Genomic DNA, 72,089 nt, shown 5'->3' with positions numbered 1-72,089 from the left:
TTCAAATCAGGGCCTGTACGGTTTCCCAGCCAATCATATATGTGTCCTGAGGCATTCAAATTTGCATATTGGGGCCTTCATGGCTTCTAAGCCAGCCAATCATATCTGAGGGCTGAGGAATTCAAATCCACAAATCAGGGCCTGCACAGCTTCCCAGCCAGCCAATCATGTATGTGGGCTCCAGGTATTCAAATTTGCATATTGGGGAATTCGTGGCTTCTAAGTCAACAAGTCATCCATGTCATATATCTCTAAAAATTCATATTTTAATGATAAATTGTCAACACTTGAAGATTCCCCCATCTCTTCTGAACAAAACGGTGTAAGAATGACCGCTCTAGCCCCTATGGTTAGGAAATTATGGTCATTTGTTTGAGGGGAGTCCTCACTATGAGAAATAGGCTGCAATAATCCTGTGCCTCTCTGTGCTGCGTGTGTAAAAAGAGGCACATGTTTTGGCGGGAAAAAGTACACAGGCTCTTTGATTGGTGGATTCAAATTCGGCAGCTCCCAGGCTGACCTAGAAACTCACTTCTCTCTCCCTGTGCATTTTTTTGCTGATTTTTTCATTTAACAAGTATATTTGAGGGACCCTCAGCATGTTCAGCATTTTTTCAGCTGTCCATTTTGCTTTTCCAATTTTTCTGTTTAACTTATTACTATTGTGCTAAATCATACTGTTTCTTCTATTTTATAAGATTTGTGCTTAATATAGTATTTCTGCTTTTAATAGGATTTGTGCTTAATATAGTATTTCTGCTTTTTATAGAATTTGTGCTTAATATAGTATTTCTGCTTTTTATAGAATTTGTGCTTAATATAGTATTTCTGCTTTTTATATGATTTGTGCTTAATATAGTATTTCTGCTTTTTATATGATTTGTGCTTAATATAGTATTTCTGCTAAATTATAGTATTTCTGCTTTTTATAGGATTTGTGCTAAAACATAGTATTTCTACTAAATGTAGTATTTATGCTTAATCATAGTATTTCTATATATTTCTGCCTGGTCCCCAGGCAGCCAATCCTGTGTGAGGACTTAGACATTCAAATTTTCAAATCAGGTCCTGCACGGTTTCCCAGCCAATCATATATGTGTCCTGAGGCATTCAAATTTGCATATTGGGGCCTTCATGGCTTCTAAGCCAGCCAATCATATCTGAGGGCTGAGGAATTCAAATCCACAAATCAGGGCCTGCACGGCTTCCCAGCCAGCCAATCACATATGTGGTCTCAGGCATTCAAATTTGCATATTGGGGAATTCGTGGCTTCTAAGTCAACAAGTCATCCATGTCATATATCTCTAAAAATTCATATTTTAATATTAAATTGTCAACACTTGAAGATTCCCCCACCTCTTCTGAACAAAACGGTGTAAGAATGACCGTTCTAGCCCCTACGGTTAGGAAATTACGGTCATTTGTTTGAGGGAGTCGTCACTATGAGAAATAGACTGCAAAAATCCTGTGCCTCTCTCTGTGCTGCTGCGTGTGTAAACAGATGCACCTGTTTTGGTGGGGAAAAGTGCACAGGCTCTCTGATTGGTGGATTCAAATTCAGCAGTTCCCAGGCTGACCTAGAAACTTAGTCCTCTCTCCCTGTGTGTGTGTGTGTGTGTGTGTGTGTGTGTGTGTGTGTGTGTGTGTGTCTGTGACAGAGAGAGAGAGAGAGAGAGAGAGGCTTTTAATGGGATGATCTCATTCTAAGATTTAAATTCAATATATTTAGACTGGTTGACTGAATTGGATCTTGTGTGTGTGTCTCTCTGTGCATGTGTGTTTCCTCATGTGTACATATTTGTGATTGTGTGGCTGTAATAAATTTTTTTGCAGATTTTTGTCATTTAACAAGTATATTTGAGGGACCCTCAGCATGTTCAGCATTTTTTCAGCTGTCCATTTTGCTTTTCCAATTTTTCTGTTTAACTTATTACTATTGTGCTAAATCATAGCATTTCTGCTATTTTATAAGATTTGTGCTTAATATACTATTTCTGCTTTTCATAGTATTTGTGCTTAATATAGTATTTCTGCTAAATTTAGTATTTCTGATTAATTATAGTTTTTCTACTAAATCATAGTACAGTATTTCTGCTTTTTATGGGATTTGTGCTAAAACAAAGTATTTCTACTAAATGTAGTATTTGTGCTTAATCATGCCATTTCTGCTTTTTATAGGATTTGTGCTTAATATAGTATTTCTGCTAAATTATAGTATTTCTGCCAAATTATAATATTTGTGCTAAAACATAGTCTCAATTTAAAATTACAATATTCATAGTTCATCACAGTGTCTCTGGTAAATCACAATATTTCTGCTCTGTTGTACTATTTTTCTAAATCATAGTGTTTCTGTAATGTTTAAGTATTTTTGGCTAAATATATTCTTTCTGTTATCTTATACTATTTCTCCTAAATTCTTGTATTTTTGAGAAGTTATCATGTTTCTGGTAAGTTACAATATTTCTGCTAAATTCTGCTATGCTATTGTATTTCTGCCAAGTATTATGTTTCCTCTAAGATATTGCAGTTCTGCTAAGTTATTCCATTTTAGCAAACTTCTTTTGCTTCTGCAAAGTTTTTACAATTTCTGCAACTTTTCAGCTTTTTCAGCTACTTTTTGCATACAGCTTCAGCTTTAAGCATCCACACTGCATTTTCGCAGGAAATGCAAATTTTTCTAGTTGTGTGGATGCTTTAAGCATCCACACTATTGAGTTCCTGTTTCTCTTTATTCTTTATTATTATTATTATTATTATTCTTCAAGTTGCTCATTTTTTGTCCTTTAACTACTTCCACAATTTTTGTGCTATTTTCACCGTTCAAATTTTAAACTATTCTGCTATTTCTGCTAATTTGCGCTATGATTTTTGCTATTTTTTGCTATTATACTTTTTAAAATATTAAGCTTTTTTCCTTTAATTTGTCCCATTGAAATGAATGGAAAACTTCTGCAATTCTGCTAAATTTTGCTTGTTTTTGAAACTTAACTACTTCCTCATACTTTCGCCTAGAAAAACCATTCAAACTTTAAAATGTTCACAAATTATTGGGCTATTCATGTATGATTCAGCTTTTTCAAATCTTTTACCGTTTTACTTTTATGCCTCTTAAAGTTTTGAGTTGCAAAATTGTGATTTTTCACAAAATACATGCGTTGTTATGGTTGCTATGCTCTTGGCTTCCAGTGTGTCACTGAAGGTTTTGCAATTTTCACTTCATGTCCGAACAACTTCTTGCTACTTGCTCAATTTTCACTCAACTTCCACAAATTATACATCAAAACGTAGGTATTTTTGCTGGCTTTCAGAAAATGTCACTATCATTGTTGTGGGATTTATAGAATTTTTGCAAATCTCCTCAGACTAACACAATGTCAGAAAACTCTCCATATAAAGTGAATGGAGAGCTTGTTCAAAATCATCGCTGCATTTCTGTAATGAGAGGCATATTCGAATCGTCATATCTCCTTAACGAAGCAAAGTTAAGACATGAGGCTTGTCCCGGTATATCTTCAGACACTCCTGACGCTCACAATTCAAGAATTTCTTTCTCACCTATTACCGTTCTGAAATGAGTTGGACTTGTTTGAGGGTAGGAAATTTGTCCTTCGCTCAGATTTCTTCAGATTTCAAACTGTGGAAATGAACCACTTTTTTCTCTCGTCATAACTTTTTGTTGGATTTCCACAGAGACCTGAAAATTTCTCTGACTGTTCACCAAAGCCTGCTGTCTCTTACGGTGAAAGAATGATATCGATACTCCAAATAGATTTAGAGTTAGAAAGCGTTGTTTGAGGGCAAGTCAAGGCAGTTTTTGCTTCGCTCTGCTCAGTTATGGTGCATTAGAAGTCTAATATCTTTAATAATTCATATTTTAATGATAATTTGTTAACACTGGAAGATTCCCCCATCTCTTCTGAATAAAACGGTGTAAGAATGACCGCTCTAGCCCCTACGGTTAGGAAATTATGGTCATTTGTTTGAGGGAAGTCCTCACTATGAGAAATAGGCTGCAATAATCCTGTGCCTCTCTGTCCTGCGTGTGTAAAAAGATGCACCTGTTTTGGCGGGAAAACGTAAACAGCCACTCTGATTGGTGGATTTAAATTCGGCAGCTCTCTCCCTCTGTGTCTGTGTGTGTGTGTGTGTGTGTGTGTGTGTGTGTGTGTGTGTGTGTGTGTGTGTGTGTGTGTGTGTGTGTGTTTAGTGGGAGAGAGAGGACCCTGCCCTTATTTGGCAGCATGTCATTGTAGGATTTAAATTGAGTATAGTTAGACTGGTTGACTGGATTAGAGCCTGTGTTTGTGTGTCCCTCTGTGCATTTGTGTTTCAATATGCCTTCATATTTGTAATTTTGTAAGTTATTACTATTCTGCTAAATGATACTATTTCTGCTTTTCATAAGATTTGTGCCTAATATAGTATTTCTGCTAAATTATAGTATTTATTATTTTTATAGGATTTGTGCCAAACATAGTATTTCTGTTAAATTATAGTATTTCTGCTTTTTATACTATTTGTGCCTAATATAGTATTTCTGCTTTTTATAGGATTTGTACCTAATATAGTATTTCTGCTTTTTATAGGATTTGTGCTTAATATAGTATTTCTGCTAAATTATAGTATTTCTGCTTTTTATAGTATTTGTGCTAAAACATAGTATTTCTACTAAATGTAGTATTTATGCTTAATCATAGTATTTCTATATATTTCTGCCAGGTCCCCAGGCAGCCAATCCTCTGTGAGGACTTAGACATTCAAATTTTCAAATCAGGGCCTGCACGGTTTCCCAGCCAATCATATATGTGTCCTGAGGCATTCAAATTTGCATATTGGGGACTTCATGGCTTCTAAGCCAGCCAATCATATCTGAGGGCTGAGGAATTCAAATCCACAAATCAGGGCCTGCACAGCTTCCCAGCCAGCCAATCATGTATGTGGGCTCCAGGTATTCAAATTTGCATATTGGGGAATTCGTGGCTTCTAAGTCAACAAGTCATCCATGTCATATATCTCTAAAAATTCATATTTTAATGATAAATTGTCAACACTTGAAGATTCCCCCATCTCTTCTGAACAAAACGGTGTAAGAATGACCGCTCTAGCCCCTATGGTTAGGAAATTATGGTCATTTGTTTGAGGGGAGTCCTCACTATGAGAAATAGGCTGCAATAATCCTGTGCCTCTCTGTGCTGCGTGTGTAAAAAGAGGCACATGTTTTGGCGGGAAAAAGTACACAGGCTCTCTGATTGGTGGATTCAAATTCAGCAGCTCCCAGGCTGACCTAGAAACTCACTTCTCTCTCCCTGTGCATTTTTTTGCTGATTTTTTCATTTAACAAGTATATTTGAGGGACCCTCAGCATGTTCAGCATTTTTTCAGCTGTCCATTTTGCTTTTCCAATTTTTCTGTTTAACTTATTACTATTGTGCTAAATCATACTGTTTCTGCTATTTTATAAGATTTGTGCTTAATATAGTATTTCTGCTTTTAATAGGATTTGTGCTTAATATAGTATTTCTGCTTTTTATAGAATTTGTGCTTAATATAGTATTTCTGCTTTTTATAGAATTTGTGCTTAATATAGTATTTCTGCTTTTTATAGGATTTGTGCTTAATATAGTATTTCTGCTTTTTATATGATTTGTGCTTAATATAGTATTTCTGCTAAATTATAGTATTTCTGCTTTTTATAGGATTTGTGCTAAAACATAGTATTTCTACTAAATGTAGTATTTATGCTTAATCATAGTATTTCTATATATTTCTGCCTGGTCCCCAGGCAGCCAATCCTCTGTGAGGACTTAGACATTCAAATTTTCAAATCAGGTCCTGCACGGTTTCCCAGCCAATCATATATGTGTCCTGAGGCATTCAAATTTGCATATTGGGGACTTCATGGCTTCTAAGCCAGCCAATCATATCTGAGGGCTGAGGAATTCAAATCCACAAATCAGGGCCTGCACGGCTTCCCAGCCAGCCAATCACATATGTGGTCTCAGGCATTCAAATTTGCATATTGGGGAATTCGTGGCTTCTAAGTCAACAAGTCATCCATGTCATATATCTCTAAAAATTCATATTTTAATATTAAATTGTCAACACTTGAAGATTCCCCCACCTCTTCTGAACAAAACGGTGTAAGAATGACCGTTCTAGCCCCTACGGTTAGGAAATTACGGTCATTTGTTTGAGGGAGTCGTCACTATGAGAAATAGACTGCAAAAATCCTGTGTCTCTCTGTGCTGCTGCGTGTGTAAACAGATGCACCTGTTTTGGTGGGGAAAAGTGCACAGGCTCTCTGATTGGTGGATTCAAATTCAGCAGTTCCCAGGCTGACCTAGAAACTTAGTCCTCTCTCCCTGTGTGTGTGTGTGTGTGTGTGTGTGTGTGTGTGTGTGTGTGTGTGTGTGTGTGTGTGTGTGTGTGTGTGTCTGTGACAGAGAGAGAGAGAGAGAGAGAGAGAGAGAGAGAGAGAGGCTTTTAATGGGATGATCTCATTCTAAGATTTAAATTCAATATATTTAGACTGGTTGACTGAATTGGATCTTGTGTGTGGGTCTCTATGTGCATGTGTGTTTCCTCATGTGTACATATTTGTGATTGTGTGGCTGTAATAAATTTTTTTGCAGATTTTTGTCATTTAACAAGTATATTTGAGGGACCCTCAGCATGTTCAGCATTTTTTCAGCTGTCCATTTTGCTTTTCCAATTTTTCTGTTTAACTTATTACTATTGTGCTAAATCATAGCATTTCTGCTATTTTATAAGATTTGTGCTTAATATACTATTTCTGCTTTTCATAGTATTTGTGCTTAATATAGTATTTCTGCTAAATTTAGTATTTCTGATTAATTATAGTTTTTCTACTAAATCATAGTACAGTATTTCTGCTTTTTATGGGATTTGTGCTAAAACAAAGTATTTCTACTAAATGTAGTATTTGTGCTTAATCATGCCATTTCTGCTTTTTATAGGATTTGTGCTTAATATAGTATTTCTGCTAAATTATAGTATTTCTGCCAAATTATAATATTTGTGCTAAAACATAGTCTCAATTTAAAATTACAATATTCATAGTTCATCACAGTGTCTCTGGTAAATCACAATATTTCTGCTCTGTTGTACTATTTTTCTAAATCATAGTGTTTCTGTAATGTTTAAGTATTTTTGGCTAAATATATTCTTTCTGTTATCTTATACTATTTCTCCTAAATTCTTGTATTTTTGAGAAGTTATCATGTTTCTGGTAAGTTACAATATTTCTGCTAAATTCTGCTATGCTATTGTATTTCTGCCAAGTATTATGTTTCCTCTAAGATATTGCAGTTCTGCTAAGTTATTCCATTTTAGCAAACTTCTTTTGCTTCTGCAAAGTTTTTACAATTTCTGCAACTTTTCAGCTTTTTCAGCTACTTTTTGCATACAGCTTCAGCTTTAAGCATCCACACTGCATTTTCGCAGGAAATGCAAATTTTTCTAGTTATTATTATTCTTCAAGTTGCTCGTTTTTCGTCCTTTAACTACTTCCACAATTTTTGTGCTATTTTCACCGTTCAAATTTTAAACTATTCTGCTATTTCTGCTAATTTGCGCTATGATTTTTGCTATTTTTTGCTATTATACTTTTTAAAATATTAAGCTTTTTTCCTTTAATTTGTCCCATTGAAATGAATGGAAAACTTCCAAAATTCTGCTAAATTTTGCTTGTTTTTGAAACTTAACTACTTCCTCATACTTTCGCCTAGAAAAACCATTCAAACTTTAAAATGTTCACAAATTATTGGGCTATTCATGTATGATTCAGCTTTTTCAAATCTTTTACCGTTTTACTTTTATGCCTCTTAAAGTTTTCAGTTGCAAAATTGTGATTTTTCACAAAATACATGCGTTGTTATGGTTGCTATGCTCTTGGCTTCCAGTGTGTCACTGAAGGTTTTGCAATTTTCACTTCATGTCCGAACAACTTCTTGCTACTTGCTCAATTTTCACTCAACTTCCACAAATTATACATCAAAACGTAGGTATTTTTGCTGGCTTTCAGAAAATGTCACTATCATTGTTGTGGGATTTATAGAATTTTGGCAAATCTCCTCAGACCAACACAAGGTCACAAAACTCTCCATATAAAGTCAATGGAGAGCTTGTTCAAAATCATCGCTGCATTTCTGTAATGAGAGGCATATTCGAATCGTCATATCTCCTTAACGAAGCAAAGTTAAGACATGAGGCTTGTCCCGGTATATCTTCAGACACTCCTGACGCTCACAATTCAAGAATTTCTTTCTCACCTATTACCGTTCTGAAATGAGTTGGACTTGTTTGAGGGTAGGAAATTTGTCCTTCGCTCAGATTTCTTCAGATTTCAAACTGTGGAAATGAACCACTTTTTTCTCTCGTCATAACTTTTTGTTGGATTTCCACAGAGACCTGAAAATTTCTCTGACTGTTCACCAAAGCCTGCTGTCTCTTACGGTGAAAGAATGATATCGATACTCCAAATAGATTTAGAGTTAGAAAGCGTTGTTTGAGGGCAAGTCAAGGCAGTTTTTGCTTTGCTCTGCTCAGTTATGGTGCATTAGAAGTCTAATATCTTTAATAATTCATATTTTAATGATAAATTGTTAACACTGGAAGATTCCCCCATCTCTTCTGAACAAAACGGTGTAAGAATGACCGCTCTAGCCCCTACGGTTAGGAAATTATGGTCATTTGTTTGAGGGAAGTCCTCACTATGAGAAATAGGCTGCAATAATCCTGTGCCTCTCTGTCCTGCGTGTGTAAAAAGATGCACCTGTTTTGGCGGGAAAACGTAAACAGCCACTCTGATTGGTGGATTTAAATTCGGCAGCTCTCTCCCTCTGTGTCTGTCTGTGTGTGTGTGTGTGTGTGTGTGTGTGTGTGTGTGTGTGTGTGTGTGTGTTTAGTGGGAGAGAGAGGACCCTGCCCTTATTTGGCAGCATGTCATTGTAGGATTTAAATTGAATATAGTTAGACTGGTTGACTGGATTAGAGCCTGTGTTTGTGTGTCCCTCTGTGCATTTGTGTTTCAATATGCCTTCATATTTGTAATTTTGTAAGTTATTACTATTCTGCTAAATGATACTATTTCTGCTTTTCATAAGATTTGTGCCTAATATAGTATTTCTGCTAAATTATAGTATTTATTATTTTTATAGGATTTGTGCCAAACATAGTATTTCTGTTAAATTATAGTATTTCTGCTTTTAATAGGATTTGTGCTTAATATAGTATTTCTGCTTTTTATAGAATTTGTGCTTAATATAGTATTTCTGCTTTTTATAGAATTTGTGCTTAATATAGTATTTCTGCTTTTTATAGGATTTGTGCTTAATATAGTATTTCTGCTTTTTATATGATTTGTGCTTAATATAGTATTTCTGCTAAATTATAGTATTTCTGCTTTTTATAGGATTTGTGCTAAAACATAGTATTTCTACTAAATGTAGTATTTATGCTTAATCATAGTATTTCTATATATTTCTGCCTGGTCCCCAGGCAGCCAATCCTCTGTGAGGACTTAGACATTCAAATTTTCAAATCAGGTCCTGCACGGTTTCCCAGCCAATCATATATGTGTCCTGAGGCATTCAAATTTGCATATTGGGGACTTCATGGCTTCTAAGCCAGCCAATCATATCTGAGGGCTGAGGAATTCAAATCCACAAATCAGGGCCTGCACGGCTTCCCAGCCAGCCAATCACATATGTGGTCTCAGGCATTCAAATTTGCATATTGGGGAATTCGTGGCTTCTAAGTCAACAAGTCATCCATGTCATATATCTCTAAAAATTCATATTTTAATATTAAATTGTCAACACTTGAAGATTCCCCCACCTCTTTTGAACAAAACGGTGTAAGAATGACCGTTCTAGCCCCTACGGTTAGGAAATTACGGTCATTTGTTTGAGGGAGTCGTCACTATGAGAAATAGACTGCAAAAATCCTGTGTCTCTCTGTGCTGCTGCGTGTGTAAACAGATGCACCTGTTTTGGTGGGGAAAAGTGCACAGGCTCTCTGATTGGTGGATTCAAATTCAGCAGTTCCCAGGCTGACCTAGAAACTTAGTCCTCTCTCCCTGTGTGTGTGTGTGTGTGTGTGTGTGTGTGTGTGTGTGTGTGTGTGTGTGTGTGTGTGTGTGTCTGTGACAGAGAGAGAGAGAGAGAGAGAGAGAGAGAGAGAGAGAGAGAGAGGCTTTTAATGGGATGATCTCATTCTAAGATTTAAATTCAATATATTTAGACTGGTTGACTGAATTGGATCTTGTGTGTGGGTCTCTATGTGCATGTGTGTTTCCTCATGTGTACATATTTGTGATTGTGTGGCTGTAATAAATTTTTTTGCAGATTTTTGTCATTTAACAAGTATATTTGAGGGACCCTCAGCATGTTCAGCATTTTTTCAGCTGTCCATTTTGCTTTTCCAATTTTTCTGTTTAACTTATTACTATTGTGCTAAATCATAGCATTTCTGCTATTTTATAAGATTTGTGCTTAATATACTATTTCTGCTTTTCATAGTATTTGTGCTTAATATAGTATTTCTGCTAAATTTAGTATTTCTGATTAATTATAGTTTTTCTACTAAATCATAGTACAGTATTTCTGCTTTTTATGGGATTTGTGCTAAAACAAAGTATTTCTACTAAATGTAGTATTTGTGCTTAATCATACCATTTCTGCTTTTTATAGGATTTGTGCTTAATATAGTATTTCTGCTAAATTATAGTATTTCTGCCAAATTATAATATTTGTGCTAAAACATAGTCTCAATTTAAAATTACAATATTCATAGTTCATCACAGTGTCTCTGGTAAATCACAATATTTCTGCTCTGTTGTACTATTTTTCTAAATCATAGTGTTTCTGTAATGTTTAAGTATTTTTGGCTAAATATATTCTTTCTGTTATCTTATACTATTTCTCCTAAATTCTTGTATTTTTGAGAAGTTATCATGTTTCTGGTAAGTTACAATATTTCTGCTAAATTCTGCTATGCTATTGTATTTCTGCCAAGTATTATGTTTCCTCTAAGATATTGCAGTTCTGCTAAGTTATTCCATTTTAGCAAACTTCTTTTGCTTCTGCAAAGTTTTTACAATTTCTGCAACTTTTCAGCTTTTTCAGCTACTTTTTGCATACAGCTTCAGCTTTAAGCATCCACACTGCATTTTCGCAGGAAATGCAAATTTTTCTAGTTGTGTGGATGCTTTAAGCATCCACACTATTGAGTTCCTGTTTCTCTTTATTCTTTATACTTTATTCTAGTTGCTTCCGTACACTTTTTGGCACTTAACTACTTCCACAATTTTCAGCCGATTTTCACCATTCAAATTTTAAACTATTCTGCTATTTTTGCTAATGCTGGCTATATCTTTTGGTATTTTTAACTATTATACTTTTTAAAATATTCCACTTTTTTCCTTTAATTTGTCCCATTGAAATTAATGGGAAACTTCAGCAATTCTGCTAAATTTTGCTTGTTTTTGAAACTTAACTACTTCCTCAAATTTTCACCTAGAAAAACCATTCAAACTTTAAAATGTTCACAAATTATTGGGCTATTCATGTATGTTTCAGCTTTTTCAAATATTTTACCGTTTTACTTTTATGCCTCTTAAAGTTTTGAGTTGCAAAATTGTGATTTTTCACAAAATACATGCGTTGTTATGGTTGCTATGCTCTTGGCTTCCAGTGTGACACTGAAGCTTTTGCAGCCTTCTCTTCATGTCCGAACAACTGTTTGCTACTTGCTCAATTTTCACTCAACTTCCACAAATTATACATCAAAACGTAGGTATTTTTGCTGGCTTTCAGAAAATGTCACCATCATTGTTGTGGGATTTATAGAATTTTGGCAAATCTCCTCAGACCAACACAAGGTCTCAAAACTCTGCATAGAAAGTCAATGGAGAGCTTGTTCAAAATCATCGCTGGATTTCTGTAATGAGAGGCATATTCGAATCGTCATATCTCCTTAACGAAGCAAAGTTAAGACATGAGGCTTGTCCCGGTATATCTTCAGACACTCGTGACGCTCACAATTCAAGAATTTCTTTCTCACCTATTACCGTTCTGAAATGAGTTGGACTTGTTTGAGGGTAGGAAATTCGTCCTTCGCTCAGATTTCTTCAGATTTCAAACTGTGGAAATGAACCACTTTTTTCTCTCGTCATAACTTTTTGTTGGATTTCCACAGAGACCTGAAAATTTCCATGATTGTTCACCAAAGCCTGCTGTCTCTTACGGTGAAAGAATGATATTGATACTCCAAATAGATTTAGAGTTAGAAAGCGTTGTTTGAGGGCAAGTCAAGGCAGTTTTTGCTTCGCTCTACTCAGTTATGGTGCATTACAAGTCAAATATCTTTAATAATTCATATTTTAATGATAAATTGTAAACACTGGAAGATTCCCCCATCTCTTCTGAACAAAACGGTGTAAGAATGACCGCTCTAGCCCCTACGGTTTGGAAATTATGGTCATTTGTTTGAGGGGAGTCCTCACTATGAGAAATAGGCTGCAATAATCCTGTGCCTCTCTGTGCTGCGTGTGTAAAAAGAGGCACATGTTTTGGCGGGAAAAAGTACACAGGCTCTCTGATTGGTGGATTCAAATTCAGCAGCTCCCAGGCTGACCTAGAAACTTACTTCTCTCTCCCTGTGCATTTTTTTGCTGATTTTTTCATTTAACAAGTATATTTGAGGGACCCTCAGCATGTTCAGCATTTTTTCAGCTGTCCATTTTGCTTTTCCAATTTTTCTGTTTAACTTATTACTATTGTGCTAAATAATACTATTTCTGCTATTTTATAAGATTTGTGCCTAATATAGTATTTCTGCTAAATTACAATATTTCTGCTTTTTATACTATTTGTGCTAAAACATAGTATTTCTACTAAATGTAGTATTTATGCTTAATCATACTATTTCTGCTTTTTATGGGATTTGTGCCTAATATAGTATTTCTGCTTTTTATAGGATTTTTGCTCAAACATAGTATTTCTACTAAATGTAGTGTTTATGCTTAATCATCCTATTTCTGCTTTTTATAGGATTTGTGCTTAATATAGTATTTCTGCTAAATTATAGTATTTCTGCTTTTTATAGTATTTGTGCTAAAACATAGTATTTCTACTAAATGTAGTATTTATGCTTAATCATAATATTTCTATATATTTCTGCCAGGTCCCCAGGCAGCCAATCCTCTGTGAGGACTGAGAAATTCAAATTTTCAAATCAGGGCCTGCACGGCTTCCCAGCCAATCATATATGTGTCCTGAGGCATTCAAATTTGCATATTGGGGCCTTCATGGCTTCTAAGCCAGCCAATCATATCTGAGGGCTGAGGAATTCAAATCCACAAATCAGGGCCTGCACGGCTTCCCAGCCAGCCAATCACATATATGTGGTCTCAGGCATTCATATTTGCATATTGGGGAATTCGTGGCTTCTAAGTCAACAAGTCATCCATGTCATATATCTCTAAAAATTCACATTTTAATGATAAATTGTTAACACTGGAAGATTCCCCCATCTCTTCTGAACAAAACAGTGTAAGAATGACCGCTCTAGCCCCTACGGTTAGGAAATTATGGTCATTTGTTTGAGGGGAGTCCTCACTATGAGAAATAGGCTGCAATAATCCTGTGCCTCTCTGTGCTGCTGCGTGTGTAAAAAGATGCACCTGTTTTGGCGGGAAAACGTAAACAGCCACTCTGATTGGTGGATTTAAATTCGGCAGCTCTCTCCCTCTGTGTGTGTGTGTGTGTGTGTGTGTGTGTGTGTGTGTGTGTGTGTGTGTGTGTGTGTGTGTGTGTTTAGTGGGAGAGAGAGGACCCTGCCCTTATTTGACAGCATGTCATTGTAGGATTTAAATTGAACATAGTTAGACTGGTTGACTGGATTAGAGCCTGTGTTTGTGTGTCCCTCTGTGCATTTGTGTTTCAATAAGTTATTACTATTCTGCTAAATCATAGTATTTCTGGTACTTTTCGGTACTTGTGCTAAATACAGTATTTCTGCTAAATCATACTATTTCTGCTTTTCATAGGATTTATGCCTAATATAGTATTTCTGCTAAATTATAGTATTTCTGCTTTTTATAGGATTTGTGCCTAACATAGTATTTCTGCTAAATTATAGTATTTCTGCTTTTTATAGGATTTGTGCCTAACATAGTATTTCTGTTAAATTATAGTATTTCTGCTTTTTATACTATTTGTTCTAAATTATAGTATTTCTGCTTTTTATAGGATTTGTGCTTAACATAGTATTTCTGCTAAATTATAGTTTTTCTTCTTTTTATAATATTTGTGCTAAAACATAGTATTTCTACTAAATGTAGTATTTATGCTTAATAATAGTATTTCTATATATTTCTGCCAGGTCCCCAGGCAGCCAATCCTCTGTGAGGACTGAGACATTCAAATTTTCAAATCAGGGCCTGCACAGTTTCCCAGCCAATCAAATAAGTGTCCTGAGGCATTCAAATTTGCATATTGGGGCCTTCGTGGCTTCTAAGCCAGCCAATCATATCTGAGGGCTGAGGAATTCAAATCCACAAATCAGGGCCTGCACAGTTTCCCAGCCAATCACATATGTGGTCTCAGGCATTCAAATTTGCATATTGGGGAATTCGTGGCTCCTAAGTCAACAAGTCATCCATGTCATATATCTCTAAAAATTCATATTTTAATATTAAATTGTCAACACTTGAAGATCCCCCCATCTCTTCTGAACAAAACGGTGTAAGAATGACCGTTCTAGCCCCTACGGTTAGGAAATTACGGTCATTTGTTTGAGGGGAGTCGTCACTATGAGAAATAGACTGCAAAAATCCTGTGTCTCTCTGTGCTGCTGCGTGTGTAAACAGATGCACCTGTTTTGGTGGGGAAAAGTGCACAGCCTCTCTGATTGGTGGATTCAAATTCACCAGCTCCCAGGCTGACCTAGAAACTTACTTCTCTCTCCCTGTGTGTGTGTGTGTGTGTGTGTGTGTGTGTGTGTGTGTGTGTGTGTGTGTGTGTGTGTGTGTGTGTGTGTGTGTGTGTGTGTGTGTGTGTGTGTGTGACAGAGAGAGAGAGAGAGAGAAAGGCTTTTAATGGGATGATCTCATTCTAAGATTTAAATTCAATATATTTAGACTGGTTGACTGAATTGGATCTTGTGTGTGGGTCTCTCTGTGCATGTGTGTTTCCTCATGTGTACATATTTGTGATTGTGTGGCTGTAATAAATTTTTTTGCAGATTTTTGTCATTTAACAAGTATATTTGAGGGACCCTCAGCATGTTCAGCATTTTTTCAGCTGTCCATTTTGCTTTTCCAATTTTTCTGTTTAACTTATTACTATTGTGCTAAATCATACTATTTCTGCTATTTTATAAGATTTGTGCTTCATATACTATTTCTGCTTTTATAGGATTTGTGCTTAATATAGTATTTCTGCTAAATGTAGTATTTATGCTTAATCATACTATTTCTGCTTTTCATAGTATTTGTGCTTAATATAGTATTTCTGCTAAATTTAGTATTTCTGATTAATTATAGTTTTTCTACTAAATCATAGTACAGTATTTCTGCTTTTTATGGGATTTGTGCTAAAACAAAGTATTTCTACTAAATGTAGTATTTGTGCTTAATCATACCATTTCTGCTTTTTATAGGATTTGTGCTTAATATAGTATTTCTGCTAAATTATAGTATTTCTGCCAAATTATAATATTTGTGCTAAACCAGAGTATTTGTGCTGTATCATAGTATTTCTGTCAAATTATAGTATTTGTGCTAAAACATAGTATTGATTTAAAATTACAATATTCATAGTTCATCACAGTGTCTCTGGTAAATCACAGTATTTCTGCTCTGTTGTACTATTTTTCTAAATCATAGTGTTTCTGTAATGCTTAAGTATTTTTGTCTAAATATATTCTTTCTGTTATCTTATACTATTTCTCCTAAATTCTTGTATTTTTGAGAAGTTATGTTTCTGGTAAGTTACAATATTTCTGCTAAGTTCTGCTATGCTATTGTATTTCTGCCAAGTATTATGTTTCCTCTAAGATATTGCAGTTCTGCTAAGTTATTCCATTTTAGCAAAGTTCCTTTGCTTCTGCAAAGTTTTTACAATTTCTGCAACTTTTCAGCTTTTTCAGCTACTTTTTGCATACAGCTTCAGCTTTAAAGCATCCACACTGCATTTTCGCAGGAAATGCAAATTTTTCTAGTTGTGTGGATGCTTTAAGCATCCACACTATTGAGTTCCTGTTTCTCTTTATTCTTTATTATTCTAGTTGCTTCCGTACACTTTTTGGCACTTAACTACTTCCACAATTTTCAGCCGATTTTCACCGTTCAAATTTTAAACTATTCTGCTATTTCTGCTAATGTGCGCTATGACTTTTGGTATTTTTTGCTATTATACTTTTTAAAATATTAAGCTTTTTTCCTTTAATTTGTCCCATTGAAATGAATGGGAAACTTCTGCAATTTTGCTAAAATTTGCTTGTTTTTGAAACTTAACTACTTCCTCATATTTGTGTTATGAGGAACAAATGTTCACAAATTATTGGGCTATTCAGGTATGATTCAGCTTTTTCAAATCTTCTACTGTTTTACTTTTATGCCTCTTAAAGTTTTGAGTTGCAAAATTGTGATTTTTCACAAAATACATGCGTTGTTATGGTTGCTATGCTCTTGGCTTCCAGTGTGTCACTGAAGGTTTTGCAGTCTTCTCTTCATGTCCGAACAACTGTTTGCTACTTGCTCAATTTTCACTCAACTTCCACAAATTATATATCAAAACGTAGGTATTTTTGCTGGCTTTCAGAAAATGTCACTATCATTGTTGTGGGATTTATAGAATTTTTGCAAATCTCCTCAGACTAACACAATGTCAGAAAACTCTCCATATAAAGTGAATGGAGAGCTTGTTCAAAATCATCGCTGCATTTCTGTAATGAGAGGCATATTCGAATCGTCATATCTCCTTAACGAAGCAAAGTTAAGACATGAGGCTTGTCCCCGTATATCTTCAGACACTCCTGACGCTCACAATTCAAGAATTTCTTTCTCACCTATTACCGTTCTGAAATGAGTTGGACTTGTTTGAGGGTAGGAAATTTGTCCTTCGCTCAGATTTCTTCAGATTTCAAACTGTGGAAATGAACCACTTTTTTCTCTCGTCATAACTTTTTGTTGGATTTCCACAGAGACCTGAAAATTTCCATGATTGTTCACCAAAGCCTGCTGTCTCTTACGGTGAAAGAATGAAATCGATACTCCAAATAGATTTAGAGTTAGAAAGCGTTGTTTGAGGGCAAGTCAAGGCAGTTTTTGCTTCGCTCTGCTCAGTTATGGTGCATTAGAAGTCTAATATCTTTAATAATTCATATTTTAATGATAAATTGTTAACACTGGAAGATTCCCCCATCTCTTCTGAACAAAACGGTGTAAGAATGACCGCTCTAGCCCCTACGGTTAGGAAATTATGGTCATTTGTTTGAGGGAAGTCCTCACTATGAGAAATAGGCTGCAATAATCCTGTGCCTCTCTGTCCTGCGTGTGTAAAAAGATGCACCTGTTTTGGCGGGAAAACGTAAACAGCCACTCTGATTGGTGGATTTAAATTCGGCAGCTCTCTCCCTCTGTGTGTGTGTGTCTGTCTGTGTGTGTGTGTGTGTGTGTGTGTGTGTTTAGTGGGAGAGAGAGGACCCTGCCCTTATTTGGCAGCATGTCATTGTAGGATTTAAATTGAATATAGTTAGACTGGTTGACTGGATTAGAGCCTGTGTTTGTGTGTCCCTCTGTGCATTTGTGTTCCAATATGCCTCCATATTTGTAATTTTGTAAGTTATTACTATTCTGCTAGCATTTCTGCTTTTCATAGGATGTGTGCCTAATATAGTATTTCTGCTAAATATAGTATTTCTGCTTTTTATAGGATTTGTGCCTAACATAGTATTTCTGCTTTTTATAGGATTTGTGCCTAATATAGTATTTCTGCTTTTTATAGGATTTGTGCTTAATATAGTATTTCTACTAAATTATAGTATTTCTGCTTTTTATAGTATTTGTGCTAAAACATAGTATTTCTACTAAATGTAGTATTTCTGCTTTTTATACTATTTGTGCTAAATTATAATATTTCTGCTTTTTATACTATTTGTGCTAAATTATAATATTTCTGCTTTTTATACTATTTGTGCTAAAACATAGTATTTCTACTAAATGTAGTATTTATGCTTAATCATACTATTTCTGCTTTTTATAGGATTTGTGCCTAATATAGTATTTCTGCTTATTATAGGATTTGTGCTTAATATAGTATTTCTGCTAAATTACAGTATTTCTGCTTTTTATAGTATTTGTGCTAAAACATAGTATTTCTACTAAATGTAGTATTTATGCTTAATCATAGTATTTCTATATATTTCTGCCAGGTCCCCAGGCAGCCAATCCTCTGTGAGGACTTAGACATTCAAATTTTCAAATCAGGGCCTGCACGGTTTCCCAGCCAATCATATATGTGTCCTGAGGCATTCAAATTTGCATATTGGGGCCTTCATGGCTTCTAAGCCAGCCAATCATATCTGAGGGCTGAGGAATTCAAATCCACAAATCAGGGCCTGCACGGCTTCCCAGGCAGCCAATCATATATGTGGCCTCAGGCATTCAAATTTGCATATTGGGGGAATTCGTGGCTTCTAAGTCAACAAGTCATCCATGTCGTATATCTCTAAAAATTCACATTTTAATGATAAATTGTTAACACTGGAAGATTCCCCCATCTCTTCTGAACAAAACGGTGTAAGAATGACCGCTCTAGCCCCTACGGTTTGGAAATTATGGTCATTTGTTTGAGGGGAGTCCTCACTATGAGAAATAGGCTGCAATAATCCTGTGCCTCTCTCTGCTGCGTGTGTAAAAAGATGCACCTGTTTTGGCGGGAAAAAGTACACAGGCTCTCTGATTGGTGGATTCAAATTCAGCAGCTCCCAGGCTGACCTAGAAACTTACTTCTCTCTCCCTGTGCATTTTTTTGCTGATTTTTTCATTTAACAAGTATATTTGAGGGACCCTCAGCATGTTCAGCATTTTTTCAGCTGTCCATTTTGCTTTTCCAATTTTTCTGTTTAACTTATTACTATTGTGCTAAATCATACTGTTTCTGCTATTTCATAAGATTTGTGCTTAATATAGTATTTCTGCTTTTAATAGGATTTGTGCTTAATATAGTATTTCTGCTTTTTATGGAATTTGTGCTTAATATACTATTTCTGCTTTTTATAGAATTTGTGCTTAATATAGTATTTCTGCTAAATTATAGTATTTCTGCTTTTTATAGTATTTGTGCTAAAACATAGTATTTCTACTAAATGTAGTATTTATGCTTAATCATAGTATTTCTATATATTTCTGCCAGGTCCCCAGGCAGCCAATCCTCTGTGAGGACTTAGACATTCAAATTTTCAAATCAGGGCCTGCACGGTTTCCCAGCCAATCATATATGTGTCCTGAGGCATTCAAATTTGCATATTGGGGCCTTCATGGCTTCTAAGCCAGCCAATCATATCTGAGGGCTGAGGAATTCAAATCCACAAATCAGGGCCTGCACGGCTTCCCAGCCAGCCAATCATATATGTGGCCTCAGGCATTCAAATTTGCATATTGGGGGAATTCGTGGCTTCTAAGTCAACAAGTCATCCATGTCGTATATCTCTAAAAATTCACATTTTAATGATAAATTGTTAACACTGGAAGATTCCCCCATCTCTTCTGAACAAAACGGTGTAAGAATGACCGCTCTAGCCCCTACGGTTTAGAAATTATGGTCATTTGTTTGAGGGGAGTCCTCACTATGAGAAATAGGCTGCAATAATCCTGTGCCTCTCTGTGCTGCGTGTGTAAAAAGATGCACCTGTTTTGGCGGGAAAAAGTACACAGGCTCTCTGATTGGTGGATTCAAATTCAGCAGCTCCCAGGCTGACCTAGAAACTTACTTCTCTCTCCCTGTGCATTTTTTTGCTGATTTTTTCATTTAACAAGTATATTTGAGGGACCCTCAGCATGTTCAGCATTTTTTCAGCTGTCCATTTTGCTTTTCCAATTTTTCTGTTTAACTTATTACTATTGTGCTAAATCATACTGTTTCTGCTATTTTATAAGATTTGTGCTTAATATAGTATTTCTGCTTTTAATAGGATTTGTGCTTAATATAGTATTTCTGCTTTTTATAGAATTTGTGCTTAATATAGTATTTCTGCTTTTTATAGAATTTGTGCTTAATATAGTATTTCTGCTTTTTATAGGATTTGTGCTTAATATAGTATTTCTGCTAAATTATAGTATTTCTGCTTTTTATAGTATTTGTGCTAAAACATAGTATTTCTACTAAATGTAGTATTTATGCTTAATCATAGTATTTCTATATATTTCTGCCAGGTCCCCAGGCAGCCAATCCTCTGTGAGGACTTAGACATTCAAATTTTCAAATCAGGGCCTGCACGGTTTCCCAGCCAATCATATATGTGTCCTGAGGCATTCAAATTTGCATATTGGGGCCTTCATGGCTTCTAAGCCAGCCAATCATATCTGAGGGCTGAGGAATTCAAATCCACAAATCAGGGCCTGCACAGCTTCCCAGCCAGCCAATCATATATGTGGCCTCAGGCATTCAAATTTGCATATTGGGGAATTCGTGGCTTCTAAGTCAACAAGTCATCCATGTCATATATCTCTAAAAATTCATATTTTAATGATAAATTGTCAACACTTGAAGATTCCCCCATCTCTTCTGAACAAAACGGTGTAAGAATGACCGTTCTAGCCCCTACGGTTAGGAAATTATGGTCATTTGTTTGAGGGGAGTCGTCACTATGAGAAATAGACTGCAATAATCCAGTGTCTCTCTCTGTGCTGCGTGTGTAAACAGAAGCACCCGTTTTGGTGGGGAAAAGTGCACAGGCTCTCTGATTGGTGGATTCAAATTCAGCAGCTCCCAGGCTGACCTAGAAACTTACTTCTCTCTCCCTGTGTGTGTGTGTGTCTGTGTGTGACAGGGAGAGAGAGAGAGAGAGAGGGAGAGAGAGAGAGAGAGAGAGAGAGAGAGAGAAAGCCTTTTAATGGGATGATCTCATTGTAAGATTCAAATTCAATATATTTAGACTGGGTGACTGAATTTGATCTTGTGTGTGTGTCTCTCTGTGCATGTGTGTTTCCTTATGTGTACATATTTGTGATTGTGTGGCTGTTTTAGATTTTTTTGCTGATTTTTTTCATTTAACAAGTATAGTTGAGGGACCTTCAGCATGTTCAGCATTTTTTCAGCTGTCCATTTTGCTTTTCCAATTTTTCTGTTTAAGTTATTACTATTCTGCTAATTCATACTATGTCTGCTATTTTATAAGATTTGTGCTTAATATAGTATTTCTGCTTTTTATAGGATTTGTGCTTAATCATACTATTTCTGCTAAATGTAGTATTTATGCTTAATCATACTATTTCTATATATTTCTGCCAGGCAGCCAATCCTCTGTGAGGACTCAGACTCATATCACATATCAGGGCCTGCACGGCTTCCCAGCCAGCCAATCATGTCTGAGGTCTTTCGTTTCCTCTCTCGTCATATCTCAGCGACGGATGTACATAGAGCAATGAAAATCGCACTCAAAGTACACCAAATCCGCTGATTCACCCAGTACAAGGATTATGCTTCTAGTCCACCTAGTGTTTGAGTTACACAACGTTTTGTAACTCCAAAAAACTGTGTTTTTCGCCTCTCACCTCGATCTAATTCTGACTGCTCATCACCCTGTCTTTCCAAGCGGCTGCTCTTTTTCCCAGTGGCGCAGTTGGTAATGACACGGGTCTGCAAGCCAAAGGTCGCCGGTTCGATTCCACCTTGGTCAACATTTTTTTTCCCTACAAATTAATACACTGTCACAGACCAGTAATTCATATTCATCATTTATTACAATTCTGCAAACTTTTGTGATTTTACGAGCTTTTCTAATATGGACCTCACATTCTTGTTAACACTCCATGGCACAAATACTCTTCCCTTTAGGCTCTGTGTATGTGTGTGTGTGTATCAATATTTCTCCCACTTTAAAGTATTACTCCTCCATAATTGTATTTCTGTTAAATCAAAGTACTTTTACTACATCTCAGTATTTCTCCTGTATCATAGTATTTCTGCCAAATGATAGTATTTCTGTCAAATGATAGTATTTGTGCTAAAACATAGTACTAATTTAAAATTACAATATTCATAGTTCATCACAGTGTCTCTGGTAAATCACAGTATTTCTGCTATGTTGTACTATTTTTCTAAATCATAGTGTTTCTGTAATGTTTAAGTATTTTTGGCTAAATATATTCTTTCTGTTATCTTATACTATTTCTCCTAAGTTCTTGTATTTTTGAGAAGTTATCATGTTTCTGGTAAGTTACAGTATTTCTGCAAAGTTCTGCTATGCTATTGTATTTCTGCCAAGTATTATGTTTCCTCTAAGATATTGCAGTTCTGCTAAGTTATTCCATTTTAGCAAACTTCTTTTGCTTCTGCAAAGTTTTTACAATTTCTGCAACTTTTCAGCTTTTTCAGCTACTTTTTGCATGCAGCTTCAGCTTTAAGCATCCACACTGCATTTTCGCAGGAAATGCAAATTTTTCTAGTTGTGTGGATGCTTTAAGCATCCACACTATTGAGTTCCTGTTTCTCTTTATTCTTTATTGTGTGGATGCTTTAAGCATCCACACTATTGAGTTCCTGTTTCTCTTTATTGTGTGGATGCTTTAAGCATCCACACTATTGAGTTCCTGTTTCTCTTTATTGTGTGGATGCTTTAAGCATCCACACTATTGAGTTCCTGTTTCTCTTTATTCTTTATTATTATTCTTCAAGTTGCTCGTTTTTCGTCCGCTAACTACTTCCACAATTTTTGTGCTATTTTCACCGTTCAAATTTTAAACTATTCTGCTATTTCTGCTAATGTGTGCTATGACTTTTGGTATTTTCTGCTATTATACTTTTTAAAATATTAAGCTTTTTTCCTTTAATTTGTCCCATTGAAATGAATGGGAAACTTCTGCAAACTTCTGCAATTCTGCTAAATTTTGCTTGTTTTTGAAACTTAACTACTTCCTCATACTTTCGCCTAGAAAAACCATTCAAACTTTAAAATGTTCACAAATTATTGGGCTATTCATGTATGATTCAGCTTTTTCAAATCTTTTACCGTTTTACTTTTATGCCTCTTAAAGTTTTCAGTTGCAAAATTGTGATTTTTCACAAAATACATGCGTTGTTATGGTTGCTATGCTCTTGGCTTCCAGTGTGTCACTGAAGGTTTTGCAATTTTCACTTCATGTCCGAACAACTTCTTGCTACTTGCTCAATTTTCACTCAACTTCCACAAATTATACATCAAAACGTAGGTATTTTTGCTGGCTTTCAGAAAATGTCACCATCATTGTTGTGGGATTTATAGAATTTTTGCAAATCTCCTCAGACTAACACAAGGTCAGAAAACTCTCCATATAAAGTGAATGGAGAGCTTGTTCAAAATCACCGCTGGATTTCTGTAATGAGAGGCATATTCGAATCGTCATATCTCCTTAACGAAGCAAAGTTAAGACATGAGGCTTGTCCCCGAATATCTTCAGACACCCCTGACGCTCACAATTCAAGAATTTCTTTCTCACCTATTACCGTTCTGAAATGAGTTGGACTTGTTTGAGGGTAGGAAATTCGTCCTTCGCTCAGATTTCTTCAGATTTCAAACTGTGGAAATGAACCACTTTTTTCTCTCGTCATAACTTTTTGTTGGATTTCCACAGAGACCTGAAAATTTCCATGATTGTTCACCAAAGCCTGCTGTCTCTTACGGTGAAAGAATGATATCGATACTCCAAATAGATTTCGAGTTAGAAAGCGTTGTTTGAGGGCAAGTCAAGGCAGTTTTTGCTTCGCTCTACTCAGTTATGGTGCATTACAAGTCAAATATCTTTAATAATTCATATTTTAATGATAAATTGTAAACACTGGAAGATTCCCCCATCTCTTCTGAACAAAACGGTGTAAGAATGACCGCTCTAGCCCCTACGGTTTGGAAATTATGGTCATTTGTTTGAGGGGAGTCCTCACTATGAGAAATAGGCTGCAATAATCCTGTGCCTCTCTGTGCTGCGTGTGTAAAAAGAGGCACATGTTTTGGCGGGAAAAAGTACACAGGCTCTCTGATTGGTGGATTCAAATTCAGCAGCTCCCAGGCTGACCTAGAAACTTACTTCTCTCTCCCTGTGCATTTTTTTGCTGATTTTTTTCATTTAACAAGTATATTTGAGGGACCCTCAGCATGTTCAGCATTTTTTCAGCTGTCCATTTTGCTTTTCCAATTTTTCTGTTTAACTTATTACTATTGTGCTAAATAATACTATTTCTGCTATTTTATAAGATTTGTGCTTCATATAGTATTTCTGCTAAATTACAATATTTCTGCTTTTTATACTATTTGTGCTAAAACATAGTATTTCTACTAAATGTAGTATTTATGCTTAATCATACTATTTCTGCTTTTTATGGGATTTGTGCCTAATATAGTATTTCTGCTTTTTATAGGATTTTTGCTCAAACATAGTATTTCTACTAAATGTAGTGTTTATGCTTAATCATCCTATTTCTGCTTTTTATAGGATTTGTGCTTAATATAGTATTTCTGCTAAATTATAGTATTTCTGCTTTTTATAGTATTTGTGCTAAAACATAGTATTTCTACTAAATGTAGTATTTATGCTTAATCATAGTATTTCTATATATTTCTGCCTGGTCCCCAGGCAGCCAATCCTCTGTGAGGACTGAGAAATTCAAATTTTCAAATCAGGGCCTGCACGGCTTCCCAGCCAATCATATATGTGTCCTGAGGCATTCAAATTTGCATATTGGGGCCTTCATGGCTTCTAAGCCAGCCAATCATATCTGAGGGCTGAGGAATTCAAATCCACAAATCAGGGCCTGCACAGCTTCCCAGCCAGCCAATCATGTATGTGGGCTCCAGGTATTCAAATTTGCATATTGGGGAATTCGTGGCTTCTAAGTCAACAAGTCATCCATGTCATATATCTCTAAAAATTCATATTTTAATGATAAATTGTCAACACTTGAAGATTCCCCCATCTCTTCTGAACAAAACGGTGTAAGAATGACCGCTCTAGCCCCTATGGTTAGGAAATTATGGTCATTTGTTTGAGGGGAATCCTCACTATGTGAAATAAACTGAAAGAAGCAGGTCTATGTCTCTGTGCTGCGTGTGTAAAAAGATGCACCTGTTTTGGCGGGAAAACGTAAACAGCCTCTCTGATTGGTGGATTCAAATTCAGCAGCTCCCAGGCTGACCTAGAAACTTAGTCCTCTCTCCCTGTGTGTGTGTGTGTGTGTGTGTGTGTGTGTGTGTGTGTGTGTGTGTGTGTGTGTGTGTGTGTGTGTGTGTGTGTGTGTGTGTGTGTGTGTTTAGTGGGAGAGAGAGGACCCTGCCCTTATTTGACAGCATGTCATTGTAGGATTTAAATTGAACATAGTTAGACTGGTTGACTGGATTAGAGCCTGTGTTTGTGTGTCCCTCTGTGCATTTGTGTTTCAATAAGTTATTACCATTCTGCTAAATCATAGTATTTCTGGTACTTTTCGGTACTTGTGCTAAATACAGTATTTCTGCTAAATCATACTATTTCTGATTTTCATAGGATTTATGCCTAATATAGTATTTCTGCTAAATTATAGTATTTCTGCTTTTTATAGGATTTGTGCCTAACATAGTTTTTCTGCTAAATTATAGTATTTCTGCTTTTTATAGGATTTGTGCCTAACATAGTATTTCTGCTTTTTATACTATTTGTTCTAAATTATAGTATTTCTGCTTTTTATAGGATTTGTGCTTAATATAGTATTTCTGCTAAATTATAGTTTTTCTTCTTTTTATAGTATTTGTGCTAAAACATAGTATTTCTACTAAATGTAGTATTTATGCTTAATAATAGTATTTCTATATATTTCTGCCAGGTCCCCAGGCAGCCAATCCTCTGTGAGGACTGAGACATTCAAATTTTCAAATCAGGGCCTGCACAGTTTCCCAGCCAATCAAATAAGTGTCCTGAGGCATTCAAATTTGCATATTGGGGCCTTCGTGGCTTCTAAGCCAGCCAATCATATCTGAGGGCTGAGGAATTCAAATCCACAAATCAGGGCCTGCACGGCTTCCCAGGCAGCCAATCATATATGTGGCCTCAGGCATTCAAATTTGCATATTGGGGGAATTCGTGGCTTCTAAGTCAACAAGTCATCCATGTCGTATATCTCTAAAAATTCACATTTTAATGATAAATTGTTAACACTGGAAGATTCCCCCATCTCTTCTGAACAAAACGGTGTAAGAATGACCGCTCTAGCCCCTACGGTTTAGAAATTATGGTCATTTGTTTGAGGGGAGTCCTCACTATGAGAAATAGGCTGCAATAATCCTGTGCCTCTCTCTGTGCTGCGTGTGTAAAAAGATGCACATGTTTTGGCGGGAAAAAGTACACAGGCTCTCTGATTGGTGGATTCAAATTCAGCAGCTCCCAGGCTGACCTAGAAACTTACTTCTCTCTCCCTGTGCATTTTTTTGCTGATTTTTTCATTTAACAAGTATATTTGAGGGACCCTCAGCATGTTCAGCATTTTTTCAGCTGTCCATTTTGCTTTTCCAATTTTTCTGTTTAACTTATTACTATTGTGCTAAATCATACTGTTTCTGCTATTTTATAAGATTTGTGCTTAATATAGTATTTCTGCTTTTAATAGGATTTGTGCTTAATATAGTATTTCTGCTTTTTATAGAATTTGTGCTTAATATAGTATTTCTGCTTTTTATAGAATTTGTGCTTAATATAGTATTTCTGCTTTTTATAGGATTTGTGCTTAATATAGTATTTCTGCTAAATTATAGTATTTCTGCTTTTTATAGTATTTGTGCTAAAACATAGTATTTCTACTAAATGTAGTATTTATGCTTAATCATAGTATTTCTATATATTTCTGCCAGGTCCCCAGGCAGCCAATCCTCTGTGAGGACTTAGACATTCAAATTTTCAAATCAGGGCCTGCACGGTTTCCCAGCCAATCATATATGTGTCCTGAGGCATTCAAATTTGCATATTGGGGCCTTCATGGCTTCTAAGCCAGCCAATCATATCTGAGGGCTGAGGAATTCAAATCCACAAATCAGGGCCTGCACAGCTTCCCAGCCAGCCAATCATATATGTGGCCTCAGGCATTCAAATTTGCATATTGGGGAATTCGTGGCTTCTAAGTCAACAAGTCATCCATGTCATATATCTCTAAAAATTCATATTTTAATGATAAATTGTCAACACTTGAAGATTCCCCCATCTCTTCTGAACAAAACGGTGTAAGAATGACCGTTCTAGCCCCTACGGTTAGGAAATTATGGTCATTTGTTTGAGGGGAGTCGTCACTATGAGAAATAGACTGCAATAATCCAGTGTCTCTCTCTGTGCTGCGTGTGTAAACAGAAGCACCCGTTTTGGTGGGGAAAAGTGCACAGGCTCTCTGATTGGTGGATTCAAATTCAGCAGCTCCCAGGCTGACCTAGAAACTTACTTCTCTCTCCCTGTGTGTGTGTGTGTCTGTGTGTGACAGGGAGAGAGAGAGAGAGAGAGGGAGAGAGAGAGAGAGAGAGAGAGAGAGAGAGAAAGCCTTTTAATGGGATGATCTCATTGTAAGATTCAAATTCAATATATTTAGACTGGGTGACTGAATTTGATCTTGTGTGTGTGTCTCTCTGTGCATGTGTGTTTCCTTATGTGTACATATTTGTGATTGTGTGGCTGTTTTAGATTTTTTTGCTGATTTTTTTCATTTAACAAGTATAGTTGAGGGACCTTCAGCATGTTCAGCATTTTTTCAGCTGTCCATTTTGCTTTTCCAATTTTTCTGTTTAAGTTATTACTATTCTGCTAATTCATACTATGTCTGCTATTTTATAAGATTTGTGCTTAATATAGTATTTCTGCTTTTTATAGGATTTGTGCTTAATCATACTATTTCTGCTAAATGTAGTATTTATGCTTAATCATACTATTTCTATATATTTCTGCCAGGCAGCCAATCCTCTGTGAGGACTCAGACTCATATCACATATCAGGGCCTGCACGGCTTCCCAGCCAGCCAATCATGTCTGAGGTCTTTCGTTTCCTCTCTCGTCATATCTCAGCGACGGATGTACATAGAGCAATGAAAATCGCACTCAAAGTACACCAAATCCGCTGATTCACCCAGTACAAGGATTATGCTTCTAGTCCACCTAGTGTTTGAGTTACACAACGTTTTGTAACTCCAAAAAACTGTGTTTTTCGCCTCTCACCTCGATCTAATTCTGACTGCTCATCACCCTGTCTTTCCAAGCGGCTGCTCTTTTTCCCAGTGGCGCAGTTGGTAATGACACGGGTCTGCAAGCCAAAGGTCGCCGGTTCGATTCCACCTTGGTCAACATTTTTTTTCCCTACAAATTAATACACTGTCACAGACCAGTAATTCATATTCATCATTTATTACAATTCTGCAAACTTTTGTGATTTTACGAGCTTTTCTAATATGGACCTCACATTCTTGTTAACACTCCATGGCACAAATACTCTTCCCTTTAGGCTCTGTGTATGTGTGTGTGTGTATCAATATTTCTCCCACTTTAAAGTATTACTCCTCCATAATTGTATTTCTGTTAAATCAAAGTACTTTTACTACATCTCAGTATTTCTCCTGTATCATAGTATTTCTGCCAAATGATAGTATTTCTGTCAAATGATAGTATTTGTGCTAAAACATAGTACTAATTTAAAATTACAATATTCATAGTTCATCACAGTGTCTCTGGTAAATCACAGTATTTCTGCTATGTTGTACTATTTTTCTAAATCATAGTGTTTCTGTAATGTTTAAGTATTTTTGGCTAAATATATTCTTTCTGTTATCTTATACTATTTCTCCTAAGTTCTTGTATTTTTGAGAAGTTATCATGTTTCTGGTAAGTTACAGTATTTCTGCTTTTTATACTATTTGTGCTAAAACATAGTATTTCTACTAAATGTAGTATTTATGCTTAATCATACTATTTCTGCTTTTTATGGGATTTGTGCCTAATATAGTATTTCTGCTTTTTATAGGATTTTTGCTCAAACATAGTATTTCTACTAAATGTAGTGTTTATGCTTAATCATCCTATTTCTGCTTTTTATAGGATTTGTGCTTAATATAGTATTTCTGCTAAATTATAGTATTTCTGCTTTTTATAGTATTTGTGCTAAAACATAGTATTTCTACTAAATGTAGTATTTATGCTTAATCATAGTATTTCTATATATTTCTGCCTGGTCCCCAGGCAGCCAATCCTCTGTGAGGACTGAGAAATTCAAATTTTCAAATCAGGGCCTGCACGGCTTCCCAGCCAATCATATATGTGTCCTGAGGCATTCAAATTTGCATATTGGGGCCTTCATGGCTTCTAAGCCAGCCAATCATATCTGAGGGCTGAGGAATTCAAATCCACAAATCAGGGCCTGCACAGCTTCCCAGCCAGCCAATCATGTATGTGGGCTCCAGGTATTCAAATTTGCATATTGGGGAATTCGTGGCTTCTAAGTCAACAAGTCATCCATGTCATATATCTCTAAAAATTCATATTTTAATGATAAATTGTCAACACTTGAAGATTCCCCCATCTCTTCTGAACAAAACGGTGTAAGAATGACCGCTCTAGCCCCTATGGTTAGGAAATTATGGTCATTTGTTTGAGGGGAATCCTCACTATGTGAAATAAACTGAAAGAAGCAGGTCTATGTCTCTGTGCTGCGTGTGTAAAAAGATGCACCTGTTTTGGCGGGAAAACGTAAACAGCCTCTCTGATTGGTGGATTCAAATTCAGCAGCTCCCAGGCTGACCTAGAAACTTAGTCCTCTCTCCCTGTGTGTGTGTGTGTGTGTGTGTGTGTGTGTGTGTGTGTGTGTGTGTGTGTGTGTGTGTGTGTGTGTGTGTGTGTGTGTGTTTAGTGGGAGAGAGAGGACCCTGCCCTTATTTGACAGCATGTCATTGTAGGATTTAAATTGAACATAGTTAGACTGGTTGACTGGATTAGAGCCTGTGTTTGTGTGTCCCTCTGTGCATTTGTGTTTCAATAAGTTATTACCATTCTGCTAAATCATAGTATTTCTGGTACTTTTCGGTACTTGTGCTAAATACAGTATTTCTGCTAAATCATACTATTTCTGATTTTCATAGGATTTATGCCTAATATAGTATTTCTGCTAAATTATAGTATTTCTGCTTTTTATAGGATTTGTGCCTAACATAGTTTTTCTGCTAAATTATAGTATTTCTGCTTTTTATAGGATTTGTGCCTAACATAGTATTTCTGCTTTTTATACTATTTGTTCTAAATTATAGTATTTCTGCTTTTTATAGGATTTGTGCTTAATATAGTATTTCTGCTAAATTATAGTTTTTCTTCTTTTTATAGTATTTGTGCTAAAACATAGTATTTCTACTAAATGTAGTATTTATGCTTAATAATAGTATTTCTATATATTTCTGCCAGGTCCCCAGGCAGCCAATCCTCTGTGAGGACTGAGACATTCAAATTTTCAAATCAGGGCCTGCACAGTTTCCCAGCCAATCAAATAAGTGTCCTGAGGCATTCAAATTTGCATATTGGGGCCTTCGTGGCTTCTAAGCCAGCCAATCATATCTGAGGGCTGAGGAATTCAAATCCACAAATCAGGGCCTGCACGGCTTCCCAGCCAGCCAATCACATATGTGGTCTCAGGCATTCAAATTTGCATATTGGGGAATTCGTGGCTTCTAAGTCAACAAGTCATCCATGTCATATATCTCTAAAAATTCATATTTTAATATTAAATTGTCAACACTTGAAGATTCCCCCATCTCTTCTGAACAAAACGGTGTAAGAATGACCGTTCTAGCCCCTACGGTTAGGAAATTACGGTCATTTGTTTGAGGGGAGTCGTCACTATGAGAAATAGACTGCAAAAATCCTGTGTCTCTCTGTGCTGCTGCGTGTGTAAACAGATGCACCTGTTTTGGTGGGGAAAAGTGCACAGCCTCTCTGATTGGTGGATTCAAATTCACCAGCTCCCAGGCTGACCTAGAAACTTACTTCTCTCTCCCTGTGTGTGTGTGTGTGTGTGTGTGTGTGTGTGTGTGTGTGTGTGTGTGTGTGTGTGACAGAGAGAGAGAGAGAGAGAGAGAAAGAGAGAGAGAGAAAGGCTTTTAATGGGATGATCTCATTCTAAGATTCAAATTCAATATATTTTTATTATTATTATTAACCTTTATTTAACCAGGAAAAGTCCCATTGAGATTAAAAACCTCTTTTGCAAGGGAGTCCTGGCCAAGGTTGACTGGATTGGATCTTGTGTGTGTGTCTCTCTGTGCATGTGTGTTTTCTTATGTGTACATATTTGTGATTGTGTGGCTGTTATAGATTTTTTTGCTGATTTTTTTCATTTAACAAGTATAGTTGAGGGACGTTCAGCATGTTCATCATTTTTTCAGCTGTCCATTTTTGCTTTTCCAATTTTTCTGTTTAAGTTATTACTATTGTGCTAAATCATACTATTTCTGCTATTTTATAAGATTTGTGCCAAATACCGTATTTCTGCCAAATATAGTATTTCTGATTAATTATAGTTTTTTCTACCAAATCATAGTACAGTATTTCTGCTTTTTATAGGGTTTGTGCTTAATAAAGTATTTCTGCTAAATTATAGTATTTCTGCTTTTTATAGTATTTGTGCTAAATTATAGTATTTCTGCCAAATTATAATATTTGTGCTAAAACATAGTCTTAATTTAAAATTACAATATTCATAGTTCATCACAGTGTCTCTGGTAAATCACAATATTTCTGCTCTGTTGTACTATTTTTCTAAATCATAGTGTTTCTGTAATGTTTAAGTATTTTTGGCTAAATATATTCTTTCTGTTATCTTATACTATTTCTCCTAAATTCTTGTATTTTTGAGAAGTTATCATGTTTCTGGTAAGTTACAATATTTCTGCTAAATTCTGCTATGCTATTGTATTTCTGCCAAGTATTATGTTTCCTCTAAGATATTGCAGTTCTGCTAAGTTATTCCATTTTAGCAAACTTCTTTTGCTTCTGCAAAGTTTTTACAATTTCTGCAACTTTTCAGCTTTTTCAGCTAGTTTTTGCATACAGCTTCAGCTTTAAGCATCCACACTGCATTTTCGCAGGAAATGCAAATTTTTCTAGTTCTTTATTGTGTGGATGCTTTAAGCATCCACACTATTGAGTTCCTCTTGGGACTTCCGTACACTTTTTGGCACTTAACTACTTCCACAATTTTCAGCCGATTTTCACCGTTCAAATTTTAAAATATTCTGCTATTTCTGCTAATTCCTGCTATGTCTTTTGGTATTTTTCACTATTATACTTTTTAAAATATTAAGCTTAATTTGTCCCATTGAAATGAATGGGAAACTTCTGCAATTCTGCTAAAATTTGCTTGTTTCTGAAACTTAACTACTTCCTCATATTTTCACGTAGAACAACCATTCAAACTTTAAAATGTTCTCAAATTATTGGGCTATTCAGGTATGATTCAGCTTTTTCAAATCTTTTACCGTTTTACCTTTATGCCTCTTAAAGTTTTCAGTTGCAAAATTGTGATTTTTCACAAAATACATGCGTTGTTATGGTTGCTATGCACTTGGCTTCCAGTCTGCCACTGAAGGTTTTGCAGTCTTCTCTTCATGTCCGAACAACTTCTTGCTACTTGCTCAATCTTCACTCAACTTCCACAAATTATACATCAAAACGTAGGTATTTTTGCTGGGTTTCCGAAAATGTCACTATCATTGTTGTGGGATTTATAGAATTTTGGCAAATCTCCTCAGACCAACACAAAGTCGCAAAACTCTCCATAGAAAGTCAATGGAGAGCTTGTTCAAAATCACCGCTTGATTTCTGTAATGAGAGGCATATTCGAATCGTCATATCTCCTTAACGAAGCAAAGTTAAGACATAAGGCTTGTCCCAGTATATCTTCAGACACTCCTGACGCTCACAATTCAAGAATTATTTTCTCACCTATTACCGTTCTGAAATGAGTTAGACTTGTTTGAGGGTAGGAAATTCGTCCTTCGCTTAGATTTCTTCAGATTTCAAACTCTGGAAATGAACCACTTTTTTCTCTCGTCATATCTTTTTAATGGATTTCCACAGAGACCTCAAAATTTCCATGATTGTTCACCAAAGCCTGCTGTCTCTTACGGTGAAAGAATGATATTGATACTCCAAATAGATTTAGAGTTAGAAAGCGTTGTTTGAGGGCAAGTCAAGGCAGTTTTTGCTTTGCTCTACTCAGTTATGGTGCATTAGAAGTAAATTATCTTTAATAATTCATATTTTAATGATAAATTGTCAACACTTTAAGATTCCCCCATCTCTTCTGAACAAAACGGTGTAAGAATGACCGTTCTAGCCCCTACGGTTAGGAAATTATGGTCATTTGTTTGAGGGGAGTCGTCATTATGAGAAATAGACTGCAAAAATCCTGTGTCTCTCTGTGCTGCGTGCACCTGTTTTGGCGGGAAAAAGTGCACAGGCTCTCTGATTGGTGGATTCAAATTCAGCAGCTCCAAGGCTGCTTGACTGAGCTAGAAACTGTGTGTGTGTGTGTGTGTGTGTGTGTGTGTGTGTGTGTGTGTGTGTGTGTGTGTGTGTGTGTGTGTGTGTGAGAGAGAGAGAGAGAGAGAGAGAGAGAGAGAGAGAGAGAGACTGGTTGACTGAATTGGATCTTGTGTGTGTGTCTCTCTGTGCATGTGTGTTTCCATATGTGTCCATATTTGTGATTGTGTGGCTGTTATATTTTTTTTTGCCAATTTTTTTCATTTAACAAGTATATTTGAGGGAGCCTTAGCATGTTCAGCATTTTTTCAGCTGTCCATTTTGCTTTTCCAATTTTTCTGTTTAAGTTATTACTATTGTGCTAAATCATACTAGTTCTTCTATTTTATAAGATTTGTGCTAAATATAGTATTTCTGTCAAATTATAGTATTTGTGCTAAAACATAGTATTGATTTAAAATTACAATATTCATAGTTCATCACAGTGTCTCTTGTAAATCACAGTATTTCTGCTCTGTTGTACTATTTTTCTAAATCATAGTGTTTCTGTAATGCTTAAGTATTTTTGGCTAAATATATTCTTTCTGTTATCTTATACTATTTCTCCTAAATTCTTGTATTTTTGAGAAGTTATCATGTTTCTGGTAAGTTACAATATTTCTGCTAAGTTCTGCTATGCTATTGTATTTCTGCCAAGTATTATGTTTCCTCTAAGATATTGCAGTTCTGCTAAGTTATTCCATTTTAGCAAAGTTCCTTTGCTTCTGCAAAGTTTTTACAATTTCTGCAACTTTTCAGCTTTTTCAGCTAGTTTTTGCATACAGCTTCAGCTTTAAAGCATCCACACTGCATTTTCGCAGGAAATGCAAATCTTTCTAGTTCTACTTTATTATTCTAGTTGCCACTGCTTTTTTTGGCACTTAACTACTTCCACAATTTTCAGCCGATTTTCACCGTTCAAATTTTAAACTATTCTGCTATTTCTGCTAATGTGCGCTATGACTTTTGGTATTTTTTGCTATTATACTTTTTAAAATATTAAGCTTTTTTCCTTTAATTTGTCCCATTGAAATGAATGGGAAACTTCTGCAATTCTGCTAAATTTTGCTTGTTTTTGGAACTTAACTACTTCCTCATACTTTCACCTAGAACAACCATTCAAATTTTAAAATGTTCACAAATTATTGGGCTATTCAGGTATGATTCAGCTTTTTCAAATGTTTTACTGTTTTACTTTTATGCCTCTTAAAGTTTTGAGTTGCAAAATTGTGATTTTTCACAAAATACATGCGTTGTTATGGTTGCTATGCTCTTGGCTTCCAGTGTGTCACTGAAGCTTTTGCAGTCTTCTCTTCATGTCCGAACAACTGTTTGCTACTTGCTCAATTTTCACTCAACTTCCACAAATTATATATCAAAACGTAGGTATTTTTGCTGGCTTTCAGAAAATGTCACTATCATTGTTGTGGGATTTATAGAATTTTTGCAAATCTCCTCAGACTAACACAATGTCAGAAAATTCTCCATATAAAGTGAATGGAGAGCTTGTTCAAAATCATCGCTGCATTTCTGTAATGAGAGGCATATTCGAATCGTCATATCTCCTTAACGAAGCAAAGTTAAGACATGAGGCTTGTCCCGGTATATCTTCAGACACTCCTGACGCTCACAATTCAAGAATTTCTTTCTCACCTATTACCGTTCTGAAATGAGTTGGACTTGTTTGAGGGTAGGAAATTTGTCCTTCGCTCAGATTTCTTCAGATTTCAAACTGTGGAAATGAACCACTTTTTTCTCTCGTCATAACTTTTTGTTGGATTTCCACAGAGACCTGAAAATTTCTCTGACTGTTCACCAAAGCCTGCTGTCTCTTACGGTGAAAGAATGATATCGATACTCCAAATAGATTTAGAGTTAGAAAGCGTTGTTTGAGGGCAAGTCAAGGCAGTTTTTGCTTCGCTCTGCTCAGTTATGGTGCATTAGAAGTCTAATATCTTTAATAATTCATATTTTAATGATAAATTGTTAACACTGGAAGATTCCCCCATCTCTTCTGAACAAAACGGTGTAAGAATGACCGCTCTAGCCCCTACGGTTAGGAAATTATGGTCATTTGTTTGAGGGAAGTCCTCACTATGAGAAATAGGCTGCAATAATCCTGTGCCTCTCTGTCCTGCGTGTGTAAAAAGATGCACCTGTTTTGGCGGGAAAACGTAAACAGCCACTCTGATTGGTGGATTTAAATTCGGCAGCTCTCTCCCTCTGTGTGTGTGTGTGTGTGTGTGTGTGTGTGTGTGTGTGTGTGTGTGTGTGTGTGTGTGTGTGTGTGTGTGTGTGTTTAGTGGGAGAGAGAGGACCCTGCCCTTATTTGGCAGCATGTCATTGTAGGATTTAAATTGAATATAGTTAGACTGGTTGACTGGATTAGAGCCTGTGTTTGTGTGTCCCTCTGTGCATTTGTGTTTCAATATGCCTCCATATTTGTAATTTTGTAAGTTATTACTATTCTGCTAAATGATACTATTTCTGCTTTTCATAAGATTTGTGCCTAATATAGTATTTCTGCTAAATTATAGTATTTATTATTTTTATAGGATTTGTGCCAAACATAGTATTTCTGCTAAATTATAGTATTTCTGCTTTTTATACTATTTGTGCCTAATATAGTATTTCTGCTTTTTATAGGATTTGTGCCTAATATAGTATTTCTGCTTTTTATAGGATTTGTACCTAATATAGTATTTCTGCTTTTTATAGGATTTGTGCTTAATATAGTATTTCTGCTAAATTATAGTATTTCTGCTTTTTATAGTATTTGTGCTAAAACATAGTATTTCTACTAAATGTAGTATTTATGCTTAATCATAGTATTTCTATATATTTCTGCCAGGTCCCCAGGTAGCCAATCCTCTGTGAGGACTTAGACATTCAAATTTTCAAATCAGGGCCTGCACGGTTTCCCAGCCAATCATATAAGTGTCCTGAGGCATTCAAATTTGCATATTGGGGCCTTCATGGCTTCTAAGCCAGCCAATCATATCTGAGGGCTGAGGAATTCAAATCCACAAATCAGGGCCTGCACAGCTTCCCAGCCAGCCAATCATGTATGTGGGCTCCAGGTATTCAAATTTGCATATTGGGGAATTCGTGGCTTCTAAGTCAACAAGTCATCCATGTCATATATCTCTAAAAATTCATATTTTAATGATAAATTGTCAACACTTGAAGATTCCCCCATCTCTTCTGAACAAAACGGTGTAAGAATGACCGCTCTAGCCCCTATGGTTAGGAAATTATGGTCATTTGTTTGAGGGGAATCCTCACTATGTGAAATAAACTGAAAAAAGCAGGTCAATGTCTCTGTGCTGCGTGTGTAAAAAGATGCACCTGTTTTGGCGGGAAAACGTAAACAGCCTCTCTGATTGGTGGATTCAAATTCAGCAGCTCCCAGGCTGACCTAGAAACTTAGTCCTCTCTCCCTGTGTGTGTGTGTGTGTGTGTGTGTGTGTGTGTGTATGTGTGTGTGTGTGTGTGTTTAGTGGGAGAGAGAGGACCCTGCCCTTATTTGGCAGCATGTCATTGTAGGATTTAAATTGAACATAGTTAGACTGGTTGACTGGATTAGAGCCTGTGTTTGTGTGTCCCTCTGTGCATTTGTGTTTCAATAAGTTATTACTATTCTGCTAAATCATAGTATTTCTGGTACTTTTCGGTACTTGTGCTATATACAGTATTTCTGCTAAATCATACTATTTCTGCTTTTCATAGGATTTATGCCTAATATAGTATTTCTGCTAAATTATAGTATTTCTGCTTTTTATAGGATTTGTGCCTAACATAGTATTTCTGCTAAATTATAGTATTTCTGCTTTTTATAGGATTTGTGCCTAACATAGTATTTCTGCTAAATTATAGTATTTCTGCTTTTTATACTATTTGTTCTAAATTATAGTATTTCTGCTTTTTATAGGATTTGTGCTTAATATAGTATTTCTACTAAATGTAGTATTTATGCTTAATAATAGTATTTCTATATATTTCTGCCAGGTCCCCAGGCAGCCAATCCTCTGTGAGGACTGAGACATTCAAATTTTCAAATCAGGGCCTGCACAGTTTCCCAGCCAATCAAATAAGTGTCCTGAGGCATTCAAATTTGCATATTGGGGCCTTCGTGGCTTCTAAGCCAGCCAATCATATCTGAGGGCTGAGGAATTCAAATCCACAAATCAGGGCCTGCACGGCTTCCCAGCCAGCCAATCACATATGTGGTCTCAGGCATTCAAATTTGCATATTGGGGAATTCGTGGCTTCTAAGTCAACAAGTCATCCATGTCATATATCTCTAAAAATTCATATTTTAATATTAAATTGTCAACACTTGAAGATTCCCCCATCTCTTCTGAACAAAACGGTGTAAGAATGACCGTTCTAGCCCCTACGGTTAGGAAATTACGGTCATTTGTGTGAGGGGAGTCGTCACTATGAGAAATAGACTGCAAAAATCCTGTGTCTCTCTGTGCTGCTGCGTGTGTAAACAGATGCACCTGTTTTGGTGGGGAAAAGTGCACAGCCTCTCTGATTGGTGGATTCAAATTCACCAGCTCCCAGGCTGACCTAGAAACTTACTTCTCTCTCCCTGTGTGTGTGTGTGTGTGTGTGTGTGTGTGTGTGTGTGTGTGTGTGTGTGTGTGTGTGTGTGTGTGTGTGTGTGTGTGTGTGTGTGACAGAGAGAGAGAGAGAGAGAGAGAGAGAGAGAAAGCCTTTTAATGGGATGATCCCATTGTAAGATTCAAATTCAATATATTTAGACTGGTTGACTGAATTGGATCTTGTGTGTGTGTCTCTCTGTGCATGTGTGTTTCCTCATGTGTACATATTTGTAATTGTGTGGCAGTCATAAATTTTTTTGCTGATTTTTGTCATTTAACAAGTATATTTGAGGGAACCTCAGCATGTTCAGCATTTTTTCAGCTGTCCATTTTGCTTTTCCAATTTTTCTGTTTAACTTATTACTATTGTGCTAAATCACACTATTTCTGCTATTTTATAAGATTTGTGCTTAATATACTATTTCTGCTTTTATAGGATTTGTGCTTAATATAGTATTTCTGCTTTTTATAAGATTTGTGCTTAATATAGTATTTCTGCTAAATGTAGTATTTATGCTTAATCATACTATTTCTGCTTTTCATAGGATTTGTGCTTAATATAGTATTTCTGCTAAATTTAGTATTTCTGATTAATTATAGTCTTTCTACTAAATCATAGTACAGTATTTCTGCTTTTTATGGGATTTGTGCTAAAACAAAGTATTTCTACTAAATGTAGTATTTATGCTTAATCATACCATTTCTGCTTTTTATAGGATTTGTGCTTAATATAGTATTTCTGCTAAATTATAGTATTTCTGCCAAATTATAATATTTGTGCTAAAACATAGTCTTAATTTAAAATTACAATATTCATAGTTCATCACAGTGTCTCTGGTAAATCACAATATTTCTGCTCTGTTGTACTATTTTTCTAATCATAGTGTTTCTGTAATGTTTAAGTATTTTTGGCTAAATATATTCTTTCTGTTATCTTATACTATTTCTCCTAAATTCTTGTATTTTTGAGAAGTTATCATGTTTCTGGTTAGTTACAATATTTCTGCTAAGTTCTGCTATGCTATTGTATTTCTGCCAAGTATTATGTTTCCTCTAAGATATTGCAGTTCTGCTAAGTTATTACATTTTAGCAAAGTTCCTTTGCTTCTGCAAAGTTTTTACAATTTCTGCAATTTTTCAGCTTTTTCAGCTAGTTTTAGCAGTCAGCTTCAGCTTTAAAGCAATTCAGAATTCATGATTACAACCAATATGTAGTAGAATAAAAGAAACAAATGTGCAATGAACATATCAGGAGTCGCTGTTAAAAAGTCTCATAGCAGTGTGGTTAAGGGACCTCCTGAACCTCTTGAGTCCTGCAGTGGAGTGAGATGAACCTCTGCAGCTCCTACTGTGAGGATGCTTAGGCGATCACCAACACCAGCTCCTTGGTGTTGGTGTTCAGAAGAAGACTGTTCTTATTACTGCAGTCAATTAAATAAATCTATCATAATAAAGTACATTTTAACATAATGACCTTACATTTATTTATGTCTTTTAACCATTATTTCAAATTCAAAGAATCCTGTTTGAAACATTTATTAAACTTATAGAATTAAATTTCTGCTAGTTGCTTTTTGTTGCAAAAAAATCTAGTATAATAATATTTAAATTTACATATATTTTTCACGTTTTCCATGCCAATTTTGTGTAATTGCGGAGTTTCCCACCACCCGTGAATGCCTCTTTTTTTAACGTCTCTGCCTGACTCCTGAATCTCCGTCCACTCTCAGCTCGATCCCCACCGGTAAGCGCTGCTTCTCTGTCTCTCTTTTCTGAAATGAAATGTCTATAAGCTGTATGAGGGATTTACCCAGTTGTTGTTAGTGACTTATGAAGCCAGTCAAAGTATAAGTCATGTTAAAGTAACACAATGGCTGCTTTTTTAGTGAAACGTTGTAATTTTACTATTTAAAAGGAGTGTTTGGTATGCTAGCACTAAGTGCTAACGCCTAGCCTAGCTGCTATAGGCCCAGTGTGAAATTAATATGGTTCATTTGATTGTTTATTACAGTTATTGTGTTGTATTTGGTTCATTCGGTGTGTTAGTGTTTCTGAGTCTGTTAGGGAAGCTGAAGTTAATTCTCTTCACAAATCAGTCAGTTAAAAACGGCCTCATTCTTTCGGTTGTAAGGTAATGAGCCGTCATTTTAGAACCACTGATTAGCTGCTGAAGCAGCAGGGTCGGCAACTTCAAAGGAGCCATTTTACCGCCATTAGCTGTGTCCCAAAACGTCGGCTGCATCTTTCGGAGGACCCAGCTTTCGCGGTCTACGTGGACCGAGAAGGCTGTGAAACTGGACGGTCTAGCCTTCAGATTTGCGTCACCGCTGTCTCGCTGGAGTTTAATAAACTCGGCCGTCTGCTCCTTGCTATTTAAAATATAACAGGACACTGGCGTAAATTCTCGACCGTTTAACGTTTATTGAGCTGTGTGAAAATCCCGGAGGAACCCACCGGATTGATTAATAAAGCTTTATTTAATCTAATAATCTAATAACTTTGATCTCAGCCAAACCGATTTACTCCAGAACAAATAAAACACAGAAAAAGGCAAACAATTACATTTTTAAGTTATCCGACTGACTTGTATATCATGTTTAACCTGAGTAGCGAAAGAGCGGGGGTCTGAACCCTCCTCCCCGCTTGCTATCGAGCCGGTGGGTGACAGACGTCTCTGAAAACGTCGGCACACTTTTGCAAATATGCGATGTCTTGATAAACCAATCAGATATTTGTAATTTACACCGCTACTTTCTCGCCTAAAAATGTTAAAACTTTATTCGGGGAAATGATGGACGCATTTGGGACAGCCTTCGTCGACTGGCTGTGACGTAATCGGCCTTCAAATGCGGCCTCCGGAGGATGCAGCCGACTTGACTGTATGTCTAAAATGTGATAAATAAAGTTAAAAAAAAAAAAAAAGAGGATGCAGCCGACATTTTGGGACACTCTGACTGAAAGCCGGGAGAAAAAGAGTCACGTGCCTGTACCGGTGTGTTTTTGTGCTGTGGGTTAATTAACAGAAGGGAGAGAGAGAGTGAGGATGAAACACATAATATAAGAATAATAACATCACTTAACAAGAACTTTTTTTTTTAATTAGTTAATTTTAGTTTTTTAGTTAAATTTTAAGAACTGTTTAACGAGCACTTGTTTGTGCAGATTGTTTGTTTTTTTAAAATAAAACCTACACCTGCAGTTCTGTTTAACTTCTCACTTTGTGAAAAATTAACGAAATATAAAAAAGTCCACCTTCAAATAAATCAAATGCAGCAGTGCACCATTAATATTATAAATATGATATGTAGATTTTTAAAACAACAGCATATTAAATGATACTGTGTGCAGGTGATAATATTTTTAGGAAGCAGAATTTGAATGCAGACCAACTCAAATGTTGAAGCCTACACATATATCAGAATCAGAATCAGAAACTTATGGAAGCCCCAGGTCTTGTAGCTTGGCCACCAGTTTGTGTGGAAGGATGGTGTTAAAAGCTGAGCAGTAATCCACGAAGAGCATCCGCACATACCTACCATGCTCATCCAAGCTTTCATTTATGATTGTTCATACTTTGAAATTGTGATGTCAGAATTTGATAAAGTGTGCAGAGCTAGGTGTAGCAAATCATTGCACATTAAATCTATTGTGTTATCTAATAGCACCAAACTAATAGAGCTATCACATAACTAAGAGACGTGTGTGGCTTATTACAAATGGATGAAACCATATTTTACCTTAATGAAGACAGTAATCTTTAATAAGGTGTAGAAAAAGGTGAGTTGTTTGTTGCTGTGGTAAACAAAGAATGTACTGAATCTTTTGTACTACACAGAGTGATGCAGTATTGACTGTGATGCTGATTTGAGTTGTCTCATTCTGTATTTTTGTGCTTTGTCTTTTGTTACACAGAGTGAAAGAGATCTTTGGTTTTGCCTTTGCTGGTAAGTAAACAGTGATTGTAACTGAAGCAGTATGAACCTGGCATTGTGTAGCAGATGTGGCAACTTACATACAGTAGTTTGACTTTTTGTGATATGTTTCCATTTACTGATTGGCAAAAACACAAAGTCAGGATTTATTACCTGTAGCAGCAAAGTCCTCACACGGGACCTCTGACTGTCCCTGAAAATGTCCCTGAAGTTTAATAGCCCATTTATGTATGATTTCAATTTCTTATGGCTTATCAAATCCAAACATACAGCTAAATGTCAGTTGTTCATTTTCTCCTTATGTTTGTGGATTTAAGTAGCAGACAAAACAATGAAAGTGTTTTAGGGGAGTCAGTATAAGTGGTTGCTCAAACACTTAAGAGCTGCACAGTGATTGATTCATATTGTCTCTCAAATTCTGCTGATGTGTTACATTAAAGTCAGAACACGGTAGAAGTATTTTGTACAGTTAAGCAATAATGAAAAACTAAGAGAACCAGAGGTGTGAGTGGACATTGTTAGGTACATTACAGCCAGTGTGTCTAATTAGTTTATCACTTATTTGGTGAATATAATGTGTTTTAAAATTTAATAGAAAAGTTGCCAAAAAGGTGACTGCAAAATACATAAATATTCCTAGCAACAGGTATAATGAAAGGACTTTTTAGTGTTGAGAAATAAGACACTGCAGACCGACTCAGAGAGTATTAAGACATGCGCATGGGTGTGTGCCTCTCAGCAAAATCACACACACTCAGCGCAGGCTGGTTGCTTTATTTATAAGGCAAAATGGGTTACATAGTACTTCCTCTTTTATCCGAAAGGGAAAAGGCCAGACATTACCTAAGCTTATCTGACCTCTGCACACAAACTAAGAATAAAAACATAGAAGTATATCACACTTATCTGACATCACACACACTGGGTTAAAGAATACATACTTGTATACTTGTCAAACATCTCAGACACTAAAGTAAGGAATGCATTATGTTCTCTTTAACAATAAGCTTGGTTATGTGAAAATATATGAACACTCGATTATAAGGCACACTTGATTATACTTGATTTCATAAAAATCCTCTCACAAGTGTAAAAATTTAAGACATTTAATTTTAATTACAAAACATGGTGCACCTCTGCTATTGTAACATGTCAATATTTAAAGGTATATTCATATCAGACATGATGAGGTTTTCTGTTGCTTCTGATTTATATAATTACTTTGTATCTAACATTTTAAAAAGTTTTGGTTTTCACACTTTACTAGTACTGACCTGTTGTAGAAAATGTTGGAGCCACAAAGCTTCTGTGTAGGAAATATTTGGTATATCCTGCACTTGTGCCATCAAATATTGGTGGCTATTCTTTATATTTCTGTAGTAATGAATGCTTTTATTACACTTGCTATAGCCATGTGAGATGCTACAGTTCATTTATCTCCTCTTTAGACTACATAAGCTCATAAAGCCTTAAGTAAATTGAGAATTTTACTAGTTAATTTTTGTCACAGTAAATTGGATTGTGTGGGAAGAGGCTCAACAGTCTGAATCATCAAACAGTGATCTGATGAATTGTTTCCTTTCTCTAGACTGCTGATCTGATCGTCTCAAGTCTGGTAAGTAAAGGTGTCTGAGGTGCAGTGCTGGGAAATGTTTCTCATTATAGGAGATTCAGTTTAGTGGAGTGAGTGGTTTATGATCTTGACAATCATCAGATCCTAGAAAAGTCTATGTAAACATTTCCAGACTTACAGATCTCTCTTATCATCATAGTACATTTTTAATTAGGCCCTAATATCGGCCATGCTAAGTTTATTGTAGATTTAGTGGAGTGTGTATTAAACATGCCCCATATTTGACTAAAAAATGTAGAAACTGCTGTATAGGAGTCATCTGTCTCCAAATTTTTCATTTTGCCAAAAGTCATACGGAGTAAATAATTTTTTACTTTTATGTTAACTGCTCCCCAGACATTATGATATACTGTTGTACCAGGTAAGTACACACAGAAACGGGAATTTGAGACCTTTTGGCATTTAGGATCATGTGAGTTGAGTGCATGTGAAGTGTGGCCTGAAACTGTCTGCTCTGACTTCATTGTGTGGGTTTAGCCTGACCATATAATGTTTATAGTAAGTTACTGTAGCACCACATCTTGGTTTACAGACTGTTACGGCCCGGCTCTGCTAGGCGGCAGCGGACGTAACATAAACGAGCCCAGAGACCAAGGAGTTAGATAGGAAGACAAACATAAGGTTTATTAACACAACTGAAATCCGTTAGTGAAACAACTCACTAGGCAGCAGAGAAACTTTAAGCAAACACCACGATTAATAACACCAGTAGAGCACTGCTCTACTAAACGTCTCGCAGGAGGCAACACAAAACACAGGCAGAAGGCAAACGGGAGGGACTCTCTGTACAGTCTGTTCAAATCAACAAGTCCCTCGACGAATGAAGACTCCTCAGCCTTTTATACTATCAGGTAACTGCAGTCAGCTGTGTCACTTGTCATAACTGCAGACAGCTGTGTCACTTGTCCGTCGTACTCCAGGCTCCTGCGGCAGCCAATGGTGTGCGTAGTCTGACAGGCTCGGATCCGCATGAAGTTGGGGCGGGCATATGTCCGGGCCAGCCAATCCCCCGTGAGTCCTGGAGCACTGTAGCTTCCATGGAGGAAGGCGGGGCCACCTGAGGCCAGCGGCCGTAACACCCCTCCCCTTAAAATACCAACTATGTTGGGCTGAAGCCAACGTTACAGAGCATAAACAACAACAAAAGACAAAAGCAGTAAAACACGTTTACAAACGGGAGGGACTCTCTGTACAGTCTGTTCAAATCAACAAGTCCCTCGACGAATGAAGACTCCTCAGCCTTTTATACTATCAGGTAACTGCAGTCAGCTGTGTCACTTGTCATAACTGCAGACAGCTGTGTCACTTGTCCGTCGTACTCCAGGCTCCTGCGGCAGCCAATGGTGTGCGTAGTCTGACAGGCTCGGATCCGCATGAAGTTGGGGCGGGCATATGTCCGGGCCAGCCAATCCCCCGTGAGTCCTGGAGCACTGTAGCTTCCATGGAGGAAGGCGGGGCCACCTGAGGCCAGCGGCCGTAACACAGACTCTGTTTGGTTTTATTGTGTTAATAGAATGCAAAAATGTCCTTAGAAATGTTCCACCACCATATGATAAACATTTTCATTCAGTTGAATCTAATAATGTACTGTACGACTCTTCAGTGTGTAATGATATATATGTTCTGTATTTTTCGGACTGTAAGGCGCACTAAATTCTAAGGCACATTAAGTCAAACTTTATTCAACTCATTTACAATAACTCTCAAAATTGTTCAGTTGTAAGACATAAAATACAGAACAATACACTCACTTTTCAGGATTTATGGACTGATGAATGTGGATTGATCAGTTTGAAATCTGCTTCATAAGCATGGCTCTCAACAGGTGCCATGCCCTTATACACACACACACCATATTATGTTGAAGCACAGTACGAATTACTCTATGAGGGTGCTGACTATGGTAGCCATGCTCCGACAATACATCAAGTGGTGCTGCTTTGTAGCTTACCAAAGTCATACTAAAACATTTGACAGAGTGCCGTGTACCACATAGAATTGGTTTGAAATCAGTAAGCACAACCATACATAAGGTGCACTGTCTATTTTTGAGAAAATTAAAGGCTTTTAAATGTGCCTTATAGTCTGAAAAATAGGGTAAAGCCAGGTTTATTGGAAGTGTGTCTAATTCCACTTTCTTTCTGTCTTACAGGTGACCTGCTGCAGAAAACCCTCTCCCTCTATCATTAACAAGCCATTAACAAGCAAATTCAGTCTGTCCTATCACTCTCCCTCTCCCTGCTCCATCTTTTTTGACAAGGGATTCTATCTTCTATCATTTCTCCGCCATGTACTCTATCTAATTTTGACAAGCATAAGCCCTAGTTTGACAAGAAACCAAGTTTGACAACAAACCAAGGTTGACAACAAACCAAGTTTTTGGAAATTGAAGTTACCGCAACTTCGACGATCTGTTTTCAGAAATCTGAGAGATCTCTGCTCTCACTGCTCCTTCTTTCCTGTCGTTAAACTCTCTCATATCCACTCATTTTACTGGAAATTACAAGTAAGAAGTTGAATATACAGTACAGTAGAAGTCACTGTAGAAACTATTTACACAGCCCTAAATTTGTCATTTTAATTTTGCATTACACTTTGGAATAAACATTGATTGGCTGTTTGGCTTACAGGTGCAATTACTTTGAGAAATTATATAAAATATACACCTCTTAAAGGTTTATTTGTAATAAGACAATCTGGTTATTTTGTAATATATACATTCAGACTGCTCTATTTAGATAAATATTAAATTAGATTCAAATACATTTTTCAAGTCTGTTTCACTGGCTATAACATTTGACTACAAGTTTAAACTATTATTATTTAAGGACAAACCCTTTTTTTGTCACTCAGTGTAAGTATTCAGTTACAATTGTCATCTAGAGGCTGCCCTGAGAACCCAGACTTCCTGTTTCCTGACTGCTGCAGAACATCCAGCTGAAGAATCCTCATCGCCTGTCATCTGATCACTACACCACCACAGCTCCTTATATTTGCTTTAGATTTTAGATATCTGAAAGATTTACACAAAGTCTACTTTAAAACTAAGAGTTTTATTATAGCCTGTTGATTGATTGTTGAGATTTATTCTGCATATTACTTCACAGAAGTATAGACCTATTCATTAACCAGTCTGGTTAAAAAAAAAGTATAATATACAGTTTTTGAAAAAGCTACAATAAAACTTTTTAAAGATCTTTCAATAACTTTTATATTGAGTTTGTATTTAAGTCAGCCTTTTACATCAATTAAACAGTTATAAGAACACTTTACCATTTGTATAGTTTTACATTTATCCATTTAATAGAAACTTGAGGAGTTTTTCAGTGTTTACAGGTTGATTTTTGTATACATTTGTGTATAAATACATATAAGGTCCAGTTTGTACTTGCACAAAATGCCAAGGAAAGGTCAAAGGTCACAGTCCCAGAAGCTTAGATGGCAAAAGCAGAAGGAACAGGTAAATCTTTCTCAGACCGGTGAGCAGGTAAAGGTGTCTGTTACAAGTATTCCCAGTCCAGAAGTGCAGCTCAGCGTTCAGACAGCCGCAGTGTCTTATGCAGATGTGGTAAAGAGAGGTGTTTGCTCATCATCGGTGCCAAATGCTAAAGTACAACAGGTAATCCAGACTGAACCCCAGCTAACTGTGCAAACGCAGCATGATGGAGAAGCTGCAGGACCGTCTCATGTACAGGTTACAAACAGTGAAAGTCGTCCACGAGTGAGTAGCATCTGTGCATCCCGAAGCCAGGCCAATGCTAAGTATGGAAAGTACCGAAATCAGCAATGCATGGCGAACAGTTTGGTTTTCCTGTCATTCTTACACGAGGATGAATTCATTACCAGAGCAGATCTTAACCGTGTGTTGGACAAAGGCCATGCCGTGTATTCAGATGCCAGAAAGAGGTTTGTGAACAGCGTGTTTCTAGCCTGCGATGAACTTCCCTCAGTTGTTACCAGCCGCAGACACGAGTACCAAGTCGACATGTCTCAGTTTGCTCTTTATGGCACATTTGACGGTACAGATCATCTTCCGAGCCTTGAACAGGGACTACAGTGTTTGGCTTCAGACATTTGCTATGCTTTGCTAGTCATGGGAGGAACAGCCATTGCAGTTTCCAGGCTGACTTCAGGTGAATACGCATATTTTGATCCTCACCCACGTAAGTCTACAGGAATGCCATTGTCGCTAAGTGTAAGTGGTGGAACTGCAGTTATGTTAAAATTCACACGTCTTAACGACATGATTGACAGGATCAAACGTTTGTACCGAATGTGTAGCATCGCACCAACCTGCACTTATGAGCTACAGCCTGTTGAGTTCCACAGTGAAAACGTTGCTGACCAAAGAAATGCTGATGAAAACAGACAAACAGCTACAACTGTTCCAGCACCAGCTTTAAATGAACCTAAATTTGAAACCCCCAAATCCACTGAGAAAACACAGAAAACTGTGGCCGACACTTTAGCTACTGACGTGATGTCATCCAGAGTGGATTATTCAAATGAGCCAGCTGCTGAGCTGAACAATTCTGATTATTTAGAAATAGAAACCTCTGCATCTTCTGTAAGAGACACTCAGGTAACAAAAGATTCTGTTCCTCTGAATGATTTAAACACTGCCTCCTGTTTAACTAAGACAACAGATGAACTCTCACATAAACTGTTGAAGCATAATAAACAGCAAAGGAGAAAGATTAGGAGACGACTATTGGTCCAAGAAAAACTACCACAGAGAAAGGAAAATGAGAAAAAGAAAGAAAGACAGATGTACACTTTTGATGAAAGCTTTAAGGCAAAGAAAAAAGATTCTAGTAGAAAGTCTCATGATCCTGATCACAGTAAGAAAAAGAGTGTGTACAAAAATAATCTGTATAAACTCAATGCTACATATAGAGAGAAACAGAGAGAACATTTTAGAAAAATCTATAGAGATAGTGCTAAAATTAGAGAGAGAAAAAGAGAACGTGTCATAAGGATGTATAAAGAAGATTCTTCATTCAGAGAAAAGCAGAAGGAACGTATAATAAGAACATATAGAGAATCTCCCATTTTTCGAGAAAAGCAGAAGGAACGCATGAGAAAAACATATAAAGAATCTTATAGACAATCTCCTATGTTCAAAGAACAGCAGAAGGAACGTATAAGAAGAACATACAGAGAATCTCCCGTGTTCCGAGAAAAGCACAAAGAGCGTATAAGAACAATATACAGAACTTGTGCCGAATTCAGAGAGAAACATAAAGCTTACATGAGGTCACATGTTTCTAACCTATATAAAGAAAGTGTAGAATTTAGACAGAAAAAAAAATGTTACATCACTAAACGTTATGGAGAAGAGAGACAATTTCAGCAGCAACACAAGGACAATATGAGAGAACAAATGAGAGTAAAATATTGGAACAGTATTTCTTTTAGACAGATGCATAATATCAGATGTGCAATGAAAATAAAAAGAAAATATCGTCAGATGCATCGACCAGCTGAAAGTTTACAGTGTCATCCAGATAACACTTTAATGAATGAGGCCATATCTCGTTTCAGATCCAACATTAAGTCAGCACCATCTTATGTTTGTACTGTTTGTCTAAAAGCTTCTTTTCCTAATCAGGTGAAAATCTGCAAAAGAGAAAATTACTCAAAACACCAGATTGTAGCTCAGCAGTGTCTAACTGGTAAATTTGTTCATGTGTGTGATGAAGCATGTCATGATCACTGCAGCTTTCCTGTTGAGAGAAAAAAAGAATATATCTGTCACACGTGTCACAGTTCCCTCAAAAGTGGACGCATGCCAAGACTTGCTGCTGTTAACGGTTTAGAACTGCAGGATATTCCAGCTGAACTGTGCGATCTCAACATTCTGGAGAGACATCTGATTGCCAAATGCATACCTTTTGCTAAGATTATTCCACTTCCAAAGGGCAGACAAAGACTCATACGTGGTAATGTGGTGTGTGTACCATCTGAAGTCCAACAAACAGTTGACTGTTTGCCTCGGTTAAGAAACCATTCCCAGATCATGAGGATAAAGCTGAAAAGACGACTGTGCTACAAAGGCCATCAGCTGTTCCAGACTGTTACTTGGTCTAAACTAATTCAAGCCTTGCATAAACTGAAACATATTCATCCGCAGTACACAGATATTATTATCAGAGATGATGCATTGCTTTGTGATCCAACGTTACCTGATGATGACAGCAGTGATGAAGCCAGCATGGGAAGTGATGATTATGATGAAGCAGATTTAATGGAAATTGACAACTATGAAAAAGATGCCCTTTTGTGCGAAAGTGAGTCTGAAAGTGACCAAGCTATTAATATGCAATCCTGTGATGAACAACCAGAGGAACAAAATCCAGATGAACCAGAAAGTGATTTGAACAATGGAGGTTTTGCTCTAGAAAGTTGTCTGCAGCCTGTAGACATTTCAGAAGAGATTCTCTGTTTCACTGATAACACATATTGTGTGGCTCCTGCAGAAAGAAACAATCCTGTTAGCTTCTTCAGAACTCCTCATTTGGAAGCCATGGCATTTCCTGTGCAGTTTCCTACCGGTCAGAATACACTGGATGAAAAGAGACTTCTTAAACTCACACCAAGTGCTTACTTCAAGTCAAGGCTTTTCAACATTGATGCAAGATTTGCTAAAGACACAAATTACCTGTTTTTCTCACAGTTTGTCACTGAAATACATTTGGCTAATTCCAGCATGACAATACAGCTAAGGAAAGGTAAAACTATGACCAAAGATGGACGCAAAATCACATCGGGAATGTTACAAAGTAAGACAGAAGTAGAGAAGCTGGTAAGAAATAAAGATGCAATCAGATTTATGCAGCCACTCAGAGGAACTCCAGCTTACTGGCAGAAAACTACCAAAGATTTATTCAGTATGATTCGTCAAATAGGAACACCTCAGTTCTTTGTCACTTTCTCTGCTGCTGAGATGAGATGGCCTGAAGTGATTCAAGCAATAAAGAGACAGCAAGGTGAAGAGGTTGATTTTGAAGCCCTGGACTGGTCAGAAAAGTGTGAAATTCTAAGATCAAATCCAGTAACCACCATGCGGATGTTTGATAAGCGTGTTGAGGCTTTGTTCAGAGATTTGCTTTTTTCTCCTGCACAGCCCCTTGGTGAGATCATTGATTACTTTTACAGAGTTGAGTTCCAGCACAGAGGTAGTCCGCATATACACATGTTGCTGTGGATTCGAGAAAAGGTAGAAGCAGATGTGGATGATGACCAAACTGTCTGTGACTTTGTGGACAGATACATCTCAGCTCAACTCCCTGATCCAGAAAAACAACCTGAACTGCACAAAAAAGTCTCTGAACTACAAAAGCACAGCAAGAACCACACAAAGACATGCTTTAAGAGTGTGAACTCTGGTTGTAGATTTGGGTTTCCAAAACCACCATCCACAAGAACAATGATTGTGAGACAGGATGAGGATTCAGACACTGAAGCTGCAAAAGCCAAACTCAGACCTTTGTTGAACCTGCTGAAGGAACCTGAAGCTGCTTCCCTCACCATAGAGCAGATTCTGTCACGATGCAACTTGACAATGAATGAGTATGAACAATGCCTCCAGAACATAAACAAGAAAACAGCTCTGATTCTGAAACGTGACCCAAAGGACTGTTGGATCAACAATTACAACCCAGATCTGCTTGAAGCCTGGAACTCTAATTTAGATGTCTCATTCATTTTGAATGCCTATTCATGTGTAGAATACCTCTGTAAATATATAACAAAGAAAGAATCTGGCCTCTCTGAATACCTGAAGACAGTTATCGATAACTCTGATAAGAACACCGTCAATGAATGTGATGAAATGAGAGCTGTGATGCAGGCTTACTCAAAAAAGAGAGAGATCAGCGCACAGGAGTGTGTGACTCGAGTCTGTGGCCTAAAAATGAAAAAATGTTCCCGCAGTGTTGTATTTGTACCAACAGATGATAACCCAGTAAAAATGAGTCGGCCCATGAGCTTCCTGGAAAGCACAACACATGACAGCTGTAATATTTGGATGACAAGTTTGAGTGATAAATACAAATGCAGACCTGAGACCCCAGAATATGAGGAAATGTCGCTGGCTGATTTTGCTGCCCTGTGCCGGTTGGTGAGTGGTCCAAATGAAGGAAAAGATGTGCTTCCTCTTCTAAACCAGCTTGGATTTGTACAAAGGCGAAAGAATGATAAACCAGCTATAATCAGGTATTACCACTGTTCACAGGAAAAAGATCCTGAGCAATATTATGGTCGACTGTTGAGACTTTACCTTCCACACAGATCAGAGCAGGAACTGAAACCACAATGTTTCCAAACCTATCAGTCCTTCTACAACTCGGGTTTTGTGCGACTTCCATGTTCAGACCACAGTGAGTCTGTGAAACGGATTGTGAAAAGAAATAAAGACAAGTATGAGAAGAACTCTGAGGATATTGAGAGTGCACTGGAAGAGTTTGAACAAAATAGGGATGTTGTGATCGATGAATGGTGTAATCTTGCTCCTGAATCTGAAGTTGTGAGGCTGCAATGTGATGAGAATCTTCCTGAGAGACATTCTGATGATGAGAACGAACAGGAGAATGTTCCCGACTACAGTCGTCAGTCTGATGCTGTAACAGAGATCAGAGCCATCAGAGAACAACCTGCAGTCGATCCAGCCGTGGTACGTGTAATGTATCAGAATCTGAACCAGAAGCAGGCCTGCGTGTTCTATACTATAAGAGACTGGTGTATTCAGCGAGTTTGTGGTTTGAACCCAGATCCATTTTTCTTCTATATCAACGGTGGTGCAGGAACTGGAAAGTCACATCTGATTAAATGTATTCACTCTGAAGCATCAAAGATCCTGAGCAGACTGCCTGCTAATGCAGAAGAAGCTGACATATCAAATCCAACTGTTTTACTGACTTCATTTACCGGGACAGCAGCTTTTTCTATCAATGGCTCTACATTACATTCTCTACTGAAACTACCCAGGAGTCTGAAACCACCCATTCAAGGACTTGGTAACCAACTGGATGAAGTCAGATCTGAGCTGATGAATGCAGAAATTATTGTTATTGATGAGATTTCAATGGTTTCAAAACCCCTTTTTGCTTATGTGGATGCAAGACTGAAACAAATCAAAGGCACTCAGAGACCTTTTGGTGGAATGTCAGTTTTAGCTGTTGGAGATTTTTACCAGCTGCCACCAGTGCGACAGTCTAAACCTCTCTGCGTTTACGATCCAGAACAGATTGACCTATGGCAGGAACATTTTCAGATGATCACTCTAACCGAGATCATGCGTCAGAAAGATGATGTGGCCTTTGCAGAGATGTTGAACAGGATTAGAGTCAAAGAAAAGACAGATGAGCTTTCTCAGTGCGACAGAGATTTGTTGTCACAGGCTGTGACTGCACCAGAAGAATGTCCAACTGAGGTCTTACACATTTATGCCACCAACAAGAATGTGGAATCCCATAACACAGATACCCTGAAGAAGCTTCATTCAAACATCATAATCATCACTGCAGACGATTTCCAGAAGGATAAACGTACAGGCAGAATGGAACGAAGAGACAAACCATTTACAGGTGGGCGAAATGATTTACCTGACACTCTGAATGTTGCTGAAGGAGCTCGAGTTATGCTGACCAGAAACTTGGACACACTAAACGGTTTGGTCAACGGTGCTTTTGGTATACTGGTAAAGGTGGTGAGATCTGAAAATGATGGACACATAATTAAACTGGGGCTCAGAATGGACAACCGGCAGCCTATGAGACACAACCGCAGTGCTAATGCAGCATCTGATGATCTGGTTTACATTGAGAGAGCAGAGGAGAGTCTGAAGTTTAAAGGAGCGGTACGCAGACAGTTTCCTGTAAAGCTAGCATTCGCCTGCACAATTCACAAAACTCAGGGTCTTACAACACAGACAGCTGTAGTTTCAATGAAGAACATTTTTGAACCAGGTATGGCTTATGTTGCTCTCAGCAGGGTGACGTCTCTCAGTGGACTGTATTTTCAGGACTTGGATGAGAAAAAGATTTACGCCAATCCCGAGGTAACTGCAGCGCTCCAAACCATGAGACAAGCCAGTGTTGAGGAAATGATGCCTCTTCTTCAGGTCAGAGAAACAGCCAACAGACTTGACACTCTTACACTGATCCATCACAATACGGAGGGTTTGCCATCTCACATCAGTGACATCAAGAGTCATCATGAAATGTGTTTAGCAGATGTTTTGTGTCTCACAGAGTCTCACCTCCAAGGCTCCTTTGTTGCAGACAGTCTTAATTTGGATGGCTACACCATGTTCAAACGCAACAGACATGTGTCCTACACAAACTTTCCTCACATGGCCAGCAGAAGTGGTGGTGGAGTTGTTGTGTATTTGAGGAATCATTTTCAGGTTCAGGTAAAACAGTATCTGCATAATGTCACTGATCTTGAGTTTTTAGTGTTGAAGGTTCAGGCTCCATTCCCTGCACTCATTGCTGTTGTGTACAGACCTCCTGACTACAGTTTGACACCATTCATGCAAAACCTGGTAAGTCTTTTAGATTCACTTGAAATAATGGACTGTCACCCAATAATTGTGTGTGGAGATTTTAATGAGAACCAGTTGCAGAGTGGAAGAAAACAGATTCTGGAGCAGTTTCAGTCGAGAGGGTATTCACAGCTGATCACTTCTGCCACTACAGACAAGAACACCCTGCTTGACCTCATTTTTATTTCTCAGCCACAGCTATGTCGTCATTCAGGTGTTCTGAGATCATACTACAGTTACCACAACCCTGTGTTTTGTGTCCTGTCCTTGAGCCAATCATGAAGGCGTCTGGTGAGTTTTGAAACAATTACAGATCATGTTTGTTACAGAGTTTACTGATTGTAGAGTATGAAAAAGATTTTTCATTGGAAAAAATTGTCTTCCCTACTCTGTCTGTAAGAAGACCCTTTCTTATTGCAATGTTATTAATCATTTCACCAAATCATGGCTGTACTTCATGCAGAGCCGGGAGATCTGCTTTCTGTTATCATGCACCTCAGATCTGAAATATACTGCATTAAACGGACATAATTTATTTTTTATTCTCATGTTTTAAATGACTAAATCTACTTATACATTTTTTCATGGATGTTAATTGTTATCTCCTTTTTTGATACTTTTTTTACTCTGACGTATGTATCTCAACAAACGAGATCTTCCCCTCAAAGATGCTTTCAAATATGAAATAGTAAATAAATAAATCCCAGATAAATGCAGGTATTTATTATGGGTCACATGAATAAATACAGACAATTATATTTTCTTGATTATAGTAAATTTTGTAGAATCAAATGTTTTTGGGATGAATGAGGTTTTGCTTATCATGTTTTACAGGTAAATTTTTTTTAAAGTTTTAAACTATCTTCAGGCTAACAGAGATGTCTATAATTATACATTATGTAGAGAAAAACATTTTTACAGCTTACAGAATTTGTATAAAAACTGATTTAGAAGTACATGGAAAGTTTCTGCATCCATTTTCTGACTTGGCCTTTATCTGGGTGGGTTTGGGTTTGGGTGGATAAAGGCCAAGTCAGAATTCTCTGAGCAGCTGGAAAAAGCTGATAATAAACAAAGACATCAGAAAGCGGGGGCTTTAGGTGTAGCCCCCGCTTTCTGACGCACTAATTAGATTTAGTAACTGACACCCCATACCAGCATTATATAGACACTTGGGGGCAGAGATGGGTGGGTGGGGAGGGTGGGTGGGTGGTGTTAAAAGCACTGTATGTTTTGTAGATGTATTTTTTTCAGACAGGGCACACACAGTCCTGTTTCCTTTGTGGGAAAACCTTCAAACTTCACCATCCTCAGCTGAAACAACAACATCTTAACACCATCTTCATGAACTGCTAAGCCAAACCTGATCCATCAGTGCTGGACTGCACAGATAACCACATGCCACACAGAGACTGCTGTTTTATGAACTGCTATACCAGTGTGTCTTCAATGGAGAAGATGACACACCCATCACCTGACCTCCTGCCTGATCTGGAGACCGTCATGATGCTGCCACACTACACACCTCTGAGACCATGAATGATGACTCCTACTGAGGAAACTATTTCCTGTCAGAGATGCTCAGTGATCCTCAGAGCAGAGAGAGGTATGATTCTTTATCTTTGATAAAAAATGGCAGTGTTTTTAATTCAATTAATTAATTAAAATCCTGTTTAGTGGATAAATAATTCCACACTCAAATGATTATACTTGTTGACACTTTTTGAGTTTTAATTCACATTACGGATTACAAATCTATGCTTTTTCTACTCTGTCTCTCTGTGCAGGTATTGCTGTCTTCTGAGTTCTTCCGTGTCCCAACTGAGGCCTTCAAACCTCATTGCAGAGCTCATGTCTTTCCTCACCATCATGTGACTGTGAGATTGCTCTGGATTCTGGTTATGTGGCCTGCAGCACCTATAAGGTATTTCAACATTGTTCATTGTATAACTTATTTGTAGTTTTTAGGCCTTAACACAAATAAAATGTTCCTTTTTCTGTATTTTTTAGAACAAGCTCGTCCAGTGTGCCTGCATTCCAGCTTCTTAGACTCTACTCAAGTGGACAGAGTATCAGTGTTTGGCCACTCTTACAGACACCAACTTCTGTCAACTCACTGCTACTGATCAGGCACCTCACTCCAGGAAGACACAGGGCTGCAAGCCTGTCATCGTTTCCAGTGTGGCTTTGTATTCTTGGGGTAGCATCAGATTTTTCCCACAAATATTCAAAGGTAACACTTGTTTTAAGCTTAGTTATTAAATCAAAAGTCTTCCCTTGTGTTAATTTTTTTTATTTTATTTTATTTGTTTTTGTTTTCTTTTAGATTTATGTGCACTGATCGGATGTGGTGGAGCTTTGTTAACTGTGTGGAAAACATCTGTTTGTGATGATATTTACAATGAGGCTTTAAGGTGACAGTTTCCATGTAATTTCAATCCTTTTACTAAGCAAAAACATGTTTGCAATTAACATATTTTTTTTAAGTTTTATCTTCTGGATTTCTGGTTAACATTCCTCTGTGACAGCAAATACTAAACTGGTCCAAGTACCCAGCATATCATTGGTCAAAGGCAAAAAGGACCACATGTCACACTAGCAATGAATTATTGACTGTGTTTGTGTCATCAGATTTAACTAACAATATCAGACATATGAAACTGAACTCTGGATTAATGTGCAGATTTTTTTTGTGTTTTTTTTTTATTGTTGAATAATTATTTTGTAGAACAAACCCAATCTATTTACCCAAACAATGTAACTTGTTTGGGTAAATAGTGGATTAATATATCTAAGTCTATAAGTATAGCAAGCTGAATTCATACAGACACACAGCTCTAAATCCTGGATTGTAGGATGTACAAAAATGATCATGTGATTATTATGGACATTTAAATAACTATATCTATTGAACCATTACATGTATTCTTTTTAGAAATTACACAATCTCAAAATGTGAAAAAAGAAAGTGTTTAAGAGAATAAATAATGTGTGTTTGTATGAATCCTGCCTTAGTATGGGGTGTCAGTAACTACATTAGTATAGAGTAGGTCTAACAGTGGTTTTCCACATCTGCTCTAATACAGCGGTCCCCAACCTTTTTTGCGCCACGGACCGGTTTATGCCCGACAATATTTTCATGGACCGGCCTTTAAGGTGTCGCGGATAAATATAACAAAATAAAACTAGTACCGGTACTGAAAAAAAGAAAATTTATTCATAACACACGTGAAAAGACCCAGGAAAACCAAGTAAACGATAAAAACGATAACAAAATAACGCTGAAAACCGATAAAAACCCTGAAAACTATACATTTCACACCTGAGCCTCATCTCTCGCGGCCCGGTACCAAACGACTCACGGACCGGTACCGGTCCGAGGCCCGGGGGTTGGGGACCGCTGCTGTAATATATATAGATAATGGGTCAGACATATAAAGTCATTTTGAAAAGTTCATAAAGGTCATTTATATGTGTTCCTCTTTATCATTTTATATCAGGTCAAACAGCTGACTTGAGTTTTGATCAGAGTAGAACCATGACATTCATGCTAATGGTTCTACTGTTTACAGTTACTTTATGATGGATTTCACCCTGGTCACAGCACTATGTGAAAAGCTGTTAGAGGTAAAGTTAAGCCAATTAATACCTCATCATAAGTCACTCACTAACGCAAAGCAGTGATTATTTTTCACTGTAATTTATTCCACAACGATGTTCTTTATTTGATCCTTGTTTCTTTAAATATGCAAATCGATTGTTCAGCTGTGTGACTCTCCACACCTCAAATATATCACAATGTGGACTTCATTTTGACAGTATTTTGTAGATTGGTACCATATTTATCATCAAATCAGGAAACTGTAAACTAATTGAAAAAATTAAGCTTATGAAAATTTTAATGTGGCATAGGAACATGTTGTTTATCCTTGCCAAATGGTATTTACACAAAACTCCAGCAAATCAGAGGATATATTTTTGTCTCTCACTTGCTATATATGTGTATATTTTTGCAGTTAATAGCCTATCATGTGTCTGCGCATCTTAGGGCCATAAACATAAACATGGCAAACAAGGATATGTTCACAATTCCAACAGATGCTTCAATTGTTTGTATAGATTTTAGATCAATTTGATTTGCATTTTCTATTAATATTTTTCTGTTTGTCCCAAATGGTATTTTTATTTCTTTATGCCATTATTGTAATCATTGGAAACAACTGAGTAAATATTTTGTATCATATGTTTCTAAAAATATTTGAATGTTCTACTTTTCTACTACTGGTTTTCTACTTTCTAAACTTTCTGCCACTTTTTGGCATTTCAATAACATTATTTTTGGGTGTTTTAATCTCTGACTGCAGCATCTTGTGCATTTATTACCTAAATGTTGTTTGTGTGGGTCTTGCCTTTGTTATGTTTTTTTGCCATTTTTAGATTTCACCAGCTGTGCAAACTCGCAATTTTACCTTGGTTTTGTTCCACATTAGTTTATCTGCTGGCACGTTTTCTTCCTTTTCTAATGTTTTTGGTAATTTTTCACAGTTAAACAAGTAACTTTGAGGTTACTTCAGCATTTTCAGCTGTTATCTGTTGACAGTTTTGCCTAATTATTACATTTCTGCAAATTTCTAGCAGTTCTGATAAGTTGTAATATTTCTGCCAAGTTTTTAATTTTCTACTAAATTATATTATTCCTGCTAGGTTACACTACTTTTGTTTGTTATGTTATGTTAAGTTATGTTATTCTAAATTATTGCATTTCTGCTAAGTTATTACATTTTTCTTAACTTGATATTGTTCTGCAAAGTTATTAAAATTTCAGCAACGTTTTAAACACTGACTTTGATTTCTTCAGCTTCTTCAGCTATTTTCAACTATTTTCAGCAGACAGCTTCAGCTTTACAGTTTCCTCTAAGTGATTGCAGTTCTGCTAAGTTATTACATTTTAGCAAGGTTCTTTTGCTTCTGCAAAGTTTTTACAATTTCTGCAACTTTTCAGCTTTTTCAGCTACTTTTTGCAGACAGCTTCAGCTTTAAGCATCCACACTGCATTTTCGCAGGAAATGCAAATTTTTCTAGTTCTTTATTATTGTGTGGATGCTTTAAGCATCCACACTATTGAGTTCCTGTTTCTCTTTATTCTTTATTATTATTATTATTCTAGTTGCTTCCGTACACTTTTTGGCACTTAACTACTTCCACAATTTTCAGCCGATTTTCACCGTTCAAATTTTAAACTATTCTGCTTCTTCTGCTAATGTGCGCTATGACTTTTGGTATTTTTAACTATTATACTTTTTAAAATATTAAGCTTTTTTCCTTTAATTTGTCCCATTGAAATGAATGGGAAACTTCAGCAATTCTGCTAAAATTTGCTTGTTTTTGAAACTTAACTACTTCCTCATATTTTCACCTAGAACAACCATTCAAATTTTAAAATGTTCACAAATTATTGGGCTATTCAGGTATGATTCAGCTTTTTCAAATCTTCTACTGTTTTACTTTTATGCCTCTTAAAGTTTTGAGTTGCAAAATTGTGATTTTTCACAAAATACATGCGTTGTTATGGTTGCTATGCTCTTGGCTTCCAGTGTGCCACTGAAGGTTTTGCAATTTTCACTTCATGTCCGAACAACTTCCTGCTACTTGCTCAATTTTCACTCAACTTCCACAAATTATACATCAAAACGTAGGTATTTTTGCTGGCTTTCAGAAAATGTCACCATCATTGTTGTGGGATTTATAGAATTTTTGCAAATCTCCTCAGACTAACACAAGGTCAGAAAACTCTCCATATAAAGTGAATGGAGAGCTTGTTGAAAATCACCGCTGGATTTCTGTAATGAGAGGCATATTCGAATCGTCATATCTCCTTAACGAAGCAAAGTTAAGACATGAGGCTTGTCCCCGAATATCTTCAGACACCCCTGACGCTCACAATTCAAGAATTTCTTTCTCACCTATTACCGTTGTGAAATGAGTTGGACTTGTTTGAGGGTAGGAAATTCGTCCTTCGCTCAGATTTCTTCAGATTTCAAACTGTGGAAATGAACCACTTTTTTCTCTCGTCATAACTTTTTGTTGGATTTCCACAGAGACCTGAAAATTTCCATGATTGTTCACCAAAGCCTGCTGTCTCTTACGGTGAAAGAATGATATCGATACTCCAAATAGATTTTGAGTTAGAAAGCGTTGTTTGAGGGCAAGTCAAGGCAGTTTTTGCTTCGCTCTACTCAGTTATGGTGCATTACAAGTCAAATATCTTTAATAATTCATATTTTAATGATAAATTGTAAACACTGGAAGATTCCCCCATCTCTTCTGAACAAAACGGTGTAAGAATGACCGCTCTAGCCCCTACGGTTTGGAAATTATGGTCATTTGTTTGAGGGGAGTCCTCACTATGAGAAATAGGCTGCAATAATCCTGTGCCTCTCTGTGCTGCGTGTGTAAAAAGAGGCACATGTTTTGGCGGGAAAAAGTACACAGGCTCTCTGATTGGTGGATTCAAATTCAGCAGCTCCCAGGCTGACCTAGAAACTTACTTCTCTCTCCCTGTGTATTTTTTTGCTGATTTTTTCATTTAACAAGTATATTTGAGGGACCCTCAGCATGTTCAGCATTTTTTCAGCTGTCCATTTTGCTTTTCCAATTTTTCTGTTTAACTTATTACTATTGTGCTAAATAATACTATTTCTGCTATTTTATAAGATTTGTGCCTAATATAGTATTTCTGCTAAATTACAATATTTCTGCTTTTTATACTATTTGTGCTAAAACATAGTATTTCTACTAAATGTAGTATTTATGCTTAATCATACTATTTCTGCTTTTTATGGGATTTGTGCCTAATATAGTATTTCTGCTTTTTATAGGATTTTTGCTCAAACATAGTATTTCTACTAAATGTAGTGTTTATGCTTAATCATCCTATTTCTGCTTTTTATAGGATTTGTGCTTAATATAGTATTTCTGCTAAATTATAGTATTTCTGCTTTTTATAGTATTTGTGCTAAAACATAGTATTTCTACTAAATGTAGTATTTATGCTTAATCATAGTATTTCTATATATTTCTGCCAGGTCCCCAGGCAGCCAATCCTCTGTGAGGACTGAGACATTCAAATTTTCAAATCAGGGCCTGCACAGTTTCCCAGCCAATCAAATAAGTGTCCTGAGGCATTCAAATTTGCATATTGGGGCCTTCGTGGCTTCTAAGCCAGCCAATCATATCTGAGGGCTGAGGAATTCAAATCCACAAATCAGGGCCTGCACAGCTTCCCAGCCAGCCAATCATGTATGTGGGCTCCAGGTATTCAAATTTGCATATTGGGGAATTCGTGGCTTCTAAGTCAACAAGTCATCTGTGTCATATATCTCTAAAAATTCATATTTTAATGATAAATTGTCAACACTTGAAGATTCCCCCATCTCTTCTGAACAAAACGGTGTAAGAATGAGCGTTCTAGCTCCTACGGTTAGGAAATTATGGTCATTTGTTTGAGGGGAGTCATCATTATGAGAAATAGACTGCAATGATCCTGTGTCTCTCTGTGCTGCGTGTGTAAAAAGGATGCACCTGTTTTGGAGGGAAAGAGTGCACAGGCTCTCTGATTGGTGGATTCAAATTCAGCAGCTCCCAGGCTGACCTAGAAACTCACTTTTCTCTCCCTGTGTGTGTGTGTGTGTGTGTGTGTGTGTGTGTGTGTGTGTGTGTGTTTAGTGGGAGAGAGAGGACCCTGCCCTTATTTGACAGCATGTCATTGTAGGATTTAAATTGAATATAGTTAGACTGGTTGACTGGATTAGAGCCTGTGTTTGTGTGTCCCTCTGTGCATTTGTGTTTCAATAAGTTATTACTATTCTGCTAAATCATAGTATTTCTGGTACTTTTCGGTACTTGTGCTAAATACAGTATTTCTGCTAAATCATACTATTTCTGCTTTTCATAGGATTTGTGCTTAATATAGTATTTCTGCTAAATTATAGTTTTTCTTCTTTTTATAATATTTGTGCTAAAACATAGTATTTCTACTAAATGTAGTATTTATGCTTAATAATAGTATTTCTATATATTTCTGCCAGGTCCCCAGGCAGCCAATCCTCTGTGAGGACTGAGACATTCAAATTTTCAAATCAGGGCCTGCACAGTTTCCCAGCCAATCAAATAAGTGTCCTGAGGCATTCAAATTTGCATATTGGGGCCTTCGTGGCTTCTAAGCCAGCCAATCATATCTGAGGGCTGAGGAATTCAAATCCACAAATCAGGGCCTGCACGGCTTCCCAGCCAGCCAATCACATATGTGGTCTCAGGCATTCAAATTTGCATATTGGGGAATTCGTGGCTTCTAAGTCAACAAGTCATCCATGTCATATATCTCTAAAAATTCATATTTTAATATTAAATTGTCAACACTTGAAGATTCCCCCATCTCTTCTGAACAAAACGGTGTAAGAATGACCGTTCTAGCCCCTACGGTTAGGAAATTACGGTCATTTGTTTGAGGGGAGTCGTCACTATGAGAAATAGACTGCAAAAATCCTGTGTCTCTCTGTGCTGCTGCGTGTGTAAACAGATGCACCTGTTTTGGTGGGGAAAAGTGCACAGCCTCTCTGATTGGTGGATTCAAATTCACCAGCTCCCAGGCTGACCTAGAAACTTACTTCTCTCTCCCTGTGTGTGTGTGTGTGTGTGTGTGTGTGTGTGTGTGTGTGTGTGTGTGTGTGTGTGTGTGTGTGTGACAGAGAGAGAGAGAGAGAGAGAGAGAGAGAAAGGCTTTTAATGGGATGATCTCATTCTAAGATTTAAATTCAATATATTTAGACTGGTTGACTGAATTGGATCTTGTGTGTGGGTCTCTCTGTGCATGTGTGTTTCCTCATGTGTACATATTTGTGATTGTGTGGCTGTAATAAATGTTTTTGCAGATTTTTGTCATTTAACAAGTATATTTGAGGGACCCTCAGCATGTTCAGCATTTTTTCAGCTGTCCATTTTGCTTTTCCAATTTTTCTGTTTAACTTATTACTATTGTGCTAAATCATACTATTTCTGCTATTTTATAAGATTTGTGCTTAATATACTATTTCTGCTTTTATAGGATTTGTGCTTAATATAGTATTTCTGCTAAATGTAGTATTTATGCTTAATCATACTATTTCTGCTTTTCATAGTATTTGTGCTTAATATAGTATTTCTGCTAAATTTAGTATTTCTGATTAATTATAGTTTTTCTACTAAATCATAGTACAGTATTTCTGCTTTTTATGGGATTTGTGCTAAAACAAAGTATTTCTACTAAATGTAGTATTTGTGCTTAATCATACCATTTCTGCTTTTTATAGGATTTGTGCTTAATATGGTATTTCTGCTAAATTATAGTATTTCTGCCAAATTATAATATTTGTGCTAAAACATAGTCTCAATTTAAAATTACAATATTCATAGTTCATCACAGTGTCTCTGGTAAATCACAATATTTCTGCTCTGTTGTACTATTTTTCTAAATCATAGTGTTTCTGTAATGTTTAAGTATTTTTGGCTAAATATATTCTTTCTGTTATCTTATACTATTTCTCCTAAATTCTTGTATTTTTGAGAAGTTATCATGTTTCTGGTAAGTTACAATATTTCTGCTAAATTCTGCTATGCTATTGTATTTCTGCCAAGTATTATGTTTCCTCTAAGATATTGCAGTTCTGCTAAGTTATTCCATTTTAGCAAAGTTCTTTTGCTTCTGCAAAGTTTTTACAATTTCTGCAACTTTTCAGCTTTTTCAGCTACTTTTTGCATACAGCTTCAGCTTTAAGCATCCACACTGCATTTTCGCAGGAAATGCAAATTTTTCTAGTTGTGTGGATGCTTTAAGCATCCACACTATTGAGTTCCTGTTTCTCTTTATTCTTTATACTTTATTATTATTATTCCAGTTGCTTCCGTACACTTTTTGGCACTTAACTACTTCCACAATTTTTATGCTATTTTCACCGTTCAAATTTTAAACTATTCTGCTATTTTTGCTCTTTCTTGCTATGATTTTTGCTATTTTTTGCTATTATACTTTTTAAAATATTCCACTTTTTTCCTTTAATTTGTCCCATTGAAATGAATGGAAAACTTCCAAAATTCTTCTAAATTTTGCTTGTTTTTGAAACCTAACTACTTCCTCATACTTTCGCCTAGAACAACCATTCAAATTTTAAAATGTTCACAAATTATTGGGCTATTCAGGTATGATTCAGCTATTTCAAATCTTTTACCGTTTTACTTTTATGCCTCTTAAAGTTTTGAGTTGCACAATTGTGATTTTTCACAAAATACATGCGTTGTTATGGTTGCTATGCTCTTGGCTTCCAGTGTGTCACTGAAGCTTTTGCAGTCTTCTCTTCATGTCCGAACAACTGTTTGCTACTTGCTCAATTTTCACTCAACCTCCACAAATTATACATCAAAACGTAGGTATTTTTGCTGGCTTTCAGGAAATGTCACTATCATTGTTGTGGGATTTATAGAATTTTCGCAAATCTCCTCAGACCAACACAATGTCAGAAAACTCTCCATATAAAGTGAATGGAGAGCTTGTTCAAAATCACCGCTGGATTTCTGTAATGAGAGGCATATTCGAATCGTCATATCTCCTTAACGAAGCAAAGTTAAGACATGAGGCTTGTCCCCGAATATCTTCAGACACCCCTGACGCTCACAATTCAAGAATTTCTTTCTCACCTATTACCGTTCTGAAATGAGTTGGACTTGTTTGAGGGTAGGAAATTCGTCCTTCGCTCAGATTTCTTCAGATTTAAAACTGTGGAAATGAACCACTTTTTTCTCTCGTCATAACTTTTTGTTGGATTTCCACAGAGACCTGAAAATTTCCATGATTGTTCACCAAAGCCTGCTGTCTCTTACGGTGAAAGAATGATATCGATACTCCAAATAGATTTCAAGTCACAAAGCGTTGTTTGAGGGCAAGTCAAGGCAGTTTTTGCTTCGCTCTACTCAGTTATGGTGCATTAGAAGTCAAATATCTTTAATAATTCATATTTTAATGATAAATTGTAAACACTGGAAGATTCCCCCATCTCTTCTGAACAAAACGGTGTAAGAATGACCGCTCTAGCCCCTACGGTTTGGAAATTATGGTCATTTGTTTGAGGGGAGTCCTCACTATGAGAAATAGGCTGCAATAATCCTGTGCCTCTCTGTGCTGCGTGTGTAAAAAGAGGCACATGTTTTGGCGGGAAAAAGTACACAGGCTCTCTGATTGGTGGATTCAAATTCAGCAGCTCCCAGGCTGACCTAGAAACTTACTTCTCTCTCCCTGTGCATTTTTTTGCTGATTTTTTTCATTTAACAAGTATATTTGAGGGACCCTCAGCATGTTCAGCATTTTTTCAGCTGTCCATTTTGCTTTTCCAATTTTTCTATTTAACTTATTACTATTGTGCTAAATAATACTGTTTCTGCTATTTCATAAGATTTGTGCCTAATATAGTATTTCTGCTAAATTACAGTATTTCTGCTTTTTATACTATTTGTGCTAAAACATAGTATTTCTACTAAATGTAGTATTTATGCTTAATCATACTATTTCTGCTTTTTATGGGATTTGTGCCTAATATAGTATTTCTGCTTTTTATAGGATTTTTGCTCAAACATAGTATTTCTACTAAATGTAGTGTTTATGCTTAATCATCCTATTTCTGCTTTTTATAGGATTTGTGCTTAATATAGTATTTCTGCTAAATTATAGTATTTCTGCTTTTTATAGTATTTGTGCTAAAACATAGTATTTCTACTAAATGTAGTATTTATGCTTAATCATAGTATTTCTATATATTTCTGCCAGGTCCCCAGGCAGCCAATCCTCTGTGAGGACTGAGAAATTCAAATTTTCAAATCAGGGCCTGCACGGCTTCCCAGCCAATCATATATGTGTCCTGAGGCATTCAAATTTGCATATTGGGGCCTTCATGGCTTCTAAGCCAGCCAATCATATCTGAGGGCTGAGGAATTCAAATCCACAAATCAGGGCCTGCACAGCTTCCCAGCCAGCCAATCATGTATGTGGGCTCCAGGTATTCAAATTTGCATATTGGGGAATTCGTGGCTTCTAAGTCAACAAGTCATCCATGTCATATATCTCTAAAAATTCATATTTTAATGATAAATTGTCAACACTTGAAGATTCCCCCATCTCTTCTGAACAAAACGGTGTAAGAATGACCGCTCTATCCCCTATGGTTAGGAAATTATGGTCATTTGTTTGAGGGGAATCCTCACTATGTGAAATAAACTGAAAGAAGCAGGTCTATGTCTCTGTGCTGCGTGTGTAAAAAAATGCTCCTGTTTTGGCGGGAAAACGTAAACAGCCTCTCTGATTGGTGGATTCAAATTCAGCAGCTCCCAGGCTGACCTAGAAACTTAGTCCTCTCTCCCTGTGTGTGTGTGTGTGTGTGTGTGTGTGTGTGTGTGTGTGTGTGTGTGTGTGTGTGTGTGTGTGTGTGTGTGTGTGTGTGTTTAGTGGGAGAGAGAGGACCCTGCCCTTATTTGACAGCATGTCATTGTAGGATTTAAATTGAACATAGTTAGACTGGTTGACTGGATTAGAGCCTGTGTTTGTGTGTCCCTCTGTGCATTTGTGTTTCAATAAGTTATTACTATTCTGCTAAATCATAGTATTTCTGGTACTTTTCGGTACTTGTGCTAAATGCAGTATTTCTGCTAAATCATAGTATTTCTGGTACTTTTCGGTACTTGTGCTAAATACAGTATTTCTGCTTTTCATAGGATTTATGCCTAATATAGTATTTCTGCTAAATTATAGTATTTCTGCTTTTTATAGGATTTGTGCCTAACATAGTATTTCTGCTAAATTATAGTATTTCTGCTTTTTATAGGATTTGTGCCTAACATAGTATTTCTGCTAAATTATAGTATTTCTGCTTTTTATACTATTTGTTCTAAATTATACTGTTTCTGCTTTTTATAGGATTTGTGCCTAACATAGTATTTCTGCTAAATTATAGTTTTTCTTCTTTTTATAGTATTTGTGCTAAAACATAGTATTTGTACTAAATGTAGTATTTATGCTTAATAATAGTATTTCTATATATTTCTGCCAGGTCCCCAGGCAGCCAATCCTCTGTGAGGACTGAGACATTCAAATTTTCAAATCAGGGCCTGCACAGTTTCCCAGCCAATCAAATAAGTGTCCTGAGGCATTCAAATTTGCATATTGGGGCCTTCGTGGCTTCTAAGCCAGCCAATCATATCTGAGGGCTGAGGAATTCAAATCCACAAATCAGGGCCTGCACGGCTTCCCAGCCAGCCAATCACATATGTGGTCTCAGGCATTCAAATTTGCATATTGGGGAATTCGTGGCTTCTAAGTCAACAAGTCATCCATGTCATATATCTCTAAAAATTCATATTTTAATATTAAATTGTCAACACTTGAAGATTCCCCCATCTCTTCTGAACAAAACGGTGTAAGAATGACCGTTCTAGCCCCTACGGTTAGGAAATTATGGTCATTTGTTTGAGGGGAGTCGTCACTATGAGAAATAGACTGCAAAAATCCTGTGTCTCTCTGTGCTGCTGCGTGTGTAAACAGATGCACCTGTTTTGGTGGGGAAAAGTGCACAGCCTCTCTGATTGGTGGATTCAAATTCACCAGCTCCCAGGCTGACCTAGAAACTTACTTCTCTCTCCCTGTGTGTGTGTGTGTGTGTGTGTGTGTGTGTGTGTGTGTGTGTGTGTGTGTGTGTGTGTGTGTGTGTGTTTGTGTGTGTGTGTGTGTGTGTGACAGAGAGAGAGAGAGAGAGAGAGAAAGCCTTTTAATGGGATGATCCCATTGTAAGATTCAAATTCAATATATTTAGACTGGTTGACTGAATTGGATCTTGTGTGTGTGTCTCTCTGTGCATGTGTGTTTCCTCATGTGTACATATTTGTGATTGTGTGGCAGTCATAAATTCTTTTGCTGATTTTTGTCATTTAACAAGTATATTTGAGGGAACCTCAGCATGTTCAGCATTTTTTCAGCTGTCCATTTTGCTTTTCCAATTTTTCTGTTTAACTTATTACTATTGTGCTAAATCACACTATTTCTGCTATTTTATAAGATTTGTGCTTAATATACTATTTCTGCTTTTATAGGATTTGTGCTTAATATAGTATTTCTGCTTTTTATAAGATTTGTGCTTAATATAGTATTTCTGCTAAATGTAGTATTTATGCTTAATCATACTATTTCTGCTTTTCATAGGATTTGTGCTTAATATAGTATTTCTGCTAAATTTAGTATTTCTGATTAATTATAGTCTTTCTACTAAATCATAGTACAGTATTTCTGCTTTTTATGGGATTTGTGCTAAAACAAAGTATTTCTACTAAATGTAGTATTTATGCTTAATCATAGCATTTCTGCTTTTTATGGGATTTGTGCTAAAACAAAGTATTTCTACTAAATGTAGTATTTATGCTTAATCATACCATTTCTGCTTTTTATAGGATTTGTGCTTAATATAGTATTTCTGCCAAATTATAATATTTGTGCTAAAACATAGTCTTAATTTAAAATTACAATATTCATAGTTCATCACAGTGTCTCTGGTAAATCACAATATTTCTGCTCTGTTGTACTATTTTTCTAAATCATAGTGTTTCTGTAATGTTTAAGTATTTTTGGCTAAATATATTCTTTCTGTTATCTTATACTATTTCTCCTAAATTCTTGTATTTTTGAGAAGTTATCATGTTTCTGGTAAGTTACAATATTTCTGCTAAATTCTGCTATGCTATTGTATTTCTGCCAAGTATTATGTTTCCTCTAAGATATTGCAGTTTTTCTAAGTTATTCCATTTTAGCAAACTTCTTTTGCTTCTGCAAAGTTTTTACAATTTCTGCAACTTTTCAGCTTTTTCAGCTACTTTTTGCATACAGCTTCAGCTTTAAGCATCCACACTGCATTTTCGCAGGAAATGCAAATTTTTCTAGTTATTGTGTGGATGCTTTAAGCATCCACACTATTGAGTTCCTGTTTCTCTTTATTCTTTATACTTTATTATTCCAGTTGCTTCCGTACACTTTTTGGCACTTAACTACTTCCACAATTTTCAGCCGATTTTCACCGTTCAAATTTTAAACTATTCTGCTATTTCTGCTAATGATCGCTATGACTTTTGCTATTTTTTGCTATTATACTTTTTAAAATATTCCACTTTTTTCCTTTAATTTGTCCCATTGAAATGAATGGGAAACTTCAGCAATTCTGCTAAAATTTGCTTGTTTTTGAAACTTAACTACTTCCTCATATTTTCACCTAGAACAACCATTCAAACTTTAAAATGTTCACAAATTATTGGGCTATTCAGGTATGATTCAGCTTTTTCAAATGTTTTACTGTTTTACTTTTATGCCTCTTAAAGTTTTGAGTTGCAAAATTGTGATTTTTCACAAAATACATGTGTTGTTATGGTTGCTATGCTCTTGGCTTCCAGTGTGCCACTGAAGGTTTTGCAATTTTCACTTCATGTCCGAACAACTTCCTGCTACTTGCTCAATTTTCACTCAACTTCCACAAATTATACATCAAAACGTAGGTATTTTTGCTGGCTTACAGAAAATGTCACTATCATTGTTGTGGGATTTATAGAATTTTGGCAAATCTCCTCAGACCAACACAAGGTCTCAAAACTCTCCATATAAAGTCAATGGAGAGCTTGTTCAAAATCACCGCTGCATTTCTGTAATGAGAGGCATATTCGAATCGTCATATCTCCTTAACGAAGCGACTTTAAGACATGAGGCTTGTCCCGGTATATCTTCAGACACTCCTGACGCTCACAATTCAAGAATTTCTTTCTCACCTATTACCGTTCTGAAATGAGTTGGACTTGTTTGAGGGTAGGAAATTTGTCCTTCGCTCAGATTTCTTCAGATTTCAAACTGTGGAAATGAACCACTTTTTTCTCTCGTCATAACTTTTTGTTGGATTTCCACAGAGACCTGAAAATTTCCATGATTGTTCACCAAAGCCTGCTGTCTCTTACGGTGAAAGAATGATATCGATACTCCAAATAGATTTCGAGTTAGAAAGCGTTGTTTGAGGGCAAGTCAAGGCAGTTTTTGCTTCGCTCTACTCAGTTATGGTGCATTACAAGTCAAATATCTTTGATAATTCATATTTTAATGATAAATTGTAAACACTGGAAGATTCCCCCATCTCTTCTGAACAAAACGGTGTAAGAATGACCGCTCTAGCCCCTACGGTTTGGAAATTATGGTCATTTGTTTGAGGGGAGTCCTCACTATGAGAAATAGGCTGCAATAATCCTGTGCCTCTCTGTGCTGCGTGTGTAAAAAGAGGCACATGTTTTGGCGGGAAAAAGTACACAGGCTCTCTGATTGGTGGATTCAAATTCAGCAGCTCCCAGGCTGACCTAGAAACTTACTTCTCTCTCCCTGTGCATTTTTTTGCTGATTTTTTCATTTAACAAGTATATTTCAGGGACCCTCAGCATGTTCAGCATTTTTTCAGCTGTCCATTTTGCTTTTCCAATTTTTCTGTTTAACTTATTACTATTGTGCTAAATAATACTATTTCTGCTATTTTATAAGATTTGTGCCTAATATAGTATTTCTGCTAAATTACAATATTTCTGCTTTTTATACTATTTGTGCTAAAACATAGTATTTCTACTAAATGTAGTATTTATGCTTAATCATACTATTTCTGCTTTTTATGGGATTTGTGCCTAATATAGTATTTCTGCTTTTTATAGGATTTTTGCTCAAACATAGTATTTCTACTAAATGTAGTGTTTATGCTTAATCATCCTATTTCTGCTTTTTATAGGATTTGTGCTTAATATAGTATTTCTGCTAAATTATAGTTTTTCTTCTTTTTATAGTATTTGTGCTAAAACATAGTATTTCTACTAAATGTAGTATTTATGCTTAATAATAGTATTTCTATATATTTCTGCCAGGTCCCCAGGCAGCCAATCCTCTGTGAGGACTGAGACATTCAAATTTTCAAATCAGGGCCTGCACAGTTTCCCAGCCAATCAAATAAGTGTCCTGAGGCATTCAAATTTGCATATTGGGGCCTTCATGGCTTCTAAGCCAGCCAATCATATCTGAGGGCTGAGGAATTCAAATCCACAAATCAGGGCCTGCACGGCTTCCCAGCCAGCCAATCACATATGTGGTCTCAGGCATTCAAATTTGCATATTGGGGAATTCGTGGCTTCTAAGTCAACAAGTCATCCATGTCATATATCTCTAAAAATTCATATTTTAATATTAAATTGTCAACACTTGAAGATTCCCCCATCTCTTCTGAACAAAACGGTGTAAGAATGACTGCTCTAGCCCCTACGGTTAGGAAATTACGGTCATTTGTTTGAGGGGAGTCCTCACTATGAGAAATAGACTGCAATAATCCTGTGTCTCTCTGTGCTGCTGCGTGTGTAAACAGATGCACCTGTTTTGGTGGGGAAAAGTGCACAGCCTCTCTGATTGGTGGATTCAAATTCACCAGCTCCCAGGCTGACCTAGAAACTTACTTCTCTC

At 36.6% G+C, this 72,089-nt stretch overlaps 2 long non-coding RNA genes across 3 annotated transcripts; both read left to right on the top strand.

The window, feature by feature from the left end:
- Positions 1–42,197: 42,197 nt before the first annotated feature.
- On the top strand, positions 42,198–46,317 carry LOC145430878 (uncharacterized). The gene is made up of 3 exons (XR_013911193.1): positions 42,198–42,338; positions 43,915–43,941; positions 46,112–46,317. It is a non-coding gene; the product is annotated as an uncharacterized LOC145430878 (long non-coding RNA).
- Positions 46,318–55,721: 9,404 nt separating this feature from the next.
- LOC145431023 (uncharacterized) lies at positions 55,722–58,860 on the top strand. 2 transcript variants are annotated; one of them, XR_013911401.1, is made up of 3 exons: positions 55,722–56,111; positions 56,293–56,429; positions 56,516–58,860. It is a non-coding gene; the product is annotated as an uncharacterized LOC145431023 (long non-coding RNA). The 2 variants fall into 2 exon arrangements; XR_013911400.1 differs by having other exon boundaries at positions 56,293–58,860.
- Positions 58,861–72,089: the final 13,229 nt, after the last annotated feature.

The sequence above is a fragment of the Astatotilapia calliptera genome, chromosome 9 (genome assembly GCF_964374335.1).
Source record: "Astatotilapia calliptera chromosome 9, fAstCal68.1, whole genome shotgun sequence".
Lineage (NCBI taxonomy): Eukaryota > Metazoa > Chordata > Actinopteri > Cichliformes > Cichlidae > Astatotilapia > Astatotilapia calliptera.
This window is presented reverse-complemented; position numbering and strand designations above follow the sequence as displayed.